Below are 72,089 nucleotides of genomic sequence, written 5' to 3'. Positions count from 1 at the left end.
TAATTCATGTTATCTTTTATTTAAATACAATAGTATATAAATACAAATACAAATTAATTTTCTATTAACTGCTTTTTTGTTTTATTTGATTACAAATTAAGTGAGAAGATATTTTAGACTAAGAGAGGTTATGTGTTTGGAATAGGAATGATTGAAACAATGCAGACATGATTATGGTTACATGCACATGTCATTGATGCTTGGACTAATATTTTGAACTATGAAGAAAAGCTTAACTCAAATTCTACAGTGAATCGGTATTTCTTTGATACATCAATGGTGGTAAGTTAATTAAAAAATATATATCATGATAATATTGATAATATAATAAATAAAATTTTTAATAGTTTTGAATAAGTAATAAAATTCACACAGTGAATCCTATTATAATTCACAGTGTGAATAATTTTAAATTTAAAATTTACCTTATTGTGAATTTAAAAATTTACTCTTTAAAGTTTGATGTATATTTAAATTTTTTTGCAGAGACAGTTCATATTTGAAAAAATATCCCTTTTAATGAAAGATTTGATAAATTTGAGTCAAATATCAAAGATGCAATGAAAAAGGACAAAGAACTTCTGACATTTGAAAAAGTTCACTTGATAATAAATTGTTCTTTTTGTTGAATATATTACATATTTTAAACAAAGTTTAACAATTTAAATTATTAAACAGGTGTTTTTAACAGTTCATCAAAAAAATCACTTTTACATCATCTGCATAAACTTAGAGGAACCAGCGGTTGATGTCATTGACAATAGGAATTCAGTTGCAAAGTTTTCTAGAGCTTATCGTGATGCACCTAATGAATTGGTAAAAATAGTAAATTTACATTATAAATATAAGTATTAATAGACTGATAATCTAAATAAAATAATAATTATAGAAAATGACAATTTCTTTTTTGCAGAAAATACTTTTTAGTAGGTACTTGATGAGGGTCAATCACAAACCAGCTTTAATTTTGGAGGGTGTTGAACCAGAAAGGGTGAACATGAATTGGCGCACGAGGGATAATCATGTTGACTGTGGAGTTTTTTGCATGCGTCATATGGAGACATATATGGGAGATAAAACAGTAAATTGGACATGTGGGTTGCCAAAAGAATCAAAACAACAACAAAGTGTGTTAAACAATTTACGCATTAAGTATTTGACAAAGATACTATTGAGTGACGCAAACACATACAGGTCAAAAATCATTGCACAAACAGCTAAGTTTGCAAAAAAGACTAATGAAGAAATAAAAGATTTGTTCAACAAGGGATGAGAAAAAAGGGGAGAAACGATATAGTACTTCAAGGATTGGAAAAAGAAGTGTAAAACTTAAAACTTAGTTTTCTATTCATAATTAGTATAAGTTTAGATGCACTTTAATTTATTTAAGAACATATACATGCTTGTTATGTTACAATTTGATGTGAGTTTCTATATCAAATATAATGAACTTTACTAATACTTAAAAGATGTCTATATTTTCATGTGAATGTCTACATGTATGTTATACAATTACATGTTTTTATTAAAAATATGCTATTGGTGTGTGGGTGGGTGGGTGGGGGGAGTGATTATATTTCTACTTTGAATAACGAATTGAAAGTACATTGTCATTTCATACATTTACTTCATTTCTTTTGGTCTAAATGATTAAATTTTAATGTAATAACAATATAATATATGTAGAAAATTTACATTGTTTATATTTTAACCTTGTGATTCACAAGTACATATTATAACATGTATATTTTATATGTGAGGTTCACAATGTGAATTATGGTACATATAGATCATTAGAACAATTAATAGTTGAGATTCACAATGTGAATTAAATTACATTAAGATAATCTTTAACATGGAAATTTTATATATGAGATTAACAATGATAACTAATATACATAAATTAAATCATTAGCAAGAAATTTTTATTAGAAAAGATTCAAAAAACTAACAATAAAAAAATATCTTTAACCAAAAACAATAAATTTGAAAAAAAATATATTCTATTATTAGAAATAAAGTCTAAAACAATGAATATCAAAATTAACATCAATATTTCAACATTTCTATCCATTGAATGATCATTACAAAAATCAAATCTTATTTTAGTAGTCTTAAAAAGAAAAATTTAGAAACAATCAGCCTTCTATAACCTCAGATTCTAAATCAGACTTCTTTAACCTCAAAATGCAATTCCTAGCATTGTGATTTGGTTTATGACATAAACTGCACAACCTAGAACCCTTTTTAGATGTCTCAATCACTTTCTCTAGATCTAGTGCTATTGATTCTTTTACCACTGGCCCATCCTTTGTTTCTGATCCCCTGTGGATTATGAATGTTCACAACATCAGGTACTGCAGCTACAATATTTTTTTCAATGTGAACTGATCTACTCGAAGATGCCCTTTATGAGGTACATAAAGGAATACCACTATCAACCTCCTGAAGTTGCTTTATATATTTAGCCAACCCATCCTCATTATTTGCTATATTGTTAATGGAAAACGAAGAATAGCATATGCATGTTGAATCAAACATTCATTTTTATTACCTTTATGAGGACATGAGTACTTTTTTCTCAACAATCTATCAGCTATGATATCTTTTCCTCATCTCCTCAAAATGAAATTTGATGGAATTTCATCATACTCTTTCATATTTAATATGAAAAACATATGACGACATAACAGTCCTTCCTGGACAAAAATAATGCAGCTACAACTGATGCTAATGCTATCACCCCTTCTACTAAATACAACCTACAAAATTATCATTAACAAACAAATTAATATGTGAATAAGAAATTCTATCTCATACCATTCGATAAAAATTATACAAATTAACATCGATTCACATTATTAATAACCAGGACATTAGAAATCATAATACTATAATATAAATATGTACTTCAAATCAAATTCACAAAAAAAAATACATATTCCATACTAATCTAATGAAAAGTACAAACCAATTTATAACTCTATAAGAATTCACACTATGAATTAGCAAAACATCCTACATTCACAGTGTGAATTTTTAAACTACATTTTATATTTAATAAACTGTATTAGGACAAAGATACATACCTTGTAACGAGTATTAGGACAATGAGAAGGAAGACTATTTCGATAAAAATCATCAGAATCTTCATCCTCATTCACATTTTTATCAATCAACGTTTTTTTCTTCTTATCTCTCAAAACATAAACTTCACTTTCATCTTCAATAACTACAGATTCTTGAACACAATAAAACACGGATTTGTATAACTCTTTCTGAATGTCCAAGAAAATATTATGTGTATGAAAATCCGATGCATGCTTTTCAATAGCCAAAGGAGTCCTTAGCTTGGGGGTAGTAGTTGTGGACTGATAATATAATAAAGATTGATGATGTCTTTGCTTCTCCATTGCACTATCAAACGACATCATGAACTTCACCAAATTTGATTTATGATGCAAAAAATGTGAGAAAGCATAATTCAGACTCTCTGATCTTGAAGTAGTTCGCATCAAACCAGAAAGTTCAAGATCTCTCATAACAGCCGGAATCCATAAATCCCTTATTTTAAAAACAGACCTTAACCAATCATTTTCTTTTAGATGAAACTTATCTAACATTGTTGACCACGAACTTTCAAAATCTTGTGGAGAACATTAGAGATTCCATATAATATCAAAAAAATGTCTTCTAGAAGTCCGGATGGTTATAAACATTAATAGGAATCTAAAAAAAAGAAACACATAAGAATCATTACATATGTTGAATATTTGATGTAATTCATAGTAACATAACATTTGTTTCACATTATGAATTCACAGTGTGATTTATGATTTAGATTTGTTGCTTTCATCATATGCAAATTTACATTGTGAATTCACAATGTGCTTTATGATCTATATGGTTATAAACATATATAGAAATCAAGAAAAAAAAGAATATACCTTTTCCTCAAGTTTTTGAGTGATGTGCCACATGTATAGTCTATGCTTCGATTAAGGAAAAACAAAATTAACAACTTTCTTCATTGGTGAATCCTGATATGTTACAATCATCATGGGTGGCTTGACAAATGCTTTGCGAAACACTTCAAGCAACCACACATATGCATCTGTTGTCTCACGAGCTAGTAAACCAGCAGCAAAAGTAACACAACGCTTGTGGTAGTCAACTCCAGTAAAAAGAACAAATACCATAGAATACCTGATTTTTTTTTTGATAAGTATTATTAAAAAGAACAAATACCATAAAAAGAACAAATAAGGATTAGGAATTACTTGTTTGTTTGATAAGTAGCATCAAAAGATAGTACATCTCCAAATTCCTTATAGTTGGCTTTCGAAGTATCATCAACCCAAAAAAGTCCAATAAGATGATCATCAACATCTTTTTGGGCCTCAAATGAAAAATTAGAGAAACACAATTTTCTGTTTGTCAATATATCCACAACCATTTGGGATTATTTGACACCAATTTTAGAATTCAAATCTCTATGAAAATTTCTAAAGTCAATTGCAGTCCCTCCCCTAGAATCAAAACCACCCTTCATACTACTCACCAAGTTATAAGCTTTTGAAGCACAAATGTTACAAGTACCAACCTTACGTATAAAGGATTCATCAAGAAAATACATTGTCTTATTAATCCTTAATAAGTGCAACTAATCTTGAGCAACAAGTTCATGGTTGTGATCTTCAACAAACACATAAATGTATAACATTAAAGAACATCAGAGATTCTTGAACTTTGAAACAGCAGGGCATCCGTTATTCTTAGAAGAAGTTCTCATTCTCTTAACATCTGAAAATTTCACATTAATATTTTCATTCTTGAACGACTCTGTGAAACCAGATCTACTACATGTCGAATATCTAATACGAATTGTGCCATCATTGTATCTTTTTTGACATGACATATTCACATCAAAACCAGATTCTTGACCATAAGTCTTGTAAAAGTCAAGACCAATGTCCAACGAATCAAACAACAATCCTTTGAAAGGATTATTATGTATGAACTTATCATAAGGAACAAGCTTAAAAGATTCAGTATTGTAGAGCTCAAAATCAAAACTATAACGAGAATTACTGCTATTTGAATGATCAATATTCATACTTGAAGATGATTGATCATGAACCGCAAAACCAAAAAAAACATCTATTTTATTACATTATATAGAAAATGTGAAATTTATATTAAGAAAAAAAAATTTACGTGATTGTTCATTAATAGTTGAATGCAAATCTGAATAAGAATTACTGCTATTTGAATGATCAATATTCATACTTGAAGATGATTGATCATGAACTGCAAAACCAAAAAAAACATCTATTTTATTACAATATATATACAATGTGAAATTTATATTAAGAAAAAAAAAACTTACGTGATTGTTCATTAATAGTTGAATGCAAATCTGAACAAGAATTCAGAGAACTCATAATGAATCGGTAACCTGGAGTTTATATACAGATTAGAAATTTAGAATTTATAATTATACAAAAAAGGAAACAAAAAAACAAGATAATCACAAAACTTTAAAATATATATACAAGATAAGATAAGATTCTCAAAATCACTAAAAGTTTGAAAAAAACTTAAATGTTAGAAGATGCAAAAGATATAATTGATTATCTAAATGTCAAATATGCATTACAGACGAATGATTACAAAAACAACAGAATGAAAAACAGTAACATCAAATGGATATTCAACATACGACATAAAATTAGCAAATTAACAAAAAAACATAACAATTTGAAGATTAAACGGTCAAATCAAGAGAATTTGACAATCAGACGATTACATTAACAATAAAAATAAGTTGATAAACAATGCATCGGAAGAAAAACGGTAAAATCAAAGTCTATAATTGACCTAATAATCATAAACGAAAGATGAATAGATGTTAAAAATACTTGATTATTAGCTGAAATCTGAGGAAACTATTAGTAAATTGGATGAAAAAGGTTGAGATTTCGAAGAACATGCGAGATTTTGGATCGATCAGTGTTGAAGGTGTTGAAGATGAAGGACAGTAACAGAAGACGCTAATTGAGACAAACATGAATACTAAATGAGACGCTAAAATTACCAAAATGCCCTTCCGTGTTTTTTTTGGTTAATTAAGGGTTAATGTCCAAGATTTAAAAAAAATAGATGGTTAAGATGAGTTCCTTGGTTCTTTAATCCATATTGGTTCTTTATTGAACTTATATATATATATATATATATATATATATATATATATATATATATATATATATATATAGGGTTGAGATCGGTTGAGAACTCATAATTTTCCGAGAACCCGAGAACTAAAAGTGGAGCGTTGGATCAAAACTAATTAATTAAGGACATGATCGTCATCTTATCAATCTCATTTAATGTTTAATTTTTTTGTGCTATTTAACATATTAATATAAATGTCTAAAAATTTACATCATAAATCAAATTTTCATATATTTTTTTTAAAATAGTATTTTTCATTTTTTTTTTAAATGCAGATTTTTTAATTTTTTATAGAAAACATGAATTTAAAAAAAAATTAAAAAAATATTTTTTTAAAATAACTGCAATTTTTTAAAAAAACTGCATTTTTAAATAAAAAAAGTGTAATTTTTTCAAAAAAAACTGTAAGTTTTTTTAAAAAAAGTTACATTTTTTTCAGAAAAAACTGTATTTAACAAAAAAACTGCAATTTTTTTTAAAAAAACTGCATCTTTTTTTAAAAAAGTAAATTTTTAGGTGCATATGTGCATATTTTTTCAAATGCACATATGTACATTTCTTATACTATAATATTCGTAAGTAAATCACAACAAATCTCATATTTATTAATTAATCTATAAACATAATAGTACAAGTATTTTATTCGATACAAAATAAAATATAAAAAATTAAAAAATGCGACAAATTTCAAAGCGTTTTCATGTCTTCGTGTTAATATTTCCATATTTTCTTCAATTTATCATTTTCCACCTCTTCAATATTCACCACAATTTCTTCCAAATCTACAAGAAAATTAAAAAGAAATTAATTGATGCAAAAACATTCACAAAAATACATATGTGATTTACATGTGAATCACATGTAATTCATATCTGATTTACATGTGTATCACATGTAATTCATATGTGAATTACATGTGAATCACATGTAATTCATATGTGATTTACATGTGAATCACATGTAATTCATATGTGAATTACAATTCATATGTAATTCATATGTGAATTACATGTGATTTACATGTGAATCACGTGCAATTCATATGTGATTTACATGTGAATTACATGTAATTCATATGTGAATTACATGTGATTTACATGTGAATCACATGTAATTCATATGTGAATTACATGTGATTTACGTGTGAATCATATGTAATTCATATGTGATTTACATGAGAGTCACATGTAATTCACATATGAATTACATGTGATTTACATGTGAATCAAATGTGATTCACATGTGATTTACATGTGATTTACATGTGAATCACATGTAATTCATATGTGATTTACATGTGAATCACATGTAATTACAACGTTAAACTTTTTATAAACTTAGCTAAGTAAAAAAGAAGCAACCCTAGTTGTCCAGATTATAAGTGTTGAACTCATTATACAATGTTCTCTTCCAATCTCTCTCATATGGCTTAACATGAAGACAATCTTGTTATTGTGTGGACAAGATGAGGACAAATTTATAAAAAGTTAGGGACTTAATGGGAATCGGGAAAGACTCATTCGCCTCAAGTTTCATATTAAGTTATTCTTTATGCATTAAATCAAACCAACCTGTAAGAACTCGACGATTACGGATTCCAGTTCAAACAGATATCCATTCATCATTTGTGCCAACAATGTTAGAAAGATCATCATTAGAAACTTCAAGAATAGGTACAATAGTACCACATCCAACTAACTTGCAACCCTTTCCAACTACCCTGAAAAGAAAAGGAGAACATGGCGATTAGAGGCGAATTTCAGTTGCACAATCTAATATTGAATATGCATAAGCTTTTGATTGGCCATCAATAAACAAATAAACAAAACATGCATTGCTTTCTTCTAAAATGCACTTCAGTCTTAGGCATCAATAAAAACATAGTAAGAAAAAAAAAGTGACCAAATTTACCAATCACCTCATCTGTGATAGAGCACCCACAAGCTGTGCAACTAGGTCTAGAAGGAGCCCCCTCAAATTAGCCAACAAAGGATATTCAACCTGACTTACAACCCTGTAATGAGAAAATTTATCAAATAAACACAACACCACATGACATAATTCCAATTATGCTACTTGAAATCAATGAGCACATCAACTAGATATCTTCAAGTTTCTGAGGATAACTTGCCCTTACCTGTCAGCATTGATCAACCAATCAAATACAAAATGTTCAAGCCCACTCCATAGTTTTTCTGCAATTACAATAAGCATATCCTGTTTTAGAACAAAATGACCTCACTTACAAGGATTAAGGATAGACTAATGGTGGAACAGCCAAACCCTTTTCTGAAATTCAACACTGATTCTTTTATCATCTGCATTAGCTAATTGAGCAGCAAAGATGAAATCTACAAGTTCGTTCACATGAGCATCTTCACCTATTAAGAATCATGAGAAGAAAAACAAATTGGTAACATATATTTTGTATGATTTAAAATAAATACAAATTACAATACCAAGTTTGTTTATTGCAAACTCGACTTCCTCAATAGTGAAGTTCATCATTAGTAAGGAAGCCTTTTTGTCATCAATGCCATTGCAACCTTTATCAAGATCCTGCATAGTAAGTATTTTTAGCAGATTGATAACAAACTCTGATGAAGATAAAAGTCTAAAACTAACATATATAATGGACTTGTAGGTCATGTAAACAATAGTAATAATAATTCTAAAAACTATAAATACTATCTACAAGTGAAGGCCCCAATCTATACATCTGAATCCATGAAATTAAGGATGCTGATCTTACTGTGATCCCAATTATTTGCATTAACAAAGTCAATTTCACTAAAGATATAACAAATTCTCCATAAATCTCTAAAGAAATGTTCCTACATACACCCCAAGCTGAACTATTTTAGATGAAACTGAAAAAAAAATACAAATGAAGGATTATAAGAGAGAATGCTAACCAAATTTCTTGACTGGCAAAGATGAAGCATAAAATGTCTAGCAAAATTGCAAAAAATAATAGAGCTGTATAAGTTCTCCCGAGACACTCTCTTCCAACTAATCAACATCTATTTCATCAGTTAACATTGTATCAATGTCATAAGCGTTGACCTTCATTTGCAGATGAAAAATTCAAAATGAAATATCATAAAATCATTATTCATATCATGTTTTGCAACCCTTAAACATAGCAAAAACAAACACATAAGCATCCTTGATTTATAGTTTTTACAAGGTTTGTAAACAGTTTGATAATCAGATTACTAATGGATCAGATACTTGAAAATGAAGAGAAAATTACGATCTTATTGAAAAATTGGAAACATTACCTTAGAATTTAGAATAGCACTGAGAACAGAACAAAGTTGCAACAGATACTTTGTATCGGAGTCGAGCTTCATTGAGAGCTCCATTGATTTTATTGAAGATAATATCTGAAATCTCGATTCTATCGTATCTTCCAAATGTTTTTTCCCTTCCATCGCCAATTCGTGTGTCGATTTCTAACTCGTGATGGTCGTGTTGCTAGTCTTGTCTATTGATTTCGAATCTTAACACGAAATTGAAATTGTTGATCAGAAAACAATTGCAAACCCTAATTTTTGCAATTGACTGAAACAGGAAGAGGTGAGGCGACGATAGGAGGAGAGAGATTTCTCATCGTCGTGTTCTCTTTCAATCTCTCATCGATGTTATCCTGATCGAAGGAATCATCGTCGCAAAGGCATAAAGACGTGTGTATGTGTGTGTGTTTGTGTGTGAGAGGGAGAAAGAGAAGTGGGGGAAAGACGATGAAGAAGGCAATTAATCGATATGGTGACGATTACCGGAGGCGGCCATCGCTTTCAGATGGTGGCATTGGATTTCATCAAACGATCATCGATGAAGTTGACGTGATGAAGGTGTAGGGAGAGGGACGGATGAAGAGAGAGAGAGAGAGAGATAGAGAGAAAGAGAGCGAGAGATGTAGGGAGAGAGTCGACGTGATTAATCTGATAATGGGGTATCAATTACAGTTCCCCTAAATGCCCTTGATTTATTTTAATATGATGCCCCCGTTCCTTTTTATTTTCAGGTATTTACAAAAATGTCACAAAGCATCCTAACCCTTTATTATTTTAATCTAACGGTCATTGTTTAGTTCTCGGGTTCTCGAGAAACTTTGAGTTCTCAAATGATTATTGCTATATATATATATATATATATATATATATATATATATATATATATATATATATATATATATATATATATATATATATATATATAGGAGGGTTCAATTGAGAAAAAAAAAAGTTGAGAATGGGAGAATCATTCTCAGCCACACATTTATTTTGCCGCAAAATATTTAGGCGTACCGTCGGAAATGGATAACGGATAAACATGTGTTTTCCAACCAAACATGTTTCCTTAAACTATGCTAATCATTACCTTAATATACATAAAAACATATTTTTTTTTTTGTTTTTTTTTATTTTTAGAAAGCCATTTTTATCGAAAAAATATTTTAAATATATCAAAATTCATAATTTTTTATTCTCTATAAATAGACATCCATATTGATATAGTTTTAAGAAAAAATAATTTTTTTTAGAGTTTCAGCTCTCGTTATTCATAAGTGAATAAAAATCTATCAGATTTTTATTACAGTACATTCGTTATTTACTTATGAATAAAACGTATGCTTAAATTTTTTTTTATAGTTTAAGTATCGTTCATATATGAATATGACACGTAATAAAGTTTTTCTTACTTAAAATATATTTTTTTACATCATCTTTCGTCATATATTATATTTATATATGAATAAAATGTGTATTAGTTGTCGTCATATTTTATATTCATATATGAATAAAACATTTATCAGATTTTTGTTACAGTTAATTTGTTATTCATATATGAATAAGTAGTATAAATGATACTTAAACTGTAAAAAAATTAATTATATATTTTTATTCATAAGTGAATAACGAATGTACTGTAGCAAAAATCTGATGCATTTTTATTCACTTATGAATAACGATAGCTGAAAATAAAAAAAAAATTTATTTTATCTTAAAAGTATATCAATATGGATGTCTATTTGTAGAGAATAAAAAATCATGAATTTTGGTATATTTAAAATCATTTTTCGATAAAAATAGCTTCTTAAAAATTAAAAAAACGAAAAAGACTATGTTTTTGTATATATATAGGTAATGATTAGCATAGTTTAAGGAAATATGTTTTGTTGGAAACACATGTGTATTTTTTATCCATTTCCGCTGGTACAACGAAAGCTTTTGCGGCAAAAATAAATTAGTGGTTGAGAATGATTCCCCCATTCTCAACTTTTTTATTTTTCTCAATTGAACTTACCTCTCTCTCTCTCTCTCTCTCTCTATATATATATATATATATATATATATATATATATATATATATATATATATATATATATATATATATATATATATATAAAAGTTGAAAAATAAATGTCGACAACGCTATTAATTGCGCCACGAAATGACTTGGTCGACATATGTAATAAAATATCATGAATAATAAATTTCATTTTTATGATATACTTTAAAAATAATACAATTATTTATTTTTTGACGGAAAAAGTTATTCCGATATCTACGTAATTTTACATGGCACAGATTATTAAAATAAGTTGTGATTCCTAATTATTTTTTTCAGTTTTGTTTATGTTAGGACTACCGTACTATGTTGGATAATTTCATTAACCAAATGTTTCTATTAAATTGATGCTGTATTTTTTAGATAAAAAATTGTATAACACTAATTTGATATATAATTCAATCAAAATACTTGGACTAATCATTAAATAACTAAAGAAAAAACCCTTAAAAAGTTAAACTAAAGTAAAATATGAATTAAAATGATTTTGAGCATCTTATAACAATTACAATTTGGTTATTAACAACCATATAAATGTACATCTCACGAAGAAGAACCGTTCAAATTTCCAAACATATTAAAATTAAAAAGTCATATTTTAGATTAAGCAAATACACATTTATGCATGTGTGTTTTGCATGCATAAAAACTTGTAACTAATGGTGACTATTTGACCTGGTTTGAATTATACTAGCCGTCTACCCGCGCCAAGCGCCGGGTGTGATTTTTCTTTATTTTAGACATTAGTTCGTATATAGGATTAGTGTTTTTGCACAAATAGTTTACTACACATAAACAATTATCAATAAGAGTCATGCTACCAGAAACGAAATCAGAAATAATTAAAAATGAAAAGTTGTGATTCTTTAAAAATGAATATGAACACATGATTGGCTAGTCATTATTTATCATGCAACACTTCTGGAATATCATTATGGACATGCCGCATGATCTCATCATACGCAAACTTTTGTTCAGGATTGAGAGAATCTCGGGCTTGTAAATGTTCAGGTTCTAAAACAATAGAGCATTCTTCTTGTACCTCACGAAAAACTCCAAATTCTAAATCGACATTTTGATTTATTTTTGGAAGATCAAAATCATCAATACGGTCACCCATAGATTGTAGGAATACCATGATTTCAGTGAGGACAATATTCTGGACTCTCTCAACACTTCCGTATTGTCGCCTATAATCTTCTGAAAGACCATTGTAGTGCTCATGCCATAACTTACGAACATCTCCTGGCTCACAAAAACTCAATATCGTTGCAAACAACCTTCTTAGAGCATTGGGAAATTGAAACAAAGATGCCTCTGTAAGACATTGAGACAAACCATCATCGGACTCTATTAAGCCTCTTTCAAGAGCTGCTTTCCGAAATGTTGGGTATTTTATATTGTTGACCGTATAGAGATCTTCAAAACACGTAGGGCCACTAATATGCAATAAAAGTAGGCGAAGGTAGTATCGCTCCCCTTCAGCAGGACTCTATTAATGCCGCATGTCACGGGGGGCCTCCGATGAAACTTGCAGGCAACACAACACGTTGCCCTATCATAGTCGGTCGAACCTCACCGGCATTAACACAATCCACAACACCTTGGTATAAATCTGCTCTTATTTTGGACTGGTTTTTTCTACAAAAATCAAAACGTGAAGTCTCAAGCTTGATGTAGATATCTACTACAAACTGTTGTAGCAATCTCCCTCCCAACAAAATTACATTATAATTTGGCCGAATTTGAAACTTATAGCAGTAGTACTCTCGCATAGATACAGTATTCCGCCCTTTTTTTGTATTAGAGTCTACACAATGTTGATGTCGTGAAAAAAAATTAAGAATTAATGTTGTGTACAAAATGTAATGTTTGTTAAGTTAACTAAAATTTTAAAAGTTATGATATGTGTACCTTCTAAATCATCCCCGATGTCTTCGTCGTCATTAATAATATCATTGATGGAAAATCCATGTCTTGGGATTTTTAAATGCCATCCAACTCACCGTTAGGAAAAAATAAAGGATAACACAATGGATCATAACATCCCCAATAAGATTGAACTGTTTGCGGTTTCTCGGATTTTCCATAAACGATAATACTTCGTTTATATGCGGCTATGTTGTCGTTACCTTCAACCCAAATACCAGCGACCTGAGGTTTTTATGATACAAACGACATGATTAAATATGGTGTGTAATATGCACTGTTGTATTTCATACGTGGTATATTTATTTTATAATTAGTAGAAAATAATTATTATGGTAGCTCAGATGTGGTTGGTCGGTTGTATACCCTTTGATCAAGTTCTACCGATGCATTTAAAGTGACTCTGTAATTGTCAAGCGGCCCTAGATCAGCAAGTCTTCGAAATGTCTTCACGTATGGGTTTGTAGCAAGAACACGAATCAACTTTCCAACAATTTCTTTATCAATATTCTTCCTTTGGAGTCTATGTGACATCTCATAATTAGCGTCGTAAAAATACAACTGTAAGTACCGAGGTATTCCATCTCTTGGAATTAACTGATCGATTCTACGATATATTCCTCCATTCACACAAAAGGTGTATACTCCAGATGTCATATTTGTCAATGTTTTGTCATCATCAACGCCCATTGATGCGAAAGAAAAGTTGCTGTTGTAGCAACGTATCATTTGTCTAAATATCCTACCTAATTCGTTTCTGGATGTGAAGAGGTTGAGTAATTCTTCAGGAATAGAGGAATGTGATAACTTTGTCTTACCATCCATGCAACAAAAGGTATGGAATTTAAACTGAAATCGTTTTGCTCCACAATGAACACATGGTTGTTGTACCTTCAAAACACGATGTTCTTTAGGGATACCATTATAAACAAAGCTATATGGATCCTGATGACTAATTTCAATAGGTGTTGTCGGTGAGTTTCGTTACTTGCGTCGTTGGTATGCATTTCTGTTCTTAATCGATTTCCTTTGAGCAAAATCCAATACACTTGTAGGAGTTACATTAGTAATATCAGCCAGGGTCCTCTGTGCTGTAGACACATTTGTCATAGGTGTCATGTTTTGACTACTTACTTCTCCATTAGCTGTTTGTCTCATTTTCTTCTTCTCCTTTAGTCGTTCATAATATGTCTTATTATATAATTTTCTTTTTTCTGCAATAATTTTTTTGGATGAATTATGCATAAAGATAACGTATTAATCATGTTGCACATATGAAACATACCCTTTTGTGCATTTACATCAAGTTGGATAGCCTCATTAGGCCTATTTTCCTTATCTACAATCACCATGCCAACATAAAAAACATGAAATTAATAATATAGAATTTTATTTTTTTATAACACATTGTAATAAAAAATAATTTTTATATACAATACTTATAACCGTATTAATTGAACACTGATTGAGTTGAACTAATTATTTATATGTGAGATTGATACTTACATTAAATTATACTGCTTTTTTTTTAATACTTGAAGTAATGTTTTAACAATTTGTGTTTTTTGTTAATATATATTTATTTCAAGTTTCATTAGTTTTTTTCGGTAAATATTTCTTTCATGTTTTAATAGTTTTTTTCAATAATTGAAAGAATGCATATTGATTGATTTATATTTAAATGATATTTGTAATTTTTATTTGGTAGATTATTTGTTTTACTTATTATACAACTGTATAAATATCTCATAAACAGAAAGAAGAAAACTAAATAACATAAACAAAATAGTCAGACAAAAAAACTAAAATTTATAAACTTAAAAGTTTTAAATCATTATAAAATACTAAAAATCCATGTCACAAATTCAGCAAAAAATAAATATAAAAAGTACGCAAGCAAACAACCTTCTAAAAATCCGCAAACACATAACTACCACATAATCCGCAAACAAATAACTACTACATAATCCGCTAACAAATAACTATAGAAAAATTAATTATTCTCTCTATCTCTAATCCTAATTCGCTCAGCTTCCGGTGTCCTTGGATCCAACGTGACATCAGTTAATATAGTAGAAACCAAAATATTGTCTGTATGGACATGTAATATATAGTTAGTAAGGTATATTAAAATAAATAATATGTAAAGAATGAAACTATATATAATGTTGCCCACGGTTAACTTACACAAATTTAAGTGGACCAACTTGACCCTAGAGACATAAATTATGGATTGATTGAATATTGCAAGATACAATGGTATCATAAGGCTCATCGGTACGTGATTGAACATCAACTTGATAATATGTCCCCTATTCATTTAAACAAAATGTTGTTAAAACACATAATAACAATGAAAATTGGTTAATATATTTAAATATACTTACATCTCATTTTGGAGAAATAGTTCAAATGCATAGAATGGCGTGATTCGTCTTCCCCAAACGATTTTTCCAATAACATCTAAAGCATATTAAAATTACTATAAATTTAATTTGTTGTATGCAATTGATAAAAACAAAATATATATAATTAAATATATAAATGTACCGATCATCATTCTTCGACGGCTATAATCTCTTGCTAGGCTTGTGATAGAAGAACATAATGGATAATGTGGAAATGAATTGGCGACATCATTTCCCAATCGAGTAAATATTGTATTAATTTTTATTAGTATTGCCCAATCACCAAAAAAAAATCTGTAACTTTGATACATGGGGTGATCTTCGTAAAACGGCTCAACTTGGAAATGATTTAAGGACAATACACGTCCAACCAAATTCATGTTCAAAACTGTTTGCCTCAAACATTGTGGGACGATGGCGATCATTTTGTCTCTCTGGATATGTAATATATTAACAATTATGTAAATAATAAAATGAACATTAGCCAAAAAAAATGTCATATTTATTTTATTGTATTCATACTTACATTACGATCAATCAACCAAATCAGGACTCGGTTATTTTCAACGTCGTCCCACACATATAAAACCCGAACAGCTAATATGTTCCACCATATGTAAACGATTCGCAATGTCGAAAAATTTTGAACAGTAATATGACCATCCATCACTGAAATATTTTTCAATTAAAGTTATATTTCACATAACAATTTCTTATATTTTGTTTAACAAAATAAATCATCAACTTATTGAAAATAATAAAAATTTAAATGTTTACATTTTTTATCATATATATATTTTTTATCATATGGAAGACAATAAAATAAATAGTAAAAAAAAGGCTTCTTGAAAATACAAATGAATTATGGAAAAGTTGGATCGTTATTTAAAAACCAAATAAAATCAATTCAGTATATATTTTAAACATTCTTCAGAATAAATACATTCATACATTTAATCTGGTAAATATATTTTTATTTTTAGGAAAATAAAGTTATGACTTCCTTTTTCTAACGACACTATCCTTCCTTTTTCTAACCCTAAAGATGCCGACACTCTCCTTCCATTGTCTAACCTAAAGAAGCCGACACTCATCTACCACTCTTTCTCTCACAAACGCATATACTCTTTCTCATAATTGATAACCTCCTACAAACTGAAGAAGAGATATGTCGTCCTTAGATGATCCGTTTAACATCCAAACGCAGCATCCACGCGTACAACCTTCATCAATAGAAACCATCAGCGACCACCACGACCACCGAATCCTTCTGATCTACAACCCCCTATCCCTCATCTGGATCTACACGACGATTGGAGAAACCCAACATGGTTATGTTGAGGATGTGTCGGTTCTTATTGGTTGCTGCTTCTCTTGTTGCTGAAACGCGTCTGCTTCTGAATTTACAGGTTTTGAATCTTTCTTCTAGTTAAATTTTCATCCTCTATATCTATCTCTCTACCATATACCTAACAGAAAACCCCTAACCCAAAGATTTATTGTATAATTTTCAGAAATTTGAAGGAGAGATCAGCAGGAAGTTCTTGTTTATTCATAATTGCATCCGTATTCAAAAGTGGTTAGGGTTCAGTTGGTTTAATTTCATAGATCGACGAACCCTAGAAATACTAACATTCACGCCTCCGATGCAATAAATTCTTCATAGAACGTATGTATCAAATCCCTAATTTTGAACTTTTTAGTTCTATACCTTAACATCACTTAAATTTATCTATTTGGATTTCAATGTGGGTTTTGAATATCCATTCACAGATTGTACAGTTTAAGGATTTAATGTACGAAGCATTAACATTTGAAGAAAGTTGGGACAGAGATGAAGATATGAAATAAATTATCCACTGATTACTCAATCGTCGGTGCTTTCACTCTCGTTGTTTCTCCATCTTCAGTTCCATTACCGGTGATTAACATAAAAAGGTAAAACAAATTGGTTAATCCGTTGACTATTAATTGATTGTAGGTGTGTTTCCTTTTAATTAATATTGTTGTCTAATTTTAGGTTACCCCAAAATGAGATGGTTTATTATTTTGATTGGCTTGTTGATAAACTTCATAGATGCCTTCTCCTCCTTTCAGTCATTTCTTTCTTTTTGTTAATCTGTTGACTATTGACTCAATCCTTATGGACTTTTCTTGCCTTTTTTTTTTTGCCTTTTCATATCTATTCTACTTTGGATCATAAAGGTTTTATGCTCTTTGGTTCTGTTGTCCTTTGTAATTTAGAATTTGTTAAAAAGGTAGGACTTATTTTACAAGGTTTTATTGAATATTGTTATACGTTATAGGATTAAAAATTAATCGGGGGAATGGAGTTCCTGACTCCAAAATTTATTGCAGGTTTTATGTTTTGATATTTAGTTTTTGTTTAATAACATATATTGTTTAAATTTGTTTGTTTCAAGAAGTCCATGTTTTAAGTGAAGTTTCTAAATTTGAGTTTGTGGGAATTATAAATTTTTAAATAAAAAAGTTTGTTATATTGTTCCTTTATAAAATCAGGTATACCCTGTAATTTGTATGATAAAAGGGCATTATTATGTCATTTTGTCCAGATCATTGAAAACCTTAGGACCGCCAGGGAGTAGACTTCCTGACTCCAAAGGCACAATGAAAACCTCAGGCCCTTTACATGTTTTTGTTCGGGAATTTTTTTGGTGCTACACCTAATATATATTTATAGTTCCGCCCCTGGGCTATATTTGTGTCATCTCAGTTAACATCAAATAATGTGTATTACATTATCCTTGTTTTGATGATATAGAATGAAAAATAAAGGCCTAAATCACATTCATAAACTAATCAATTTTTGTATTTTTTTTTCAGGAAAATCTTAAGAGAAACCATCAGAAAGTGTTTTTTTAACTCAAAATCGGTTCTTCCTCACACATAGGTCTTATTTACTGCTGATGGCTCCTTAAACGGTTCTGAGATAAGTTATATATGTGTAATTATTTTTATTGAACATGATTTTGGTATATATGTTGACATATTGACATTTTTTAACAATTTTCTGTGTTCATATGATGTATCAAGATTGCATGGGTTGCCGACAGATCTTGATTATCCGATATTTCATTTCTTAGATGAAAAAAGCTACATGGAGAGGTAACTAAATTTATGAAGTTGTTTAAATGAAAAAATATTGTTCTTTTGCTTTATGGATTTTATGGTTATTTTGTAATTATGAATCAATATTGGAATTGGACTATGGATTCTCCTAATATATAAAATATGTTGAGGATCATGTTACCAATCATACATAGACATATATTACATACAATTTGTTTGATATTTATATTATATATGATTTTTCAGGGAGAATTATTAGCTTTGTAAGGGTTCTATTGGTTAATGAGCTCAAGAAACTATCTGCAACAAACCTATGTTTCCAAGTAAGTGTCAATTTCTTGGTTTCAAAAACTCAATCTTAAATTTCTTAGTCAATCAGATGTAATTAATTAATTAATAGTATAAGAGTAATAATACTTTTTAATCTCTGATTAAATACTATTTAAACTTAACATCATTTACAACCAACTATGCAGTTCTTCATTGATATAATCAATAAAGTAATAAAACATAGTATTCCAATACATATTACTTAAATAAGAGATAATCTTAAGGAAAATAAACATACATGTTTTATTTTGATGATGTCGATAGAATAGATGGTTGTTATGAAGAACAAACGTCGTCTATGCATGTATAAAGAAAAACATAGTTATTGAATATGATGTATACGTGAGGAAGTAAAACAATATAGTTAAAAAATATGGAAAACATACGTATGAGCAGATTGTGGAACTGGTGAAAGTTTTCTCTGTTAATATGAATTACAAATTCTGTTTGCAAATGACGTATCTATATAAATATATAAATAGTATATATATATATATATATATATATATTCTAATAAATCTGTTTAAAGTTTGTTATGAATGGATAAGATACAGTTCATATATATGTGCTTGTATATTTAAAATATTGTTTTGAAAATGCGTAATCTATTTGGATATACATTATCTTTTTATCTGCTAAATAATCAAAATTTATGTATTAATTTAATAAAAAAAATATTTTTCGGTTTTGGTTTGTTTAACATTGAAATGCATGGTGCTTTTTGAAACATATAAAATCATTTGAGTCATTTTTCTAAAATAATTTCCAGGGACAGGATGGTCAAAGGGACGCCAAAATAGCAATATAGATTGGTAACAAATACCAATTGACATTAACCAGAAAATTAGTTACTTACATTTTCTAATGACCTACTTACTGTTACACCATCTTCATTTATCTATACCTCAATATGAACTAAACATCTTATCAATATAACAATTTTAGAAATAACAGATTAATTTGACCATTAAAACTATTTTTTAGAAGCAAATATAAACATAATCCTCTATTTTAGTTATAACATCACAATATAATTTTTCCTGCAAAGGCTCTAATGTATTTTACTTTAAACAATCTTCAATTTATTTTTTTCAGTTATATTGGCTCTATACTGAAACTACAACAATGTTATTTAGGGTGAAAAATCAAGAAATAGCAATGATAATCATAAAAAAACAACTTAAAATAACAACATTAGAAAATGTCAAACTTTATTTAAACAATCTAGGGAAGGAAAAAACATAAAATTTGCGCCTTAGAAAACAATTATAATAAAAAAAACTTAGGTGTCCACTGTCACACCCCGATCCTTGTCGGAATCGATCAAGGCGTGATATATTGTTCAAAGTCTCATGACAACTATGTTATAATATGATTAGATTCAATTAAGTAATAAGTATGCAAACAAGATCCACAACATACAAATACAAATCCAAATACGAACAACATCTTTTACATCAAATTTAAATAGTCTTGTGGATTTCTAAGGCACAACCTATTTTTCATCAACTTCATTCTTCAAATCTGCATCATGGGTAAAAACAGGTCAACTACGAGGGTTGGTGAGTAATCTAATTTTAGTAGAGAAAATTGTGAAGTTGAAACATTTATAATTTGAAATTGGTTTTCTTTTGAAGTCGGCAAACAATTGTATTTGAGATAACTGTTTATAAATCAAAAATTGATTAACAAATGATAACAACAACAATAAGTCCTCACCCTATATATATACATATGTATATATATATATATATATATATATATATATATATATATATATATATATATATATATAGGATGGAGCATCTAATCATCAAACACACTCAACCACGTGCGATCAATCACCTTAGCGTCCCAAGGCGGGGTGGTCAACCCAATAGCGCTATTATTGTCCATAATGTACCTCAAGAATACGGGCATAGTCATGGAGATTAGACTAAAAATGGTAATGCACTACAAGTACATGTAGCGTAAACAAACAATAGTTATACAATTAATGACTCACGTATAAATATCCCAACAATGTCTCAATTGTGATAAAACAATAAAATGAAGTTGGAACATATTAGAACCACATGATACACCCCAAAAGTATTGAAAATTATAAAATATGGGGTAGATTACTCACTTTAGTCCCAAAACGAAATGCGTGTGTCGTACGATAGACGGTTCGGGTCAAAATGGCGTAGAACCTAATATAATTAATAGTTTTGGTTTAGGAACTGCTAAACGAGAATAGAGTATTAATACAAATAATTAGACACATATTCTTATATTAGATGAATTAACAATAATTCATTTTGATTAGAATATTAAGGTATTCATTTGTTAAATGAATTTTAAATTGAATTAATTACTTTGCATAATTAATTTATATTTTCAATTTAGGCCAGATTTTAATAATTTCTTATTAAAATAATAACTTGCCCAATTATAATTATTTACAGATTTTAACAATTATTTATATGAAATAATCATTAAAATGCATTTTTACATGCTTAAATACTTAGGAAAATGGTTTTAAATAGTAAACAGTATTGAAAAATTATGAAATTATTAGGAAATCATTATTTCATACAATAATAATTACTGTAAAATTTTTATATTTTTCTGAACTGTTTTAGTATTTATTTAATACTTTAATGATTAAACAACAACAAAATCCGGGAAAAATAATAAATGATTCCCAAAAATTCTGTAAAATTAACCATAGTTTTATAACATAATATATAGCCCATTGTATAAGTTTCGGATATTTGTGACTATGGGAAGTATTTTTTATATATTTCATTATTAATTAATCAATAAAATCATAAATAATAGTAAACAGTAATATAAATGCATGAAACTTCATAAATTATGTTTAATCAATATATAGGTCATCCCAGAATTTTCTCAGAATTTATTGAATGCAATAAAAATAAGTTATTTTCTGAAAATTTCCAGAACTTCTTATTTTATTGATGGGATTATGAGAAAAATCAGGTTTATGCATAAAATGAGTTTTAGATAGTTTGGTGGATTTAATTTGTTTCTTGTATGAATTTGAAACTTTTAACAACATACCTTGTTGAATGCTTCAAGAGGGATGAAGATTGGAGTATAATAGATTGTTCTTGGCTGGAATATGAGTATTTCTTGGATGAATTTCGAGATTGAGAGTGAGAGAAAGAATAGAGAAGGTTTAAGTGGTGAAGAGAATAATGTGTTGGGAGAAAAAGGAAAGGAAAGTGGATGGGAGGTGTGAGTGGGAGACCATGGGAATAATCTTTTTGCTTTTGGTGGTCTTCATAATTTCCCACTAACACAAGCATCTTTTACATAATTAATATAAGAGTTTTATAAAATTTAATGTAAAGTTTATAAAAATAGAGTTTTATAAAAGATAGGTTATTATTTGATTATAACAATCTACTTTGATTTGAAGTTTATTATAGTATTCAAGTTTGATTCTTTTAATTTAATTAGAGCATTATACTTTGATTTGATTTTAATATGCTATCATAATTTAATTGGATTATAGTTATAACGTTGTACTATACTATGTTGCTATTAACGTCAATTTATATCGTAGTGTATGGGATTTGATCCTATTAGCGTCAAGTAATCTTGAGTAGGGTTTATTAAATTTCCAATGTTGCTTAGCACTATAAAGGCTAAGGAAAATCAAACACACGAATTTTCCAAATGATGTTTTCTCATTAAAGTAGCGAATTGTACAGTTATTACATAACGTAAACCCTAACATACAAGGGTTAAGGGAGTTGACCGGTTTGACTTGTTGACTTAGTTTGACTTTGCCTTGACCGAAATTTGACGGTTGTCACATCATCCCCCCGTTAGAAGGAATTTCGTCCCGAAATTTTCATTTTGACTGGGATTTCGAGAGTTTGGGAAGAGATGTGGATACTTTTGTTTCATCTGATCCTCGCGTTCCCAGGTGAATTCGGGTCCTCGTTTAGCGTTCCAGCGGACCTTCACAATGGGAATACGACTTTGCTTTGTTCTTTTGATCTCTCGATCCATCATTTCTACCGGTTCTTCCACGACGTGGAGACTCTCGTTGATTTCAATTTCGTCACGAGGTATCACGAGGGTCTCGTCGGATAGATTTTGTCAATCATATCTTAGGGGTTAAAATATAGTTTTATTAGTTACCTATAGCGACGACTCGTTGTCACCACAGGTTTAATCTATTACGATGACTTGTTGTCGCTATAGGTTTTTAACAAGGGCCAACGACATACCTATAGCGACACACAAGTCATAAATTGCATGTGTGAAGACTTGGAGTACTTTCTAATTGGTTCATGTGTGAAGACTTGGAGTACTTTCTAACTGGTTCATGTGTAAAGACTTGGAGTATTTTCTAATGAAAAGTGTGCTACTGGGGAAATTGGAAACTGATACGTAGCTTCAAAGTCAAGAATATGCAGTAGGCATGTGATGCATTAAATGCATGAGGCACACAAGTCATAATTTGCAGCAACAGATACGTATATGTGTGTGAATTGAAAAAGAAGGTTACGGCTCAAAGAATATATATATTCATTTTCTCTTCATTTGTTAGATACACAATAACCATAACATCATAGACTATATATATTCAATTTCGTTTGTAATTTTCACTAGTTTATATTCCGCGAGTGTTACCGAAATCATTTATCAATTTTTCAGAAGTGCTTAACTTGTTTTGTTGCATTCCCAACAATTTGCTATTAATTACTTCTCCCACTTCACTTATATAAATCATCACATTCTTACCGCGACTTTTAACTTCTCCCTCACAAATGGATCCACCTGCAGATCATCAAAACCCCATAGATGACCTCGATTGGTTTCAATACTTGGATCATCAAGATCTTTTCAGGTATATATAAACGTCACTCATTACACCATCTTTCGCACAGAAAAGTGATTTTGTCGACATTGATCAAAACATGGTTTGGATTTGTAGTGATCAAAAAGAGTCTTTCATCGTGTTGGATTTGATTATCTTGAGTTTTTTTTTTTTTTTTGGATTTTTGCAGTGGTGACATGCTCGACCATCGTGATTACGAGTTGTCGGAAAAATTGCATGAAGTGCTCGATCAGAACGTTTCCACAGTACTTAACAAAGATCAAAACATCATTTCTAGAAATGAGTTTCACGATTTTGATCCCCTTAAAGACATAAGCTTATGGGATTGTTGGGAGGATGGTAATTTACCATTGGTTAGTTTCAGTGAAGACTGTAAATCCGGTGGTGAGGCTACATGTAGTTCTAGTGCTGCCACCACTGATCACGGTGGCCGGAAGGTGGCAAAGAGATTGAGACCATTGGAGTTTGAAGAGATAGAGAAGTACTTTGAGATGCCGATAATCATGGCAGCAAAGGAACTAGGGATAGGGTTAACAGTGTTGAAGAAAAGATGCAGAGAGCTAAACATAAACAGATGGCCTCATAGAAAACTTAAGAGCCTACAATCCCTCATTCAAAATGCCAAGGTAAATTACGATAATAACCTTCTATACATTACTCATGCATGCATGCCTGCACTTGGTAACCAAAGTAGTTTTGGTATTTTCTAAAATTTTAATTATTAGTTTCTTTATAACATAAACAATGGCCCTAGGAATATTCCACATCAAATCAATTGATTTACTACGATTTCCTGATTTATATTTATATAAACTTAACTCATTGTAAATTTTGTGAACTCACACGAAAAATATATTGCATCTACCTTTTTTAAAAAAAAAAAAACTAGGAGTTGGGATTAAAGGAGGAGATAGAGACATTAGAAGGGCACAAGAAGATGATGGAGAAATTGCCAGATATGGAATTGACAGAAGGAACAAAGAAGCTTAGGCAAACTTGCTTCAAAGCTATTTATAAGAAGAGAGGACTTAACAATCCTTAGTCCTTACCTTTTCTTTTAGCCATTTTGTTATAATTAGTGGATTTTAATCTACATTGTATGTGTTTTTCTCTTGATAGTTTGATACCCTTTTCAGTTTCATTGTGTTTGTCTATTGATTTTTAATGCAGAAAATTTTGTATAATTTGGGTATTATAGTTTGTATTATGTATTTAACTATATTCTAGATTGCCGACACGACTACGCCGACGACTCTATACCAGAGGTCTTTATAAATAGACTTATGAATTTAGTAGGAATAATTTGATTATAATCTTGTGATTTGTTCCATGTCTGATCCACTCCTAAGATTCACTCGACATGCCCCCAGTTATGTGTAATTAAAATTTTATTAGACTGTTGATCCTAATGAGTCTACCCTGAATATCTTCGATCTTCTTTTCTTTGACCTTTGTTTCCACCACATGGGCTAAGAAAGCCATATATTCATTTCGTAGATATGATCAAGCTTGAGTACATGACATAAGACTAAGCTTTTTCGAATGAGTCTCGCCATAAATACGAAGACTTTGACCGTCGGCGAGAGGAATACGAATGAACTTATCGTAACATACTATTTCAGCATGGTTTTGGGATAGCCAATACATTCCTACGATGATGTCGAAGCTACCAAGTTCCATAGGAACTAAATTGACAGAAAATTTATGACCGCAAAAATCGAAAGTGCAATCTTGGATGACTGCATTGAGTGAAACGTATTTTCCATCGGCGACTTCTACGGTAAAGTACTCATCAAGAATCGTGCGAGATGTGTGAAGTGTGGGTTCAAATTCCAAAGACACAAAACTTTTATCGGCACCTGAATCAAAAAGTATTGACGCGTAGTAGTCATTTATGAGAAACGTACCATTTACGACCTTGTTATCGGTCTTTGCTTGGGTTGCGGTAATGACAAAGGCTCGACCTTTGGGAGCTGGAACCTGCATTGTTGGATTTGCCTGGGCTTGGGTGTTGATGATATTGACTAGCCTAGGACACGCGTTTCTGAAATGGGTGGGGTCACCACAGTTGAAGCATGTTCCAGTTGGATACCGGGTTTGTGTTTGCTGATTTGAGGGTAGATAGAGTGGTCGCTGAGTTTTTTGTGCACGACATGTGTCCGCCAAGTGGCCATAGCGACCACAATTCGTACAGAGGCGACACGGGCTGGTGGTCATATGGTGATAGTTACAGTGGTTACAGAGGGGGTGAGGTCAGGTATACGGCTTTTTATTCGGTTGGGCTTGTGGGGTGACTTGGGTGATAGGAGTAGCAGGGGTAATAACAGCATGGTTGTGGTGATGACTTTTCCGCTTCTTTTTGTCATGTCGGTGGGAGGACTCGGACTTGACAATTAGGGGGGTCTCAGGGGTCGGCTTTTCAGTTGACATCTTTGAACCCTTGCGTGGGAGGACACCATCGTTCATATTGTCCTCGTTGAGTTGACCTGCTATTTCAATGGCGGATTCTAGGGTAGATGGCCTGCTGCTGGTCACCGAATCACGGATCTGGCGTGGTAACCCTTTGATGTAGTGGCGTATTGCAGTTTTCATAGGTTGAACCATGTGAGGTAGGAGTCTCGAGAGATCATGGAATCTATTGGTGTAGGTCGCGTTGTCGCCTCCCACCTGTTTCAGATTCCAGAATTCATCCTCGAGAGTTTGCAATTCGCTGTCAGGGCAGAACTTCTCCATCATGCGTTCCTTTAGTTTTGACCAGGTCATTCCCAAGGCAACAACCTCTCCCTTTGCCCGTTTTTCTAGGTTCCACCATGTGAGAGCATGACCTTGGAGGCACCCTGTAGCATGACGGACCATCAGGTCCTCCGGACACTCGCTATGGATGAAAGTACTCTCCATTTCTTCAATCCATGTGAGGAGTGCGGTGGCACCATCGATGCCTTTGAAGTAAGGCGGATTGCAGTTACGAAAGTGCTTGAACGAGCAACGAGGAGTGGTTGCTGGAGCTTGTGGCTGAAGAGAATGAAGTTGGGTTGCAATTGTTGGGATGACGTTTGCTACCTCCTTGGCGATAAGGGCAGCTAGCCTTCGGTTGTTGCGAGCAGCGTATGGAGGTCGTAATGCCATCTACGAGAAACACGCATATGGACTTGTGAGTTATTTGTAAATTGATTATGGAAATAAAGTTTTTAGACATTGTTGGGTAAAATAATTGTAAAACACTTGTTGGGCCATGGTTAGGAGTGTTGGGCACCTTTTGGGCTTTCCATGGTTACTAAATGTGAAACATGTAGCACTTGCGTGGGCCCCCACAAAACTAAGTTTTCACATGTCTTTCCCACTTCTAGGCCCATTAGGGAACTTAATAGTCCAATGAGTTGGCCATTTTGGAGTGTATCCTTTCGGATACGTTTGATAAGGTCGGGTATTTTGATGGCTCAAAAGTAATATGAATGACGCACTTTGGCCTATAGGTTTGGGAACTCTCGCCTTTGGTCCCCAGGTAAGCAAACTGGTCCCTCGGTTGATTGGGATGTATACGAATGCTTGCCTAGTCAGGACTTTCGGGCTACCGGCACCTCCCCCTTCCAGTTACTACGCGTCCATTACTATGATCCTACCCAACTAGAGTGGATGACTTTGAATTTCCTATGAGCTCTAAGGAATATATATGTATATACATCTTTTTTTTTCCACTTGAATATGTGTGTGATTTTTTCAGAGAAAGAGGAGAATATTCACCAGTGTATGCACACATATAAGTGTCAGGAGTAATACGTATGCACTTAAGGGAGCAATTAACACACAAAGGTATTCCTAGGCTTTTCTAAGTGTGAATTGCATGCAGTTGTGTGTGCATTTTATAAACTAGCATACGAGAGGACCCTAGAGGCTATAGACTAGGTCAAGGCAATTAACCTAATTCCCTATAGTCAAGGGCTCTGATACCAATCTGTCACACCCCGATCCTTGTCGGAATCGATCAAGGCGTGATATATTGTTCAAAGTCTCATGACAACTATGTTATAATATGATTAGATTCAATTAAGTAATAAGTATGCAAACAAGATCCACAACATACGAATACAAATCCAAATACGAACAACATTTATTACATCAAATTTAAATAGTCTTGTGGATTTCTAAGGCACAACCTATTTTTCATCAACTTCATTCTTCAAATCTGCATCATGGGTAAAAACAGGTCAACTACGAGAGTTGGTGAGTAATCTAATTTTAGTAGAGAAAATTGTGAAGTTGAAACATTTATAATTTGAAATTGGTTTTCTTTTGAAGTCGGCAAACAATTGTATTTGAGATAACGGTTTATAAATCAAAAATTGATTAACAAATGATAACAACAACAATAAGTCCTCACCCTATATATATACATATGTATATATATATATATATATATATATATAAATATATATAGGATGGAGCATCTAATCATCAAACACACTCAACCACGTGCGATCAATCACCTTAGCGTCCCAAGGCGGGGTGGTCAACCCAATAGCGCTATTATTGTCCATAACGTACCTCAAGAATACGGGCATAGTCATGGAGATTAGACTAAAAATGGTAATGCACTACAAGTACATGTAGCGTAAACAAACAATAGTTATACAATTAATGACTCACGTATAAATATCCCAACAGTGTCTCAATTGTGATAAAACAATAAAATGAAGTTGGAACATATTAGAACCACATGATACACCCCAAAAGTATTGAAAATTATAAAATATGGGGTAGATTACTCACTTTAGTCCCAAAACGAAATGCGTGTGTCGTACGATAGACGGTTCGGGTCAAAATGGCGTAGAACCTAATATAATTAATAGTTTTGGTTTAGGAACTGCTAAACGAGAATAGAGTATTAATACAAATAATTAGACACATATTCTTATATTAGATGAATTAACAATAATTCATTTTGATTAGAATATTAAGGTATTCATTTGTTAAATGAATTTTAAATTGAATTAATTACTTTGCATAATTAATTTATATTTTCAATTTAGGCCAGATTTTAATAATTTCTTATTAAAATAATAACTTGCCCAATTATAATTATTTACAGATTTTAACAATTATTTATATGAAATAATCATTAAAATGCATTTTTACATGCTTAAATACTTAGGAAAATGGTTTTAAATAGTAAACAGTATTGAAAAATTATGAAATTATTAGGAAATCATTATTTCATACAATAATAATTACTGTAAAATTTTTATATTTTTCTGAACTGTTTTAGTATTTATTTAATACTTTAATGATTAAACAACAACAAAATCCGGGAAAAATAATAAATGATTCCCAAAAATTCTGTAAAATTAACCATAGTTTTATAACATAATATATAGCCCATTGTATAAGTTTCGGATATTTGTGACTATGGGAAGTATTTTTTATATATTTCATTATTAATTAATCAATAAAATCATAAATAATAGTAAACAGTAATATAAATGCATGAAACTTCATAAATTATGTTTAATCAATATATAGGTCATCGCAGAATTTTCTTAGAATTTATTGAATGCAAAAAGTATTTTATGTGAATTATTGCCCTACTTTATTGCAATAATTATAGTAATTCAATAAAAATAAGTTATTTTCTGAAAATTTCCAGAACTTCTTATTTTATTGATGGGATTCTGAGAAAAATCAGGTTTATGCATAAAATGAGTTTTAGATAGTTTGGTGGATTTAATTTGTTTCTTGTATGAATTTGAAACTTTTAACAACATACCTTGTTGAATGCTTCAAGAGGGATGAAGATTGGAGTATAATAGATTGTTCTTGGCTGGAATATGAGTATTTCTTGGATGAATTTCGAGATTGAGAGTGAGAGAAAGAATAGAGAAGGTTTAAGTGGTGAAGAGAATAATGTGTTGGGAGAAAAAGGAAAGGAAAGTGGATGGGAGGTGTGAGTGGGAGACCATGGGAATAATCTTTTTGCTTTTGGTGGTCTTCATAATTTCCAACTAACACAAGCATCTTTTACATAATTAATATAAGAGTTTTATAAAATTTAATGTAAAGTTTATAAAAATAGAGTTTTATAAAAGATAGGTTATTATTTGATTATAACAATCTACTTTGATTTGAAGTTTAATTATAGTATTCAAGTTTGATTCTTTTAATTTAATTAGAGCATTATACTTTGATTTGATTTTAATATGCTATCATAATTTAATTGGATTATAGTTATAACGTTGTACTATACTATGTTGCTATTAACGTCAATTTATATCGTAGTGTATGGGTTTTGATCCTATTAGCGTCAAGTAATCTTGAGTAGGGTTTATTAAATTTCCAATGTTGCTTAGCACTGTAAAGGCTAAGGAAAATCAAACACACGAATTTTCCAAATGATGTTTTCTCATTAAAGTAGTGAATTGTACAGTTATTACATAACGTAAACCCTAACATACAAGGGTTAAGGGAGTTGACCGGTTTGACTTGTTGACTTAGTTTGACTTTGCCTTGACCGAAATTTGACGGTTGTCACATCCACAATTGTATCGTCTTCCTCGTCACGAAGCTGATAACCCTTGCTTCGCGTACGAATTGTGACTCGGGGTTTCTTGATTGGTCGTGTAACCATTGTTGAATCGGCTATATCGGTTGTTTCCTGTGCTTCATCATTCAACTGTTCATCTTTAGAACTTGAAATATCAATAACTTCGTCCCATTTCCAGTTTGCCAATGCCAACTCTCTTTTCTTTTGTTTTGCAACATTCCATTCATGCAACATGATTTTAACACATTCAACTTGTTCGTTAACCTCATCATCGGTAAAAATCCTCATTTTATCTCTTAGGTGTATTAATATTGGTGTTAAAAATTGAGTATTACTAAAGCTTAATTGAGACTATTTATAACTCATTTTCCCGCTAAAGCACGATACTATCCCTAAAATTTAGGAATGAAATTATTTAAACTTTTTAGTACCTTATCGTGAATTAGTCAATATATTATTTTAACAAATTTTAATGGGAATGACGGGATTTGTTCTTATCTTATTTTATAGCTCATGTTTACCAAATATGACCCTAAGGTTATTGAAATGCATTTTCTGTTCACTTTTTAAAATAAAATTCGCAGATAATAAAAGAATATAAAGATATATTTTCATGAGTGCTTATGAAATTATTTATGATTATGAAATATTGTCTTGTTGAATCTGTTTATGAGGTTACCGAATGAATATATTTTTTTACCATAACATCCCATGATCTAAACTATAATACAGTACAACCCATGAATATATAATTATATACCAAAACAACCCTCGATTTAAAAATTAATACCACACAACCCATTAATACATATTTTTGTTTATTATGTAAGAATTTTACTTTGAAAAGGCTAAATTATAACGTTGTACTTTCATTGTATTATTTAAATCACATTTCATTTGGAAAAGAAATGTTCATGTAAGAGCATTTTCTGTCGAAAATAGTCTTCGACTCGAATATACTTTTGTTTTTCGTATCTGGTTTTAGAAAGTGGATATCGGATGAGGTATCCGAAAACCACAACATCTTACTTTCATTTCTTTATAATATAGATTCTACTTTCAATGTTATTCTCAATCAGGCATTGTACTTAAATTATTTGTATAATGTTGTAATAAGAAATGAAAGTAGGATGCTATAATAAACAATAAGAAATAAACAAATACACTATGGAAAAGTATGATTCAAAAACCATAAATTCAATAATAATCATAAGAGAAAACATAAAATCCCAATATCCTAGTAGCTAAAAGCATATAGTATTAAATATAAAATACCAAATTTACGACTTGAATGTACTACAAAAAGTCATTCAAATTATTGATAAAATAAAATTGACGATCTTTCTTGTTAGGCTCATTCTTCATCCGGCCAAGCCACAACAACTCCTGTTGGATTATGTACATCATTTCCAACCGGATTTTGCTGGATCACACCTACATCATCTTCAGCCTGACGTGGCGCATCAGCTTCTTGTATTGGTTGGTTCATATCTACAGGTGACTCCAACCAATTTCTGCAAAAGGTAATTTAAAAATAATATTAATAAACACCTACAATTTAAAAACAATAGAAATAATCAATTTAGCATTAAAGTGATTAAAATTCAAGAATATAATATATAAACTAAGTTACTTTTATGAAATTATGAAATAATTGTTTAAATAAAAATGATAATATCATGACATACCCGTAATCTTCGTCATCCGGTAGATGACGAAGCTTAAAGAACCTGTTTCGGGTCTGGATCGTGAGTTGGGGGATTTTGAACGGTTTTACTGACTCAGCTGTATCTGTTGTATCATCTTCATCAGTCTACTGATGTTGATTATCAGAACTTACAAGATCAATAACTTCATTCCATTTCCAAGATTCAAGTGCTAAATCACGTTTTTTCTTTCTTTGGAGATAATGTTGTTTTTCACCAGATTCATGTGTTGTTGTATCCACATCATTGTTAAAGGCCTGCATGATGGCTGTCAAGAAAGTTAACATTATTAATTAATATAAGTAAACATAACTTCAAAATGAAACCCAAAACAATAAAGAATAGATGAACATACTTGTTGATAGTTGGAATATTCAATTTGACTGAGAAATGGGTTGGCATTTGGCGGCATTAGTATATATAATGGTATTCTTGATAAACTTTGTTTGTTATTAAGGGAGAAAATAGGTATCGTTTAAATTTTGAATTTTAAATCCCAATCCTAATCTTGTTTGTCACATGTCATTAAATCCACCAGCCTCCAATCCACTTTTCCCGCCTAAACTATATTAATGCATTTCAAGAAATTCCATTCGCAACTGATATATCTGATTTTTCATGTATTTAATCTGAAAAATAAAAAATATGTTGGTTATAGTAATATTTTAGGGAATAAAGTTTGATTTTCAAGTTTTGTAATTAGTTTGGATAGATAAATATGATCAGATTTTAAATTTTAAATATTATACTTAGTTTGGATAAATAAAAAGGATAAGAGTAATATTTGAATATATGTTGTTTTGGAGGGTAAGAAAAAGTCAACATAAATTATAACTATCGTAATAATAGTTATATCCATTATCTAAAGTTTGAATTTCAAGTTTTATAGATAGTTTGGATAGATAAATATTATTAAATTTTAAATTTTAAATATTATAATTAGTTTGGATAAATTAAAAGGATCAGAGTAATATTTTAATATATATGTTGTTTTGGAGGGTAACAAAAAGTCAACATAAATTATAACTATCGTATTAATAGCTATATCCATTATCTAAAGTTTGAATTTCAAGTTTTGCAATTAGTTTGGAAAATGTTATTTTCTTCACGTTTCGTATTTCTAGTCTTCCATCATCTTTCAAAATATGTTTTTTTTATTAGATCATATTCTTTTCTCAAGTTACTAATATTTTGAAACAGAAAATACCTTTTTAAAAGTCATGTGGAAATTTGAGTAACAATCCAAGGATTCTTAGGTAAATTAGGTCTAATATTTTCAAGTTTTGTAATTAATAGCAATCCATATTTAAAATACCACCAACAGAAAAAACTTATGATGTTATAATAAGTTATATATATATTATCTTTATAATATCCATTATCTAAAGTTTGAAATTCAAGTATTTTAAAGTAATATTATGGTAATGTACTTTCAATACAATGATTTATTATCATAAAAAAAATTGAACTTGAATATAATAAATGCCAAGCAACTACATAAATAAAAATGAAATAAACGATTAAAACAAAAAATAGGTGTTATAATAATCAACCAATACAAAGTAAATTGCTATTATTTAAATTTAAACCTTCATATTGATGGCACAATAAACAACCTTATCTATGATTCTAATTTATATTAGATTATTGGGGTGTAAAGGTCTTCATCTAATTTTTTGTATTCACCCAAGAGTAAGCCATTGGTGTCGACTATCATCCATTGGCCATAAGTAATCCACCATTTCTGTTGTTCATTCATAACTTTATCATTTGAATGAATAATATCTTCTTGTTCCAATGGTAAGGGTAATTTTGGAATTTTTGTATGCATGACCACACTAAATTTGCATTCTTCACATAACCAATCATGTTTGGGTACTTGATCTATAATGTTCTGCATACAATATGTGTGTTCAGCACCATCCTTGCATCTACTACATATAGCAAGTAAATGCTCATAGCCTACATCTCCACAAATATCACACACAATCACATCACACAATTGGTCATCAACAACCTCAACATCCATTACAGTGTGGATCTAACCTGCAAAAAAACAAAAATTTTGTACCTAGAAAATACATGGTGTTTCAAAAATGCGAATGAAAGTATTATATACCGTTTTTTGACTTACATTATATTACATAAACAAAAATTATGTTATATTAACATAAACAAAAATTACACACACACACACCATTATATTAAATATATTTTTTTTGTCTTATATTATATTAGATAAAGTTTTGTACAATATTATGTTATATTAAGATATTTTTTTTTTTGATTTACCTGATTGGACTTGAAATTTATTATTTTATGCAGGAATATAAGCTGGATTGCTAGTTTCTTCAGGATCTGTAAACACAAAACACACACACACACAACATTATATTAGATACAGTTAAAGTTTTGTACAATATTATGTTATATTTGATTTACCTGATTGGACCTGAAATTTATTATTTTATGCAGGAATATAAGCTGGATTGCTAGTTTCTTCAGGATCTGTAAACACAAAACACACACACAACATTATATTAGATACGGTTAAAGTTTTGTACAATATTATGTTATATTAAGATAATTTTTTTTGATTTACCTGATTGGACCTGAAATTTATTATTTTATGCAGGAATATAAGTTGGATTGCTAGTTTCTTCAAGATCTGTAAACACAAAACACATACACACAACATTATATTAGATATAGTTTCTTTATTTACATTATATTAGATAAAGTTTTTTAAAATATAAGTTGGATTGCTAGCTGATAAAGTATTTTGTGTTTTTTTTATGTAGGAACAGAAGATGATATGATGATCGTCGCTGGTTGATTGGGTGGTGTAGTACTGGCTGACTCACCATGTATTGTTTGCTGTTGTATTGCTGGCTGTTTCGTGTCCTGTAGACAAAAAAAAACAAAAAAAAACAATTAAAGAGACTGAATTTATGTGTTTAATTTGCAATTTTTTTCTGTTGTATTAAAGAGGGAGATACAGAGTGAGTTTGTGTATGTATGTAAACACACACACACATACACATAAACCTTTAATCACGTTTCATATTTTTTTTTGCAGGAATACAGATATATTTGATAAATTAGGGTTTTAGATGCTTGATATAAATAGGTAGGTAGAGATATCGGAAAAATTATCAAAATTTTGATTTCAAATTTTTTTTTGTCACGTTTATAATATTTTCCTATGAATTAGGTTTTGACTGTTTCATTCATTACCAAGTCAAAAACAAATGAATTGAGTAAATGTTGACCAGATAAGCCCACGATACTCTTTTTAATGCATAAATTTATTGTACAAATTGCATAATGTCTTGTACCTCTTAAATTTCAGCCTTTGACCAAATATGTATATTAAGGTATAATAGATATATCATTTATATCAAATTATTTGGGTTTCAAGTTTCAACGTATCATATACCAAATACAAACAAGATTTAAAATTATCCTATTTGAAGTAACCAAACTATTATTCAAGTTGATTGTGCAATTTAAAATTACTTTTTTTTTTACAGATAATTGGACTTTTACAAGTGGGAACACTCGCAATGGCCGTTATTCCCTTATTAGAGGTCGACAAATAAAGAATTTCCAAATTAATAAAATCCAAAATTCGAAATTTCAAATCCTTTTTCTTATTATATGATTGATTTAGACTGTTGAAGGTCGGTCGTACTTTTCAACACTCATTCACCACTATTTAGATCGATGATCTCCACAATTTCATCATCCTGTCAGCTCCTTTTCAACAAACTCCCAAAATCTCAAGAAACAGATAGCTAAAATTCAGGTACCATCGAAATCCTCTCAATCACAATTTTAAGCTTTTTATCACCATTGTCTTGATCAATGTGGCTACCCTGCTTAATTTAAACTTTCAACTGTTTTCCTTATGCAATCACCACAGTTTGAAACACCAGTTCTTTATTAAATTCAAATGGGTATTTGATCATGAATGAGTTTGTTACTTTCTTCAACTTGTAATTAGGTCTCGATTGTTTCTCTGTGGATTTTTCTGTATTTTGTATTCAATTTCAGATGGGTACTTGATATTACATGAACTTGTGATTTACTTCTGCTTGTGATCAGCGTTTAAATATTTCTTTTTGGAAATTTATTGTGTATTATATTCAGATTAAGACGGGTATGTGATGTTGCCTGATTTTGTGAATTGCTTTAACTTAGAACTTAAAAAGTAAGTTTGAAGAACTTGAATTTGTATCGGTGTATCCCTATCAACTTTGCTTAGATATCAGATAGGTTGTATCTTGTAAACAAAGTGTTCTGTTTTCTACTTTACTTAATTGGCAAGGTTTACTGGAGGTGTTAAAAAGTTTATGAATCCGAGAATGCAATATGAAATTATCTATTCTCTTCATATGAACATAACTTAATCTTGCAAAATTCACAATGGAGAATAAGAATCTTAACAATGACCATAGTTATAAGAAACTTCTTGGATTGACTAAATACAATCTCTTTGTTTTTTGATATTACATAGAGTTATTATGTATGTCTGGTTTTTGATGGTAATAATCTTTGGTCATGGTCTCATGGACTTTTGTGACTACGCAACGAGATAACTTGTGTAAATTGAAAATTTTATGGTATAAAAGCCATGTTTCAGTCAAACCTGTTAGTGTTAGTGTATGTATAGAAGATAATAGCTAGGCCCTTTTTGGGCCCACTTTATGTATTCCACAAATCCCTTGTAATCTTTCATTTATTTATGTTTTATGGAAGAAATCCATTCATGGCGAAATTACAATCTTACATGGTATCGGATTTTCTTTAGTAAACCTAATTCCCATTTCTCTTAGAAACCAGTGCCCCAACCCTCAACTGTGGCCTTCGAACGCCTCATGGCCGGCGATGCCTCCTCATCTTTTTATTTTTCTCTTTCTCTCGAAACATATTATAGAATCATCAATATCAAGCAGAGATGGGAAAAACTCATACAAAACGAAATAAACGGGTTTGGGTAAGATATTTGCATCTAAATAATTAATGGGTTGACACGAAATCGGAGTCGATCCAACATATATTTTTGTGGCCATGGGCGTAAACATGAAAAAGCCCCCTTAAATTTGAGTTTAATTTAGTGCAAACCACATAAAATACATTATAGTTTAACCAACTTATGTTTTAAACAACGTATTTTACTTTGTTATAAAAATCCATCCATTTATGCAAAAGAAAAACAAAAATTACCATATTTTACTGATTTAACCATCTTCACATTTCTTTTTTTGTAAAAGTTAGGTATTTTATTGTATTTTTTATTTTATATGTATTTTGTTTTGTATTAATATTTAATTTTTTGTTCAAATGAGAAAAATAAAATAAATTACGGTTGCTTAGACACGATTTTATATAAACTATAGTAGTTTTAAGATATTTTCTCTCTTACTTAATATTTTTTATTAAGACGTCAACTAGTTAACAAGAAGACAACAAATTAATTTTAATTATATTTTTTTTGAACGGTTATTACACACATTAAATACTATAACTAATTTTAATTATATAAAAAGATTTAAAGAGAAAAAACAAATCCCAACTAATTTAACTTCAAGTTTGATAAAACAAAAAAGAGGAAGAACCTTTAAATAGAAAAATAATAATAATACAGTCGTCGGCACAAACCAGAGTTCTTTTCATTTCTATTACCTCATCTACTTCTGCCTCTACCTCGAATGACCGCTGCCTCCTCCGAGCCTTATATCTCCTCCTCGGATGGCCTAGTCTCCGTGCCTGCTGCATCCCTCTGTCGGCACCTTCTCCTTCGGGCTCCTCTCTCTCTCTCTCTCTCTCTCTCTCTCTATATATATATATATATATATATATATATATATATATATATATATATATATATATATATATATATCAAAAATGCAGTCGCCGATATTACCGATACCGGCTCCATCCGTCGCAACTAAAGCTCTCTTTCCTTCTCGTTGCCTTTATTTGGACTCCTCAGTCGTCAACTTCATGATAATCGTCAATGTCGTTGCCTTTTTTCTTCTTCTACAATGGAACCGTCTCTGGCCGTCGCTTCTTATCTCTTCTTCTTCGATGAGTAGTTGTTAACCACCATCGTGAGAGCTTTGACACCGTAGTTGACAATCTCTACATCTTTGTTTTTCTTTTTCAGTTTAACTGTCACATCCTAATCAAATTGCAAGGGATGTTAGTATGTCAACATCTAGGGTTTAGGCCCAAGACCCTTATGGTTTAGGTTAGGTCATTGGCCACTTATGTATCCCTATTTATATGAGGTTTAACCCTTACTATTAATCAAATAATCTATAATCTTACAAAGAATTTCAACTCGAAAATGACTTGTTTATTTATATGTATGTTTTGAGTTCTTTAAATAAACTAGAAAGACCTAAAACCAAAACCATATGTAAAAAAAAACCTTTTTGTTTAGTCGTTTTGTAATGTGGAAACAACTCATCTGTATAGGTCAAAACTTTACTTTCATTTTCAAATTTTCTATTATCTCCAAAACTACATAATCCCCTTGACCACTCCTTTTTCCTCATGACCTCGTCCTCCGCCTTCCAACTCATGCTCTTTCCATTTTGCTCTCTAAACTTAGTATGAATTTAGCCATTCTGCTTCCCAACTATGATTTATTCCTTTCCACATACCCAACTCATACTCTTTCAACATGTTTAATGTTTCAACCTCATATGCCACGACACATTTAATGGTATACTCCTAACCCGAAACCCGAAACGAAACTAAATGGGTTGACAACGACACAACAAGTTAATTAAACCGGTCGAGATAGGGTCTAGCTCTCTCAACCGTTTACTGTTTTGACACGAAACGACACGACATGTTTTCCGAGTCTAATATCAAGGCATTCATTTCTTTCACCCTTGATCTTACGTGATTTAATATGATGTCCGGAGAGACCACTTTGAAATGCATTACATTAAGTTTGGTGGTCTTAATCATAATGGTAGCTCCAACCAGGCCCAAACTGCCACACATGACAAACCAAAATGGCTCAATATCGACTCCATAGTCAAACATGGATCTGCGACACAATATCTCAACCCCTTATTTAGACCATCCTTAAAAATACTCCACGACTTGTTATATGGATCAATTTGAAGATTCTTTTCATGACAACAAAGATGCAAAATCCATACAAGTTGACAACAAAATGAGAAACATCGTGATCAGGAACTTTTCAATCACAACTTAATGTCCCCGAATCAAAACTATCTCTGGCCTTTTTGATAATTTGATTCGACTATTCCAGAGAAGAATCATGTTTACATATGTGATAAACGGATTGTCCCCTAAATCAGACAACATAGTGAGTCTCATTTGTCATCAATCGCCTCTCTTCCTCTCTTCGCATTCTTAGAAGCTAGATCAATGAAACTCCTTGAAGATTAAAGAACGGCCTAAGTTCGCCCCAACAATCTTCCCATTTTGATCACTGATCACCTGCGGTTCTTAATACATAATCAAGCTACCAAATTCCAGATTAAAGTCGAGACAATGTTAGAAGCCACTGTCAGCGGTCGCACAACGACCAACAACCACTACATTAGGTTGATCAATCGGGCCGACTAACAACCTTGATGGACTTCGCTGGCGTTCAAAACACAGAGAAACCAATATTTGTAACCCGTATCGATCGATTACTTCATTTGCATAGCATCCTTATCACCCACCCCCCTACACACACCCACACACACACCAATATCATCAAAAACCTATTTCATGTTCATCAATTTACTTGTACTAATAAATGTTCTATCAGTTTTAGTGAAACCGTGTATATTTATTATTAATAAAAGATTATTCGATCCCTAATATATATATATTGAAAGATACTATTAACTAAATACAATTAGGTACCCTCTAATATAAAACAATGTATTAAACTACACTAACTAACATTCCCCCGCAAGCTAAGGGCGGGGAACGACCTGTAGCTTGGATCGTAAGAACAAAAATCTTTGAGAGGGCAACGGCTTTGTAAAAACATCAGCGATCTGATCGACAGTGGAAATGAACTGAACACGGAGTTGACCGGTTTCAACCACATGACGATGAAGTCTCTCAACAAAACCATTTTGCTCGTTAGTATGAGGGCATGGCCGATGATGAATGATTCCAAGGGATGAGAAATACGAAGAGGGATTGAGAAATTCCCCTCCCCAATCAGTTTGAACACTTTTGACTTTAGAATTAAATTGTCGTTCAACCATTTTAACAAAATTGATGAAGGTTTGAAAAACATCAGATTTATGTGGTAACGGGTAAAACCACATATAACGAGAGTGATGATCAACACAAAGCATAAAGAAACAACAACCATCAAAAGATAAAGTTGATGCAGGACCCCAAACATCACAATAAATTAAGTCTAAAATGTTATAACTTCGAAAAGATGAACTAGGTAATGAAAGTTTGGAAGATTTCCCTAGTTGACAAGAAGAACATAAATCTAAACATTGTTTTGTGGAAACAGAGCGAAAAACTAGAAACAATAGTATTAAAAACTCGTTCATGTGGGTGACCAAGGCGGTGATGCCAGACACTTGAAGAAGCTTTAATTGCTGTGAGAGCGATCTTTGGTATTGGCTTCAGACCGGGAAGACACAGAGAGTAGAGACCATTATTACTTGGTCCCGTGAGAAGAGTGGTGCGAGTAAGTTCGTCCTTCACAACAAATAAAGAAGAGTGAAATTCAAAGAAGACATTGTTGTCATTACAAAATTGTTGGACAGATAAAAGATTTTTCTTAACTTCAGGAACATGAAGGATATTAGAAAGATCAAAGGTTTGATTGGAAGAGTAAATTTTTGAAGATCCAATATGAAGAATAGGGAGAGAATTACCATCACCAACATGAAGAGAGTCTGAACCACGATAAAACTCAGAAGTGTCAAGATTGGACAAGTCTGGTGTGGTATGAGAGTTTGCACCTGTGTCAAGGAACCATGTAGTGTTTGAAGTGGAGACGTTATCAGCATAAGTGGCGAAATTGGCTTGTAGGTTCGATCTTGTAGGGTTGCTAGCACCTTGATTATTTGGACACTGAGATGGTAGATGACCAATGCCACATCGATTGCAATGACCAAACACAGTGTTTTGCGTGGAGGCCCAAGCAAATTGCCTAGAAGAGCTTGAGTTGTTATCACGGCACGTGAGTTATTTCCACGCGAGTTGCCTCGATGATTGCCTCGATAGTTGTTTGCGGGTCGTGAAGCATAAAACACTTGAGGAGTTGCACTCTGTGGGCAATCAGGTTAAGTTGGAAGCCAAGTTGGGACGCCATATTATGTACAGATTGAAGTTGGCTTTGAAGGTTACTGATGTTGGGTGATGGTGTTCCTGTTGAGGCAGTAAACACATGTGGCTGTGAAGCAGGGACAACAGCAAGATTTTTATTGATCATGTAGTCATGATTACTAAGCAAAGCATGCAACTCGATGAAGGTAATAGGTGGGTGACGGGCTAGAAGGGTGGACTTGAGTCCATTGTATTCTTCACGTAGCCCGGATATAACAAGAAGGACCAGATCCTTGTCTTTAACATGCTCACCAATGTTGGAAAGTGCAGTAGCATATTCTTGTGCACGTGCAAGATAGGTAAGAGGAGTTTCATCACCTTTCATGGCAAGTTTTAGCAACTGAGTTTTCAGTGTGTACTCTCTGGAGGTGTTGTTTGGAGCATAAACACGTTCTAAATGTAACCAGAGATCTCGTGAGGTAGTACCTTGGACGTGTTGGAAGGAAGATTCTGATATGGTGGAGATAATGATCATACGAACATGAGCATCATTAGAGATCCAACGAGGGTAACTAGGGTTGTCTGTAATTGCATCTGCTGTGCCGACTTTGGGCTCTGGGCATAGTATTGTACCGTCAACATAACCAAACAGATTGTTGGAGATAAGAAAAGGTTCGATCATAGCCTTCCAATACCCATAATTCGTGGGTGAGAGGGTAAAAGCAAACTTGTGAGAATTATGAGAGTTTTTCTCTTATGTAGTGAAGGCAGCTATGGTTGCCATGAAGCTTCGTGATCGACAAACGATTAGGGTTTATGTCGTGTCAAAGACTGCAGATTGAGCGATGGCTGGTAATAGCGTTTTAGGTTTACTTGGCTCTGATACCAAATGAAACCGTGTATATTTGTTATTAATAAAAGATTACACGATCCCTAATATATATATTGAAAGATACTATTAACTAAATACAATTAGGTACCCTCTAATATAAAACAATGTATTAAACTAAACTATCTTAGTCTAACAGTTTTGAAGAATTTTGTGTTTCTTTAAAGGACTACAAGAACAAGACCCATCAAAATCTCCATCGATGTGAAAGTTTCGGTGACATTATCCATAGACATCTCATTCTCCCCAAGCTTTTGTGCCGTCTTGTTCTCTCTTTGGCATCAACGACTTGGTTATCCCTATGATCAACTGGTTCTCCGAGGGATTACTATTATCTTTATATCAAGAGTTTATGTCCGTTTGGACAACTACGTGATAGAACTTCAGGGATGTTAGTGTATGTATAGATGGTTATAGTTATGCCCTCTTTGGCCCACCATATATCGCCTAGAAATCTAACCACTTAACCGTTTCCTATAATTATAATAGTTCAATGGCTAAATAGATAAAATGGTGAAAGTATCTTATGTATTATTGTATATGTTGGAGCCCCTTCTCTCCACAAGGGTTCTTTTGGAGAGACAATCTTGGGTTCTACATGTATTTACATGGTTAAGTGGCTAAGTTGATTGAAAATTTTGTTATATATTTGTTTGCAGTTTCTTTTATTGATGTACAATGCAAAGATCACGTAAAGCTCTTCTTACTAGAAGAGCATTGTGGAAGACTAATAGGACGAACTTCTTTTATAAGGCGTCCTTGCCACCTGTCGTCTTTATGTGGGGACTTCTCTTCCTTCTATATATACGGATTGGCCATGATGATGGTTACAGAGGTGAGATACATGCTGTTTCTTTTACTTGATATATTTAACAGGTATATGAATTAATCTGTGTTTCTTTTTTACTTAATTTAGAACAAAACTACTAACAAAGATATTCAAAAAATCGGCTTTCCTCGTTAAGTCCTAACATTTTACAACTTTACCCTTATTTATTTATTTTCCTTTCATTTTCCAAATATGCAGTCATTTTCTCAAATATATTTTTGCACAGACTCACTGTTGCTTCACCTTTTTGATAGGATAAAATATTGCAATTTTAATTTTGTTCCATAGTCACAGTCATCTATTTTGTCGTGTCTTCCTGCATGGGGAAGTCTCTATTTGTAGTTTATTTGTACATATCTTTTCTTACATGATCAATTTTGTTGATTTATGTAGATGGTCTGATAGATCTTCCAAAAGATTCCTACACTTATCAGACAGAAACCAAATCCGGGATTATCCAAAACCATGCTTTCATTAACAAAACACAACAAATTCATTTCTCATTCTCTAATGAGGAACTAAAAGAGACAAAAACCGAAAGATTTTTAGTACAAGATCTTGATGAATTCAAGAACAAGGCTTTTGGTGGTGCAAAAATGCATCCATCAAACCCTAATCCAGATAACATAATTCACCGGCTTGAACCTAGCGGTGCGAAATACAACTATGCCTCATCATCAAAGGGTGCAAAGGTCTTGGCTCATAACAAGGATGCCAAGGGTGCACCCAACATCTTAAACACAGACCAAAATCAGTACCTTCGAAACCCGTGTTCGTCTGAGGACAAGTTTGTCATTTTAGAACTATCAGAAGAAACCCTAATTGATACTATCGAAATCGCTAATTTTGAACACCATTCATCGAATCTAAAGGGGTTCGAGGTGTTTGGGAGTTCAGTATATCCTACCGAATCTTGGGTAAAACTCGGAATTTATACCGCTGTAAATGTGAAAAACTCACAAAGATTTGTTCTCCGTGATTCGAAGTGGGTGCGGTATGTAAAGTTGAATCTACAGAGTCATTATGGAACGGGGTTTTATTGTACGTTGAGTACTCTTCGGGTTTATGGTGTGGATGCGGTTGAAATGATGCTTGAGGATTTGGTTTTTGCACGAAATAATGAGGTTTTGTCTAACGAACATGAAAGTGATGGAAAACCAGAGGCGGAAGATGAACTGTGGTTAGAGGAAAGGGCTAATGTGCCTGACCCGCATGTGGGAAGGTTGCCTGGGGACAGTGTTCTTAGGTTATTGATGCAAAAAGTTCAATTGTTGGATATAAATTTAACGGTTTTGGAGAGGTTTTTAGATGAATTGAACTCGAGATATGGTTATATTTTTAGAGAAATAGATGCGGAAATTGGAGAAAGAGATGTTGTGGTGGAAAAAGTACGCATGGATTTGAGAGATTTTCATGACAGCAAGGATGTAGTGGTATGTTTTTGTGTTTGTTTATGATGATTATGTTTGTTATTCAATACAAGACAATGACATAAATTATACTGTGTTTGGTGTGCATTACAATCGTGACAAAAATGCAATTTTTTGTCCTACCCAAAAAGATGGAACAAAGGTGATTGCTTGTCTGTGCAAAAGACGTGAATGCCCTTTTTTGGTCGGCCTTTGTTGTTGATTTGAACCTCAGTGAGTTGTGTTTTTTGTTATTTTGCAGAAAGAACATGTCGATGAGCTGGAATCATGGAAATCTCTTGTGTCCATTGAACTGGATATCATGACGATGGACAATGCCTTCCTCAGGTTAGATTTTTACATTCAGAATGAGTCCAAGTTCGACTTTTGCATTTCTAATGATTTATCTCTTAATTTCATAATCGATAATAATTATAATCTATGTATAGAAAAACTTTATAGCTACGAAAAACAGTATAAATATGTTATACAATAGATATATTCCAGATGTAAAACGAAAAAGAAAGCTACGTCAAATTTGAAGCTGAAAAGTACTTGAGTTGACTCTTAAAAGTAAAAAACGAGACTCTATGTAAACCGGTTGGCGTCAAATCCGTAGTGACCCGTTACTAATATTGTAAATAATCAGTGTCTATATTATTCTAAGATTTTGTTTCCTTTTACGTAATGGACTTAGCAGATATGACTTAATCATGTAAGCTATATAAGAGTGTTTACTTTTAACTAAATGCACACAAGACTTAATAGAGAAAGTCACGAAAAAACTTTGCCCATTAACTCCTAACCTTTTACAAATTCCCATCATTCATTTTTTCCTTCCATTTCTCCATTATGCCATTATTTTCTCAAATATTTATTAAAACATTTATCCAAACAACGCCTAATGTATGAATGTGAACGCAGATCGGAGGTTGCAAAGTTGAGAGTGAATCAAGAACGTATGGAGGATACAGGAGTTGTTATATTTTTGGTGTCTTTGACATTTGGATTGTTTGCTATAGCTAATCTATTTCTCAATAAACTTTTGTTTATTTATTATAGAGATGACAGAACTCAAAAAAGTATAGTTGAATTTGGCTGAGGGACCACTCTTCGGGTTTTGTCCTATTGAGTTTTACTACTATATATCTTCATAATCACCTCGTTTTGAGGATCACATGTATATATATATGCTATAGCCAATTTTGGTAATTTTTTGGTCACATGTTCATTGGTCAATCTTGTATAATATCTGTTGAAAATCTAGTTATACAATGAATTTAAATAACAAGTTAGAGATGTGAGCAAAACATACAATTATAACACACACTATGAGAGATCTAAATTATTTTTTTGTTCTCTTCAAAACATACAATTGATTATCACCACCTAATATTTCTTGACTTGGAAACTTTTCCTCAATATATGGAGGATATAATTGGTTGATCACATGTGAACATGTTCATTTTTCTTAAAGGCATGTTGAATAAATACACTAATGAGAGGTCAATTTTTTAAGACACAAGCGTTGTATTTTTTGCACCATTAATACCATCATTTACGTCCCACTTAGCCACCTATTTACAACTCAATAACCCGTCAAATTCTTGAGTTTTTAGCAAGTTGATTTATCAAGTTTGATCAGCGTATTAACTATTAAGCCTACACTATAGTTTATGATCATATTGATAAATAATAATACGACTTTTTTTTGAACAAGTGGATGATTATATTATAAAGTTAGCAAAAAGGTAACGAAACGAGATTACAAACGATCAATAGCCAAGATAGGTTAAGTAACCACGAAATCCAACTTAACACTTATCTTTCTATTCCTATAAACAAATCAATTATATGAATAGTCAACTAAACCTTCGGTTAACAAATTCTCGCCTGGCACCTTGATCATGAAAAATAACACCATTTCAAAAATTCCTAAGGATCCACAGTTAGCCTATATATTATTAGCCTATATGTTTATGAGCCCTTTAGTCTTTAGCCCATTAGGGTTTTGTCTAGTTAGTATTTATATCCGTTTTATTCTTTGTAGCCTTTATGCTTTTCATTGAGAACCTTGTAATTTCTCTCTATCATAATCATATGGAAATGTTATCATGGTATCAGAGCGGAGGTTTGATACGTTGTTAGAAGACTTTGTAGCAGTCATCTGTGGCGCGGATCGAAGTGTTTGATGTTTCTTCGTTGGTGATATTCGTTTGTTTGTTGGTATTCGTTTGCTGTTGCTGTTAGTTCTTTGTTGCTGTTCGATTTCTTATTGTTCGATTGATTGCTTCCGCTGGTTTGTTACTCCTCTCATTCTCAGATTGCTATACTATTATTGTGGTTATTTATTCATTTCCAACATGACTGGAAAGGATGATTCCCTTCAGTCAAACAGTACTCGTCTAGATGGAAAGAATTATACGTATTGGAGTTATGTTATGAAGAACTTCCTTCGTGGGAAGAATATGTGGGGCTATGTCACTGGGACTAAAGCCAAACCCTCAGTGCCTCAAGCTGAGAATTTCGATTTGTTGGTTGATGCTTGGGAGACTGATAACTCCAAGGTCAATACTTGGATTAATAATTCTGTTACTCAGTCTATTGGTATGCAGTTGGCTAAATATGACACAAAAAAGGAAGTTTGGAACTACTTGGAGAGACTATATACTCAGTCCAACTTTGCTAAACAGTATCAGTTAGAATATGATATTCTTGCCCTTCAACAAAATGACCGGAGCATTCAATATTTCTTTGCTGCTATGTCTGATTTGTGGGATCAATTAGCTTTTATTGTATCTAAAGAGTTAAAAAATTTTGAGCCTTGCATTGCTAGGAGGGAAGAACAACGTTTGGTCCAATTCTTGATGGCCTTGCGTTCTGATTTTGAAGGCCTACGTGGAACGATTCTTCATCGCTCTCCCCTTCCATCAGTGGATTTTGTTGTTCATGAGTTGATTGCTGAGGAGACTCGTATCAAGTCTCATGCGGATAAAGGTTTTAAAGCAACCTCCATTCCTACTTCCACTCCTGTTGTGCTTGCTGTTTCCTCTAATCAGTCTCGACAAACTTCAAGGGTTGCTTATGATGAGTGTGCATTATGCAAACAGAAAAATCACTGGAAAGCTCAGTGTCCATTGTTAGTCAATAAGGGTAAATCTGGTTAGCCTCAGTCTAGACAACAAAATAGGTCTGGTCAACAGAAGTTTCCGCCATGTTCCTCTGGTACTCCCCCATGGACACCTCGTCCTCCATAGTTTGCTGCTGCTACTACACCACCAGTTGACATAGAATCTGTTGGAAACATGCCACCATCTACATTGGATCCCAAGGTTTTTGATAGTTTCAAACAATATTTGGCCTCTAATCCCACTGCCATGTCTGCATCTATGTCTTATTCTGGTCCTACTTCATCCGGTACATCAGGTATTCCCCCATCTCTGTGGATTTTAGATTCTGGTGCAACCCATCACATGACTCCTCATTTGTCATCATTTACTTCTTTGTCACATGTGTCATCTATTTCTATTATGTTTGCTAGTGATACATCTATGCTAGTTGAGGGTGTTGGGTCTGTCTCTATTTTTCATATCATTCTCCCTGATGATTATTACATTCCCAAACTTACTTTGAATCTTGCCTCAGTCAGTCAGTTATGTAAGTCTGGTAACTGGGTGTTCTTTTTTGATTCTGTCTGTGTTATACAGGATCAACACACCTAGAAGGTGATTGGGATCGGCCGTAGGGTGGGGGAACTGTATGTCTTGGAGGTTCTCAAAGTATCTACTGTTGCTGCCTCCAACATTATTTGTATTCTTTTCGTTTGAGTCCTTTGTCGTCTGAGTTTTATCTTTGGCATTCTCGTTTAGGACATGTGTTTGTATCATGTTTGAGTTTTCTAGCATCTAGTGGTGTTTTGGGTCATTTAAACTCTTGTGATATTTCTGATTGTAGTGGTTGTAAACTAGCAAAATTATCTGCTTTACCTTTCAATAAAAATATGTCTTGTTCTACTGCTCCTTTTGATATTATTCATTCTGATGTGTGGGGTCCTACACCGGTATCCACAAAAGGTGGGTCAACCTATTATGGATCTTTTATAGATGATTATACTCGATATACATGGGTTTATCTTATGAAACACAAATGTGATTTCATTGGCATTTACAAAAATTTTAGAGCTCTTGTTAAAACTCAACATTCGGCTGTGATTAAGTGCTTTAGGTGTGACTTACGGAGTGAATATACCTCTAATGATTTTACTCAGTTACTTGATTTTGATGGTACCATACACCAGTTATCGTGTACTGACACTCCTCAGCAAAACGGTGTGGCAGAAAGAAAACACCGTTATATTGTTGAGACAGCCCGCTCATTGCTCCTGTCTACGCGGGTCCCTAGTGCCTTTTGGGGAGAAGCAGTCCTAGCTGCTATATATGTGATTAATCCTATCCTTACTTCATTGAATTTATGAATGTCTCCTTTTGAGAAGCTATATGGTCACCAACCAGACTACTCTTCCTTACGAGTTTTTGGATGTACTTGTTTTCTTCTTCGTCCTCATGTTGAGAGGAACAAGTTGGGGCCGAAATCTGCTATTTATGTATTTTTGGGGTATGGTTTTGGACATAAAGGATACCGTTGCTATGATCATGTGAGTAAGAAGTTATATGTTTCTCGACATGTCACTTTTTGGAACATATTCCTTTCTACTCGATTCCTGCTACAACCCATAATGTAACGAAGTCAGATCTTCTGCATATTGATCATTTTAATTAAGAGATAGAGGCTCAAGACCCATCAATGCCATCTGATCCTTCAGCTCATGACACACCCACTTCTTCAGAGACTTCCTCGACTCCCCCTGTTCCTGAGTCTGCTCCTTCGACTGTTGAAATTGAAGATCCACCTCCACCACCACCCTTTAGGAGATCTACTCGTCCTGTCAAGTCCACTAAGCTTCCAGATTTTGCTTACTCTACATACTCAGTACCATTTGCTTCATTTATAGCGAGCATCCATCATCTGTCTGAACCTAAATCATATAGAGAAGTTGTTTTAGATCCTCTTTGACAGAATGTTATGGCTAGGGAACTCAGTGCTCTTCATCAAAATCATCCATGGGATTTGGTTTCCCTTCCTCCTGGGAAACATACGATAGGTTGTCGTTGGGTGTACAAGATAAAAACAAAAGCTGATGGGTCTGTTGAGCGGTACAAGGCCAGACTTGTAGCAACAATACGGTTTTGACTATGAATAGACATTTTCCCCAGTTGCAAAGATGATGATAGTTCGTACTATGATTGCAGTTGCATCCGTTCGACTGTGGAAGATCTTTTAAATGGATGTCAAGAATATATTTTTGAATGGTGACCTCCATGAAGAGGTTTATATGACTCCTCCCCCAGGAATTCAGCACTAGCCGGGTGAGGTTTGCCGGCTTCACAAAGCTTTGTATGGTCTCAAGCAAGCCCCTCGTGCTTGGTTTAAGAAATTCTCCACATTGATTACATCTATTGGATTTGGCCAGAGTAATCATGATTCGACTTTGTTTGTTAGATGCTCGAGTGCAGGATGGATTCTTTTGTCCTTATATGTGGATGACATGATTATTACTGCTGATGACCATGGTGGTATTGAGTCTTTGAAGAATGATCTAGCTCATCGATTTGCTATGAAGGATTTGGGCTTGCTGCGTTATTTCTTGGGTATTGAGGTAGCTCAATCTAAGAAAGGGTATATTCTTTCTCATACTATATATATATATATATATATATATATATATATATATATATATATATATATATATATATATATATGACTTGTTTACACGGGCAGGCCTCTCTGACAATCTTACTGTTGATACTCATCTTGAAACCAATGCACGGTACTCTCCTACTGATGGTGTTCCTTTGTCCGATCCGAATTTTTATTGCACTGTTGTGGGAAGTTTGGTTCATCTCACAGTTACTCGTCCAGATATTGCTCATGATGTTCATGTTGTCAGTCAGTTTGTTACTGCTCCTACCTCTGTTCATTGGGGAGCTGTACTCCGTATTCTGATATATCTTCGTGGCACTCAGTTTCAGACCCTCTTGTTTCTCTCGATGTTTTCTCTTGAGTTACGTGCCTATAATGATGTTGATTGGGATGGCGATCGTCATGATCATAAATCCACCACCGGATTTTGCGTATTTCGTGGAGAGTCTCTCATTTCATGGAAGAGCAAGAAACAAGACGTTTTCACTAGATCTTCCACGGAGGTTGAATATCATGATATGGCTGTGACTACATGTGAGATTATCTGGTTACGGTGGCTTCTTACGGATATGGGCGTTCACATTTGTTCATCTACTCCCCTGCATTGTGATAACAAAAGTGCGATACAAATTGTGAAGAATTATATTTTCCATGAGCGGATGAATCATATTGAGATTGATTGTCACTTTACCCGTCACCACCTATAACTCGGGACCATATCGCTTTCATTTGTTTCATCAACCTTGCAGCTTGCGGATATTTTTACGAAGGCTCTATCGGCTTCTCGGTTTCGGTTCTTGTGTGATAAACTCTCAATGCTTATTGTTGTGGCATTGTGAGTTTGAGGGGGGATGTTAGCCTATATGTTATTCGCCCACATGTTTATGGGCCCTTTAGTCTTTAGCCCATTAGAGTTTTGTCTAGCTAGTATTTATATCCGCTTTATTCTTTGTAGCCTTTATTCTTTTCATTGAGAACCTTGTAATTTCTCTCTATCATAATCATATGGTAATGTTATCATCCACCACATGGTCATGACTCCAAAGCTACACATTTAGTGGAAGAAATGTGGACCAACTCTATCCAATTAACAACATCCCCGACCAAAGAGAAATACTCGAATAACAAGATAAGCTTCCACCACCCCTCCACAAGTAATTAATGTGTGAACAAAATCTTCAACATCTGATTTACAAGTAGCACAAACCATAGAAGGAATGTTGATTCCTTCTGCATCTGGAAAAAAAAATGTTTACCTTGCGCAAGATAAACGTGTTCCATCTCGTTTCCATAGCTCCGTCAAAAAGCGAACTATCTCAATAATTACATGTGCGTTATTCATATATAATATATAAGTATATTTATATATGAATAAGTATGTGTCTATTCACATGTGATTTTTCATATATGAATATGGCGGTTGGTGGCGGAGGTGGTTGTGGTAATGACGGTGGCGGTGTTGGTGGTGGTGTCGGTGGATGGCAAAGGTGTTGGTGACGATGACGGATATTCATATATGAATAAATACATATACTTATTCATATATGAACAAGTATATTCATATATGAATATATAAGTATATTCATATATGAATAAATATGTGTCAATTCTCAAGTGATTATTCACATATGAATGTGACGGTAGGTGTTAGAGGTGGTGGTGGCGGCTGTGGCAGTGGGGGTTGCGGTAGCGAGGGTGGTAAACACGAGAATATACATATTCATATTATATTCATCCGTCGCACTGATACGTGGGAGGGTTTTGCGTTAAAAAGAAATATGTGGCCCAGATTTGTTTTCGCGTTTGCACCCTACTACATGCTGACATCAACCATCTGTTTCACTATCGTAGCCACCATATATTCAAAATCATATATGTATATAAAGTCATGTATTTATAGCTTAAATACTACATGCACAGTTTAATAAACATATTAATTCACTTACTTTGAATTTAATGCAAAACAATTATCTAAAAACCAATACATTCTTACATACTTAAACAACACAAAAATAAATATATTCACAAGAAAATTAATACAAAAGTTCGTACATAAATCATTGATATTTTAACACAATTATAATAAAAAATCACAACTTAATACAGTCAACTCACAACTTAATACAGTAAATTACAGTTTATTACAAAAAATTCACAACTAAACATAAAAATTCATAATTTAGTACACATAAATGTTATATATTCTTAACTTAAAACTTATATTAATAACTTTAAAACATTTACAATTTAATATAGTCAATTCAATACACAAAAGTGACAGTTTAATACAATAAGTTCATAACTTAATAAACAAAAAATATATATTTACAACTATATTCTTAAGTTAAAACTTATATTTATACGTTCATATGCATTTTTGTGTATTAAAGTGACTTTATTATATTGAGCTTAAATATTACATTAACAGTTTAATAAACATATTAATTCAATCACTTTGAATTTAATGTAAAACAATTATCTAAAAACTAATACAAGAAAATAATACAAAAATTTATACATAAATCATTAATATTTCAACACAAAATTATATAAAAAATTCACAACTTAATACAGTCACTTCACAACTTAGTACAGTAAATTAGAGTTTAATACACAAAATTCACAACTTAATATAACAAACTCATAATTTAATACATAGAAATGTTATATATTCTTAACTCAAAACTTATATTTGTAATTTCAGATAAAACTTTTACAGTTTAATACAGTTAATTCACAGTTTAATACACAAAAGTGACAGTTTAATATAATAAATTCACAGTTTAAATATGCAAAAATTATATATTCACAATCATATTCTCAACTTAAAACTTATATTTATACGTTCACATTTTGAGACATTTTTGTGTTTTAAAATGTAAATTTATTATATTAAGTTGTTAATAAAATTCACAGCTTAATATACAAAATTCAGAGTTTAAGACACTACATTCACATCTCATTTACGTGTATAAAATTTAGATTTGGATAAAAAAAATCAAAATTCACAGTTGAATGAAACATTTCAGATACTAATTCAAAGCTTAACTAAATATTTCAAACACTAAAATTCACAACTTAATGCCTCAAAAATCAGAATTCATAGTATAATACACCCTTCAAACGCTAATTCACGGCTTAATACAAAATTTTAAGCACTTATTCATAACTTAAAAACTTACAAAAGTTGTTGAAACATTTCATCAAACACCTTGTGTGCATATTATTTTCAGATCAGATGTGATTTATAGATCTGAGATTGTCATGCTCCTTAGAGTCTTTGGATATTTAAGATCTGATCAGATCTAACCAGATATGAGAAATCGTTAAGCCTTGACTTCAGATCTAAAAAGTTGATGGCATTTGATGAGTTTTTCGGCAGTCTAAGGCGAGGAGGCCATGATGGTGGAAGAGATCTAATATGGTGGTGGAACCACCATAAAACGTTTCATACATACAAGATCTATGCCTAAAATTACACCAAACACATATTTGAACAGATCTAACCAAATACAAGAAATCGATATGTTTTTGCTTTAGATCTAAATGGTTGATGGCGGTTGGTGACTTTTCTGGCATATTTGGCTTCAGATCTGAAAGGTTAAGGGAGGCGACATGATGTTTTTTGGTGCTTTGGTGAGGTCGGAGGTCGGAAGGTGGTTAGAAATGAAGCACAACTTACAGATATGAGGTTATAGAAGGCTGACATCGATGATGATGGCAGATCTGAAAGTGAATGTTGTAGATCTGAAGTTAGCGCCTCCAGATTTGAAGGTCGGCGGATGGTGGTTGTGAGATCGACGTCGATGGAAGAGGTTGTGGTGAGGGCGATGTAGAAGAATATTTTCCCTTGAATAGGTATCTTGTATATTGAACAATACATATAGTACAAGATATAATAGATAAGGAAACAAACTAGCCTAACATATAGAGATACTGTCTCACCCCCAAACCAGAACGGCGGAAACGTCTGAGGGTGGATGACTTCATGTACAATATCATAACATAATGAATAATAGTGATCAAATCCATACAATCATCATAATTATAAATAAGAAGATTACATTGTATTCAAAACATTGTTTGATTTAATACCGAATGCCTAAGATAAAAATAATTAACGTGACACTGTGACGCCCCATCCACAAAAACCCTTTGATTACATGTGTACTGATTCCCTGAGAATACAAGTAGTATTGAAAAAGCGTCGACAATTAAGTTGGTGAGTTCATAAGAGTTTTGTATGAGAAAAATCTGTAACTTTTCCTTGTAAAATAATACAGTGCGCTTTCAGAAAATCCAATATTTTCTTTAAAAATGAGTTGTAAGACTTAAACCCTAGGACCAAAAATGTAAGTAGTGTTGTACTGGAAAATAGTATCATGTAGTTTCATCATTATATAAAACCATTTGAATGTATGTTAGCCCCGTAAACCAAATGTATTGTTAATACCCCATGTGAGTTATTATAACCGTGTTAAAAGACATATATGGCCTGTTACGACGTTCTTCGGGCATCAGAATGTTAGACATTTGTCACCCCAGACCTGCCGGTCTAACTGTAGCTAGCAGCTTATGTGTGGGATTTTCAGTCTCGTATAGATCTAAACACAAGTATCACGCTCTCTTACGGGAGATTCTGGTTATAATACAAGACTTTTGTGGGTACTCTGGTAGGTACGTGAAGACTATGACTCACAAAGTTCTATTAGTGGTTTACGTATAGTGCAATGAAAACCCTTTTGTAAGTGAAAATATTACCTTTCCATAGTAGTTACATAATGTAAAATAATTATACCTTTAAATAATTATATGTTTCGTCCAAAATGATAAAGTAGTATTTATGACTCATAAACTATACCAATTATAGTTTATTAAATTTTGTTAAGTCCATTTATATAATCATATATATATATATATATATATATATATATATATATATATAAGTTAACATGTCTAGATGTTTTAAAAGATTATATCATATAAATTTATTGTAACATCCCAAAAATACATACCAAAAATTTCTTTTTAAAATCATTTATAATAAAAGCATAAGTCATCCATCATCATAAAGAAAACCATAAGTCGTGTATCTCAAAACATTGTATCAAAATACTGTATCAAAATCATATAGGAAAATATCATAGTCTAAACATCCCAGGCTGAAAATGTGGTGTGTGCCATGCGATCATCCCGAGCCCTTCCCCTTGCTAGTGGAAATACCTGAAACCAAAACTGAAAAATGTAAGCACGAAGCTTAGTGAGTTCCCCCGAGCTAGCACATACCATACACACAATCACATACTGGGCCTAGCCCACTGCATCGGGCCCCGCCCGACATCAGGCCCCGCCCGGCATCGAGCCTTGCCCGACATCAGACCGAGGTCCGACATAACTTGGGCCTAGCCCATGCATCGGGCCCCGCCCGGTATCGGACCGAAGTCCGGTATACATATCATATCAACAAGCATAACATAAACATAAACTTAAACATAACGTGAAAGCTAACATTCCTCGGGCTTGCCCCGACATCGGACCAAAGTCCGGAACACATAATCAGACACATGCAAGAATCACAAAGACATCAAGCATACTAACTTCCTCGGGCTTGCCCCGACATCAGACCGAAGTCCGGAACATAAAATCTACATCGGGCTAAGCCCGTCACATACAATCACACATAAACGGGCCAACCTTGGTGCCTTAGACCCATTCCTATAGGAGAAGACTCACCTCGCAAAGCTGTCTGCAAAAACTCACGGTGACGAATATCTGATAGCTGCTCCGATGACTCCTCGGCTATCAATATCACAATAATGCTTAGTCAAAACCTGATAATCCTTCTCAGGGTTAAATGACCATTTTACCCCTGGTCAAAGTCAACATCTTGGTCAAAGTCAAAGTCAAGGTCAACTCCCAGTCAACCCCAACTTGTCGAGTCATCTCCCAACTCGGCGAGTTCGTGAATAATTCAGACGCATGGTCAACTAAGTCAACTCGTCGAGTCCCTTCCCAGACTCGTCGAGTTCTTCCTGTTATAACATCGGGACATATCGACTTCAACTCGTTGAGTCCCTTTTTGGACTCGTCGAGTTCTTCAGCTTCCGACTCCTAATCTTGTCCAACTCACTGAGTCATATCCCAAAACTCAATGGTTTCACTCGCAACCAGAAAAGGAGTTATGGTTCACGACCCGACTCGCCGAGTCCAAGAACAACTCGTCGATTCCTCCATGTGACAAACCCATTTAGTCGATTCTAATCCATTCCAGTGCTTCTAACTTATAGATCTGGACTCCTTAGGCTAGCATTACACGTAAAGTTGCTAACTTTACGTGCATACATGGTGTTATGAAGCTAAAACACCCAATCCATACAAAAATGAAGGTCTAAGTCATAGAATGGAGCCATGGTTGATTAAAGGTGGCAACTTTGAGCTTCCAAAGCTCAAGAGTGCCCAGATATGAAGTCCTTACATCCCCAAAGGTCCAAAACTCGGAATGACCTTGGAAATGACCCAAAAATGACAACATACAAGCTTGGAAGGGGATCTAAGTGAATAAAAGCCAAGGTATAAGCTTTATACCTCTATGAAGACAGAAATGATTCCTTAGCTCTGGATCTTTGATCTTCCTTCTGCAACTCCAAGCCTTTTGCTTCCTTCTTCTAGCTTTAATCACAAAAATGGCAAGAGATAGCTCAAGATCACTCAAGGTTGATTAGGGTTTCGAGATTAAGGTTTGGAGGTGATGGAGGTTGGGATGGAGGCCAGATATGATGCTTAAATAGGGTGCAAACCCCGAAGATTAGGGTTTCATCCAGCCTGGCCTACTCGTCGAGTCAGGACTTCGACTCGTCGAGTAGCTCACTTAAAACCCGCTCCTTTTCTCCCTTTTAGTCGATGAGTTTGGGCCACCAACTCGTCGAGTAGCCCTTCCAAAATAAATAAATAATATGGTTAAAATGTGTACCAGGAACCAGACGTTACAATTCTCCCCCACTTGTCTTAGACTTCATCCTCGAAGTCTGCTGCCTCTGAAAACAACTCTGGGTAGTGCTCCCTCGTCTCCTCCTCGGGCTCCCAAGTCCACTCCGAACCCTCGCGGTGCTGCCATTGCACCTTTACCAACTCCACCCTCTTATTCCTCAATTCCTTCGAATTCCTGTCAAGGATAGCTATAGGTCGCTCGATGCAGTTCATGCTGTCATCGACCTGAATATCCTCAAAGGGTACTACTGCTGAATCATCAACTAAGCATTTCCGCAACTGAGAAACATGGAAGGTGCTGTGGATCTGGCTGAGCTCTGCTGGAAGGTCTAACCGGTAAGTAACCCGACCCACCCGGGCCAAAACCCTAAACAGACCGATGTACCTGGGGCCCAACTTTCCCCTTTTCGGGAAACGAATGACACCCTTAAAGGGTGACACCTTCAGGAGGACCATGTCGCCCACCTGGAACTCTATGTCTAAACGCCTCTTGTCGGCGTAGCTCTTCTGCCGACTCTGAGCAGTCTAGAGCCTGCTCCGGACCTGCTAGATCCTCTCAGTAGTCTTGAGTACTACTTCAGTACTCCCCATAACTCTCTGACCGACCTCACCCCAACATATTGGGGTCCTACACTTCCTCCCATAGAGCATCTCGAAGGGAGGTCGGTCTATACTGGCGTGGTAACTGTTGTTATACGAAAATTCAGCTAACCGAAGATACGTATTCCAACTGCCACCAAAATCTAACACACATGCGCGTAGCATGTCCTCGAGAGTCTATATCGTCCTCTCGCTCTGTCCGTCTGTCTGAGGGTGGAAAATGGTGCTGAAGTGGAGACGAGTACCCATCTCCTCGTGAAACCGCTTCCAAAATCTGGAAGTGAAATGGACATCTCGGTCTGACACTACCGAGACAGGCACCCCATGTCGTGCCATTATCTCACGCACATATATTTCAGCCAACTTCTCGGCCGATATGCTCTCCTAGATCGGGATAAAATGAGCGCTCTTGGTCAAGCGATCCACGATGACCTATATCGAATCTACTCCACGTGCGGTCCTGGGAAGCTTGGTAATGAAATCCATGGTGATATCCTCCCATTTCCACACGGGAATGTCTAGCGGCTGCATCTTGCCGTGTGGTCTCTGGTGCTCAGCCTTGACCTTTCTACATGTCAGGCACCTCTCCACATACCATGATACGTCCCGCTTCATGCAGGGCCACCAATAATCAGGGCGAAGATCTCGATACATCTTCGTCGCCCCAGGATGGATGGAGAACCTCGACTTATGGGCCTCATCTATCAGAACCTACTGTACTCCGCCCCAGTACGGAACCCAAACCCTCCCATGCAGGGCCAACAATCCTCGACTATCATAATCGAAAGAGACCACCCGACCTACAATTCTCTCACACTTCTGGCGCTCTTCCTTCATACCCTCAACCTGCGTCTCTCTAATCTGCTCCAACAGTGGAGTGATCACCGTCATCCTCAAACATATGTATCTAATCGGAGCCACTACTAATTTGCAGCTCAAAGCATCGGCTACCACATTGGCCTTGCCCAGGTGGTAAAAGATCTCACAGTCATAATCGTTTACCACATCCAACCACCGACGCTGCCTCATGTTCAGATTCGGCTGATCCATGAGGTACCTTAAACTCTTGTGGTCCGTGTAAATGGTACATTGGACCCCATAGAGGTAATGACGCCAAATCTTGAGGGCGAAAACTACAGCCCCCAGCTCTAAATCGTGCGTCGGATAGTTAACCTCGTGAGGCTTCAGCTGCCTCGACGCATAAGCTATCACGTGACCTCGATGCATCAAAACCGCACCCATGCCTGTGATCGAAGCGTCACAGTAAACTACAAAATCGTCTACACCCTTCGGCAGAGTGAGAATCGGTGCCTCGCACAACCGCTGCCTGAGCGTCTCGAAGGTTGCCTGCTACTCAGGCCCCCAGCGAAAAACCACAGACTTCTTGGTCAGTCGGGTCAATGGAACTGCAATCTTGGAGAAGTCTTGGATAAATCTCCTGTAGTAACCCACTAGACCCAGAAAATTCGAATCTCAGATGGAGACCTCAGAATCTCCCATTGGATCACGGCCTCTATCTTGGCCGGATCGACCAGAATACCCTTCTGGTTGACGAGATGCCCAAGGAACTGCACCTCGCGCAACCAGAACTCACACTTGGAGAACTTCGCAAAAAGTCTCTCCCTCCTCGGTGTCTCCAGCACCTCCCTCAGGTGCTCCTCATGCTGCTCCTGAGTCTTGGAGTAAACCAAGATGTCATCAATGAAGACTATTACAGACCGATCCAACATCGGTCTGCACACGCGGTTCATGAGGTCCATGGACGCGGCTGGAGCATTAGTGAACCCAAACGGCATCACCACAAACTCATAATGACCATACAGAGTCCTAAAAGCTGTCTTCTGTACATCATCGTCCCTAACTCGCATCTGGTGATACCCTGACCGTAGATCAATCTTGGAGAACCAAGATGCTCCCTGAAGCTGATCAAACAAATCATCTATCCTCGGAAATGGGTAACGGTTCTTCACTGTTACCTTGTTCAGCTCCCGGTAGTCTATACACATGTGATGTGTCCCGTCCTTCTTCTTTAGAAACAGGATCGGGGCTCCCCATGGTGAACTGCTTGGCCTGATAAAACCCTTGTCTAGCAGCTCCTGCAGCTGCGTAGACAACTCCTACATCTCAGGAGGAGCCAACCGATATGGTGCCTTGGCTATCGGAGCCGCACCAGGGACTAGGTCAATCCTAAACTCGACCTGTCTCTCCGGAGGTATCCCAGGTAGATCCTCCGGGAATATATTCGGGTACTCTCTCACTACCGGTACATCATCAACTGTCGCCTTACCCTTATCCTGGGCATCTATCACATATGCGACATAACCTGTGCAACCCTGCTGAAGGTAACGCCTCGCCCTCGCTACTGAGCATACGACCGCTTCGCGCTATGGCCTCTCGCCCTGAATCACTAACCCTCCCCCACTAGGAGTCTGAATCCTCACTAGCTACTGCTCGCAGTTGATCACTGCCCCATTGGGGCTCAACCAGTCCATACCAACTATAACCTTATTCCCTCGCAGGGGAATATGGACTAGATCCACATAAAACTGCTCATCAAACAACTGCAGTATACATCCTTAGTGAACCCTCGCAACCCAGATGGCCCTATCGTCTGCTATCTCGACATCAAGTGGGCAATCCAGCTCCCCCGGAGCTCCTACAAATAGCTTGTTGAGTGCGAGCGACACAAAAGATAGGGTGGCACCCGAATCGAATAGTACCAAAGCTGATATAACATTCACTAAGAACGATCCTATTGTTGGATAAGGTGTCTAAGTCCATAACTATTTATGGTATGTACTTGACCCGACCCGGCATGGTCCATTTGGGTTGCATGGCACCATGCAATTGGATAAACTAAAATGAGAGAAATAACACTTATGGTTTATTAATATATTATAAGTTCTAATATATTAATAATATTATTTAATTAGTTTGATCAAGAATTAATTTAGAATTAATTAAGTGATCAAAAGATAACTAATTAAATATATGGGTAGATTATGTAAATCTTCCATATCTTATGTAGTGGGCTAAGAGGCTCCATGGATTATCAAGTTGGGTTCCACCCATAGGATGCTCCATGGATGCTCCATGGGAGTTACAAACCCATGGGTCATGGAAATGAAGAGTCATGACACATTAGGGTTTACATGGTGTAACCCTAGATGTGTCAACACTATATAAGAAACCCATTCTCCACCAAAATCGGCGACACATAAGAAACAAGAGGGCTAGGCCGATTTTAGAAGTGTGTATTCTCTCTAAAGTCATTCCAAAAGCATTTGGTGTTGTGTGAAGCATTTGAGGCATCACACTTGGGGTGCTAGGCTCACAAGGTTTCAAGGATCATAAGCAACAACAAGGTAAGTTATTCTATCTTTCATGCAAGTTAAAATTTGTTCCCCATGTATGCTAGATAGGAATATAACCTTGGAATTCAACTTTGCATGATAATTAGACAAACATAGATCCAAGGTTATTAGGGTTGCATGTACACTTAGGAAGTGTTAGAATGCTCAAAACCCATCAGTGGTATCAGAGCCAGGTTTGTTTGTTGTTTTTTTTTTGTGTGCAAACAGCTTGAAAAAAAAAATCGTTAAATTACAAGTTTTTTTTTTAAGTGTAATTTTTGATTCTTGAAAGTGTTCATATTCATGTTCTTGAACTTATGAAGATTAGATGATCATAGGAATTGTTTGTAACCTTCATGGTAGTTTAATTCATGATCATAATGTGTTTTAATGGAGTCCATAACTTGTCCTCAAGTTATGGAAAACCAAAAGTCTCACTTTTATTAAAGCCATTAAAAGAACACAAGAGTTATAAAAATGAAGAGTCTTCATTTTTATTACTCAATTAATTCATAAGTTATAAGAAATGAAAAGTTTTGGAAGTTTACAAAACTTGCCCTCAAGTTTTGGAACATGTAAAGTCTTGATTAAAACTTTAGTTCCAACCCTTAGAATTTTAAAAGTTAAAATTCAACCCTTATACTTTATAATATTATAAGTTACTAATATATATATGTATAACAACAAGTCGTCTTACCGCTAGTACGCCTCATTCACGAAGCCGGTCTATAAGGGGGTATAAGGTTGTTGCCTATAAAATGGCAACTTAATGGGTGTCCACTCTCACCCACCGCTTCCTTGATCGGTGGAGGGTCGTTAGCCGAACGGTTAAGACAAGGACTTATAAATTCTCATTAAAAGTATGATGAATATTATAAAGTAACTAAATGCTTTTATTAAATTCCCAATCTTAGTTACTTTAGGAAAATGTGAATAAGGTGCTAATCCATGAAATTACACTTTACACTTTGTTTAAGTCGTTGGTGGAGCGTGTGTGGTTAACCGGCACACTAACTTGGACTTAACAAGATAGGTAAAGGGTGACTTAAGGTTTACCATAGCATCGGTGGAGCGTGTGTGGTTTACCGGCACATCGAGTGATAAACCTTGAGGGTACCAAGTGATTTGCATGGTTACTTCACACCTCGTTTTGTGATCCTCGGTATCCCAATCACAAAACTTGGAGGGCACACTCGAGATTGAAACATGCCTTTGAAAAGTTCATTGAATCTCAAAAGAATCTAGGAATTTCTAAGAACCAATTAAAAACCTAATATTTATATTTCGTTTTTCATGGTGGAAATTGGTGAATCGTCATTCACCTACCTTTCAAATATGTTATAGCTTGGATTACGGCATACCTCTTCTAAGTTATAATATATTGTGATTGGATCCTAGCCTTAATATTACATTTGGGTGTTTTATTAAGGACTCTCTTAATATCTAAACTAATCTTGTTCTCTTCTTTCAGATGTCTTCAAACAATGCTGCTTCTGGCTCTAATCCTAATGGCTCCTTTACCCTTATGAACTTGTGTGGGAAAGTCACTTTTGATGGATCCAACTTCAATGAATGGATCAGAAACATCAGGATGATTACCCGCTACGAGGACAAAGAATATGTCCTTGACAAGGAGCTTAAGGAGATTGATGAGACCACTGCAACTCCCCAGGAGATCGCTGACTTCCGGGCACATGAAAGGGATGCTACAAAAGTGGCATGCATCATGTTGGCCACCATGACAGCGGAACTCCAAAAGTCCTATGAGGACTTCTACCCTTTTGAAATGCACCAAGATCTGATGGAAAGATACCATCAAAGTGCACGACAAGAGAGGTATGAAATCATATGCTCTATCATAACAACCATGATGAAGGACGGGGAATCCGTCACGAGCCACATGCAGAAAATGCAAAGGTATGTGGATCGGTTGCTGAAGCTTAATGTGAACTTCCCTGAGGAGCTTGCAATAGATATCATTTTGCACTCCTTACCATCGTGCTATGATCAATTCCGCATGACATATCACATGAATAAGGAAGAGGTCACACTCAGCAAACTTCAGGGACTCCTCAAGACCGCAGAAACAGGTCTTAAGGGTAAGTCGGTTGTTAACACTCCTACTCCAAACTCCGCCCCGGTTTTGGCAATCGGGAAAGGTAGAGGGAAGAAGAGAAAGAGCTCTTCGAAGGGTACCAAGGCTAGGACCCTTGATGGCTCTTCTTCAAGTGGAACCAAGAAAGGTTTTGCCACTCCTTCTTCTGACCCTAAAGAGGCTGAATGCTTCTATTGCCATGAAAAGTCACATTGGAAGCGGAACTTCCCAAAGTACCAGCAAGATGTGAAGGATGAGAAAGTTAAACCCAACCATGCAGGTATTTACACTATCTTATCTAATAACTCACCCCATTCTAACTCTTGGGTCCTTGATACCGGTTGTGGTATTCATATCTGTTCTGATTTGTAGGGACTAAGAAGAAGTGAGAATGTGGAGCATGGAAGAATAAACTTAATCATGGGGAATAGGAAAGCTTTACCTGTCACCAAGATTGGAGTTTATACTTTATCACTAAGTAGTGGGTTTAGTTTAGATTTGAATAAATGTTGTTATTCGCCAGAAATGGAAAGAAATATTATTTCCTTTCATGCATTGTATAAACAAGGTTTCACCTTTTCATTTGATAATGAAGTTGGTTCGATTAATGCTTTCTTTAATAATGTTCTTTATTTTAAAGCATTACCTTGTGATGGTGTGTATGAAACTGTATCTGTGGTTGATAACTCAGGAAATAATGTATTGTGTATTGATTCTGTTAATGATAATAACTTGGATAAAGCATCATTATGGCATTGTCGTCTTGGACATATAAGCAAGAAATGCATAGGCCAACTCCAAAAGGATGGAGTATTGGAGTCATTTGACCTAAAGTCAGATGATAGTTGCGAATCATGCTTACTTGGAAAAATGACAAAGTCACCCTTCACAGGTTCTTGTGAGAGGGGTGAAGGTTTGTTGGATCTTATACACAAGGATGTGTGTGGGCCCTTCAAACATGCCACAAGGGATGCTAATCGTTATTATTTGACTTTTACTGATGATTACAGTAGATATGGATATGTCTACTTAATCAAGCATAAGTCAGAGACTTTTGAGAGGTTTAAAGAGTTTAAATAGGAAGTCGAGAATCAATTGGGCAGGAACATTAAGATGCTTCGATCCGATCGAGGTGGTGAGTATCTTAGTTCAGAGTTCCTCGACTATCTTAGGGAATGTGGGATTGTCTCACAATTGACACCTCCCATGACACTGCAGTTGAATGGTGTAGCTGAGAGGCATAATCGAACCTTGTTGGATATGGTTCGTTCCATGATGAGTCGAGCTTCGCTACCAATCTCATTTTGGGGGTATGCCTTAGAGACTGCGGCCCATATCCTTAATCTAGTTCCCACAAAGAAAGTTGCCAAAACTCCTCATGAGATGTGGACTGGTAAAGTACCCAAACTAGACCACATTAAGATTTGGGGTTGCGAGGCTTTCATGAGACGCGAGACTCATGATAAGCTCGAACCTCGAAGTGAGAGGTGTATTTTCATCGGCTACCCACAGAAATCCTTTGGTTACCTCTTCTACAGACCTAGTGAGAATGTGGTCTTTGTAGCTAGGAGGGCTTTCTTTCGAGAGAGAGAGAGAGTTCATAAGCCAAGGAGACAGTGGGAGGCAAGTTGACCTTGAAGAAATTCAAGAGTCAAGTGGTGAAGGAACTTCAAACCCTAGCACTCAACTTGAGGAGGAAACTTCTGTTGAGCCAATTGACAAGTCTGTACCTCTGAGGCGTTCCACAAGGGTTAGGAATGCACCTGAGCATTACTATGGATTCCATATTACTGCGGAAGGTGATACACTTATCAGTGATGAGACACTGATAGGTCTGGATGAACCTAACAGTTACGCGGAAGCCATGGCAGGCCCTGAGTCAGCCAAGTGGAAAGAGGCAATGGACAGCGAGATACAGTCCATGTATGACAATCAAGTTTGGAACTTGGTTGAGAATGTACTAGGTCGTAAGACTATAGGGTGAAAATGGATCTTCAAGAAGAAGACCGACATGGATGGTAATGTACACACTTATAAGGCACGACTGGTTGCAAAGGGTTTCTCACAAACTCCGGGAGTTGATTATGATGAGACATTTTCTCCAGTGGCCAAGATTAAGTCTATTAGGGTTCTGTTAGCCATAGCTGCATTTCATGACTATGAAATATGGCAAATGGATGTCAAAACCGCTTTCCTTAATGGAAAGTTGGCTGAGGATGTTTACATGAGTCAGCCAGAGGGTTTTGTCAATACAGAGTACGCTAATAAATTTTGTAAGCTTGAGAAATCCATTTATGGGTTAAAGCAAGCACCTCGCAGATGGAATCTTTGCTTTAATGAGAAAGTCAAAGAATTTGGCTTTTCTAGGAGTGAAGATGAATCTTGTGTATATGTCAAGGCTAGTGGGAGTATAGTTAGCTTTTTGGTATTGTATGTGGATGACATACTACTCATAGGAAATGACATCCCAACTCTGCAGGAAGTTAAGTCCTGGCTTGGGAAGTGTTTCTCTATGAAGGACCTAGGAGAAGCTGCCTATATTCTAGGGATAAGGATCTTGAGAGACCGGAGTAAAAGACTAATTGGACTTAGTCAGAGTACCTACTTGGATAAGGTGCTGAAGAGATTCGGCATGCAGGACTCCAAGAAAGGAGAGCTACCCATCCAGAGTAACGCCAGATTGAGTAAGACACAAAGCCCTAGTACTGAGGCTGAGATAGCATAAATGAGTCGAATACCTTATGCTTCGGCTGTAGGATCGATCATGTATGCTATGACGTGTACTCGACCTGATGTAGCCTTTGCTTTGAGCATGGTTAGCAGGTATCAGGGGAACCCTGGCAAGGCACACTGGACTGCGGTAAAGAATATCCTCAAGTACCTACGGAGGACTAAGGATTGGGTCCTTACCCTCGGTGGGAGTGAAGACTTGAGAGTTGTAGGGTATAGTGATGCTAGCTTTCAGACTGATAGGGATAATTTCCGCTCTCAGTCAGGCTGGGTCTTTACCTTAAATGGAGGAGCAATTTCTTGGAAGAGTTCCAAGCAAGAGACAGTGGCTGATTCAACTTGCGAATCAGAGTATATAGCAGCTAGCGAGGCAGCAAAGGAGGCGATATGGCTGAAGAACTTCATTGGAGACCTTGGAGTTGTACCAGCTATTAAAGAGCCAATGGAAATTTTCTGTGATAGTGAAAGTGCAGTTGCCTTAGCCAAGGAACCAAGGGATCACGGGAGATCCAGACACATCGACAGAAAATACCATTTCATCAGACATCGAATAGAAGAAGGACTCCTCGTGGCAAATAGGGTATCATCGGATGAGAATCCAGCAGAGCCCCTCACGAAGGGACTGACTCGGGTTAAGCATCTCCAGCATGCTCGGAGCATAGGGCTGAAGGATGATATCAGATTTAGTAGTTAGATAACCTTGAAATTTGTAAAGTGTAATTGACATTAGATGATGAATAAAAGGTGTTTTATTTATGAGTAAAGTGTTGCTATCTCTTGTCGATCGTTTACTATATTTCTTTTGCATGTTTTGACTTCCAGAATAATTATGTTTGGTATATCATATTATTCGAACCTCCACAGTCATTCATATGTCGGAAGTAGGTATGAATCAAGACTGTCATGATTGGTTGCAGAGGTCTAAGTTGTTGGACATGGCTACAACACTCATGAGTGCTCATAAGTTCTGAGCATTGGACTCAACCCACGCTCACTGGAATCACTTCATGGAATTTATCTCGAGTGATCGTGAGACGGTAATATCATATAAGTCTTCAAACCTAGAGATATGATTTGTTACTTATGAGTTGGTTATGCATTGATTGTACGTTAACGCATTGGTAACTCGATGTTATAAAACGTGCTTTTGTGTATAATTCAATGAGTGGTAGAACAAACATATGAGTCGAATTTTATCTGTTCCTTCTTGGATTAGAAGCTGATATCTGGGCCCCTTGATGATTTTGTTTTGACCTATGTACCGGGCCCGGTTAGAACTAAGTTGATGTGTTCAATTAAGTTCTTTGTCAAACAAATCGGAAATCGGGAAACAAACTGCTGGACAATAAGTAAGACATTGTTCCATGTATTTGTCTGGCTGATATCTAGAACAGAGGATTATATGATCACTTATCTTAAATGGCGTATCATCATCTTCTCAGTTCCGAGAGACCTTGAAAGAGCTACGATTGCCGATCGGTTCCTGAAGTATTGCAGTTATAGTTATTAGACTTATCCAAGTGGGAGACTGTTGGATAAGGTGTCTAAGTCCATAACTATTTCTGGTATGTACTTGACCCGACCCGGCATGGTCCATTTGGGTTGCATGGCACCATGCAATTGGATAAACTAAAATGAGAGAAATAACACTTATGGTTTATTAATATATTATAAGTTCTAATATATTAATAATATTATTTAATTAGTTTGATCAAGAATTAATTTAGAATTAATTAAGTGATCAAAAGATAACTAATTAAATATATGGGTAGATTATGTAAATCTTCCATATCTTATGTAGTGGGCTAAGAGGCTCCATGGATTATCAAGTTGGGTTCCACCCATAGGATGCTCCATGGATGCTCCATGGGAGTTACAAACCCATGGGTCATGGAAATGAAGAGTCATGACACATTAGGGTTTACATGGTGTAACCCTAAATGTGTCAACACTATATAAGAAACCCATTCTCCACCAAAATCGGCGACACATAAGAAACAAGAGGGCTAGGCTGATTTTAGAAGTGTGTATTCTCTCTAAAGTCATTCCAAAAGCATTTGGTGTTGTGTGAAGCATTTGAAGCATCACACTTGGGGTGCTAGGCTCACAAGGTTTCAAGGATCATAAGCAACAACAAGGTAAGTTATTCTATCTTTCATGCAAGTTAAAATTTGTTCCCCATGTATGCTAGATAGGAATATAACCTTGGAATTCAACTTTGCATGATAATTAGACAAACATAGATCCAAGGTTATTAGGGTTGCATGTACACTTAGGAAGTGTTAGAATGCTCAAAACCCATCACCTATAACAAAACATACAAACATAAGTAACAAACAATATCAAAAAATAGATAAGAGAAAGAAACATACCCGTCACCACATCAGGCGCTGCTCGTGCCTCCTCAGCTGTCAACTGAAAGGCTCTGCTCTTGGCCACCGGCGCCTCTGCCCGACCCTGGCGGCCGTCTGTGATCCTCAATGTTGCAGGAGCGGGTCCTGCCACCTGCCCTGCTGCTGCTAAACTCGGACATTGGGACCGCTAGTGTCCCCTCTGATTGAACTGAAAGCAAATTATATCTGATGATGTCGTGGTGATGGTAGTAGTTGTACAATCGTTGCTCATATGCCCAGTTCGGCCGCACTTGAAGCACTCCCTGCCTTGCACACCCCATCGTGCAACTTGCCGCATTTGCCACAATGGTTGCGGCTCTGTTGGCTCCTAGACCTATGTTCAGACACCTTGGGCCTCTTGCCCGAACTCTCCATGCCAGACGCCACCTCTGGCTTCCTCTTCCTCTCCATCTCTAAATCAATCTCTCTCTCACGAGCCCTCACTATCATATCCTCCAGCGTCCTGCAGCTGGAGCGGCTCACAAACTGTCTGATATCGCTCCTCAACATCTCATGATATCGGGCCTTTTTCATCTCCTCGTCCTCCACATACTGCGGAACGAGAAGGGCCCTCTCCCTGAACTTGGCGGTAATCTTCGCCACTGTCTCAGTCGTCTGTCGTAAATCCTGGGACTCCCTAGCTAGCTGCTGCACCTCTATCACGGGTGCAAACTCGACTATGAACCTAGCTGAGAAGTCGGCCCAGGTCATGGTATCAAGAGATGCATCATCACAAATGGCATGTCCGAACTCCTCCCACCAGTATCGTGCCCTGTCCTTCAGAAGACAGGATGCAATTCGAACCTTGTCCTCCTCGAGACATCTGCTAGTATGGAATGCGTTGGCGACATCTGCCAACCATCTGGTGCTTGCAATGGGGTCCCGAGCCCCATGGTAGTCGGGAGCTCCAGAAGCTTTGAACTCCCTGAAAGTCAATGTGCGCGACCCCATCATGGCCTCTATCTCAGTGCGGAAAGCGCTCAACTTCTCATCCAGAAGCTCTAAAATACCCTCATTGACCGATCCAAAAATCACAGGAGTCTGATCGAGAATGTTGCATGTGATCTAAGATGAAATAAACTCCCTCGTCTGCTCATCCATCTGCTCGGATCCAGAGCCCGAGCCTGATCCCTCACCAGTGCCAGTCGACCTAGGGTGTAACGTCACCATACTGAAAATACACCATAACAAACATCAGTATACTCATCATATCTCGACGGATCTAACATACTACAAGTTTCCTGGATTCATCTCAGCCTCCCTTGATTCAAGTACGGATCCTCAACTTTCAGTAGTACGGGCCCATACTACCTTCTACATCTATCCGTACTTTCCTCAAGAACTGCCTCGACTCCACCAAGTCCCTTCTACTACTATTGCTGATCTCATGATAAACTCATCCTAGGCTTGCCCGAGGGTAATCACCAACCACTCTCCACCATCAGCTGCATAAGAAGTCCCTGCTGCCTCCCCCTAACTAGCTCGTGAGTACTATTACATATCACTAAGACTAGATAATTCTTCGAATGAAAGATCCTACCCTAAAACGGTTGGACTCAAACAAGAGTTGCGCAATAGAGGTAGACCTAACCTTCTGAAATTATTTAGTCCTCGCAATATGTAACGTAACATATTCATTTACTAGTTAGTAAGAGATAACTAGAACTCCGAAAAGCACAAAGCAAGCAGCATTCGAGCATAGAGTTCACATAATCAAGCATATCACATTCAGGCCATCACTGTCTAATCTGTACTAGCATGCGGTTCATAAAGCTGAGATACATAACAGGCACATAAGGCATCCTTCCTAGATCCTTAGTCCTAAACTAGCATGGAATTCTCATAGAGTTGATACATATAATAGGCACATAAGGCATCCTTCCTAGATCCTTAGTCCCAAACTAGCATGCAGTTCTCATAAACATATCATAACATAAACTTATATGGGTAATTTGGGAGTACTTACTTGAGCTCGGCTGATTGCATGCACCATGCCCTTTTTCTCTTTTCAAAGTTCTTTTCTCTTTTTAAAATTCTTTTATAAAAATGATTTTCTTTTGAAAATTTCCATACCATGTCCTTAGTTTGAGTTCAGACACACCCGGGAGTACGCCTGAATCCCTCAAACCAAGGCTCTGATACCAACTTGTAACATCTCAAAAATACAGACCAATTTTTTTTTTAAAATCATTTATAATAAAAGCATAAGTCATCCATCATCATAAAGAAAACCATAAGTCGTGTATCTCAAAACATCGTATCAAAATCCTGTATCAAAATCATATAGGAAAATATCAGAGTCTAAACATCCCAGGCTAAAACTGTGGTGTGTGCCATGCGATCATCCCGAGCCCTTCCCCTTGCTAGTGGAAGTACCTGAAACCAAAATTTAAAACCGTAAGCACGAAGCTCAGTGAGTTCCCCCAAGCTACCACATACCATACACATAATCACATACTGGGCCTAGCCCACTGCATCGGGCCCCGCCCGGCATCGGACGAATCCGGCATCGGGCCCGCCCGGCATCGGACCGAGCTCCGGCATAACTTGGGCCTAGCCCCTGCATCGGGCCCCGCCCGACATCAGACCGAAGTCCGGTATACATATCATATCAACAACCATAACGTAAACATAAGCATAAACATAACATGAAAGCTAACATTCCTCGGGCTTGCCCCGACATCAGACCAAAGTCCGGAACACATAATCAAACACATGCAAGAATCACAAAGATATCAAACATACTAACTTCCTCGGGCTTGCCCCGGCATCAGACCGAAGTCCGGAACATAAAATCTACATCGGGCTAAGCCCGGCACATACAATCACACATAAACGGGTCAGTCTTGGTGCCTTAGACCCGTTCCTATAAGAGAAGACTCACCTCGCAAAGATGTCTGCAAAAAATCGCGGTGAGGAATATCTGATAGCTGCTCCAACGACTCCCCGACTATCAATATCACAATAATGCTGAGTCAAAACCTGATAATCCTTCTCAGGATAAAATGACCATTTTACCCCTGGTCAAAGTCAACATCTTTGTGAAAGTCAAAGTCAAGGTCAACTCCCAGTCAACCCCAAATCGTCGAGTCATCTCCCAACTCGGCGAGTTCGTGAACAATTCAGACCCGTGGTCAACTAAGTCAACTCATCGAGTCCCTTCTCAGACTCATCGAGTTCTTCCTGTTATAACATCGGGACATATCGACTTTAACTCGTCGAGTCCCTCTTTGGACTCATCGAGTTCTTCAGCTTCCGAGTCCTAATCTTGTCCAACTCACTGAGTCATATCCCAAAACTCAATGGTT

At 34.7% G+C, this 72,089-nt stretch overlaps 3 protein-coding genes across 3 annotated transcripts; 2 read left to right on the top strand and 1 right to left on the bottom strand.

Annotated features, from left to right (window-relative positions):
- Window positions 1-3,998: 3,998 nt before the first annotated feature.
- On the bottom strand, window positions 3,999-4,456 carry LOC145112387 (protein FAR1-RELATED SEQUENCE 6-like). Its single transcript, XM_079048553.1, has 2 exons — window positions 4,281-4,456; window positions 3,999-4,206 (listed from the first exon to the last, which is right to left on the bottom strand). The coding sequence occupies exons 1-2, from the start codon at window positions 4,454-4,456 to the stop codon at window positions 3,999-4,001; spliced, it is 384 nt and encodes a 127-aa protein (XP_078904679.1).
- Window positions 4,457-36,156: 31,700 nt separating this feature from the next.
- On the top strand, window positions 36,157-46,007 carry LOC145116123 (SUN domain-containing protein 4-like). The gene is made up of 5 exons (XM_079052476.1): window positions 36,157-36,259; window positions 43,285-43,460; window positions 43,848-44,887; window positions 45,126-45,211; window positions 45,788-46,007. The coding sequence occupies exons 2-5, from the start codon at window positions 43,304-43,306 to the stop codon at window positions 45,963-45,965; spliced, it is 1,461 nt and encodes a 486-aa protein (XP_078908602.1). The 5' UTR covers window positions 36,157-36,259; window positions 43,285-43,303; the 3' UTR covers window positions 45,966-46,007.
- A 1,219-nt stretch (window positions 46,008-47,226) lies between these two features.
- LOC145112386 (uncharacterized) lies at window positions 47,227-48,030 on the top strand. The gene has a single exon (XM_079048552.1). It carries the CDS (start codon window positions 47,227-47,229, stop codon window positions 48,028-48,030), a length of 804 nt encoding a protein of 267 aa, XP_078904678.1.
- The last annotated feature ends 24,059 nt before the right edge of the window (window positions 48,031-72,089 follow it).

Source organism: Lactuca virosa, chromosome 5 (genome assembly GCF_052849685.1).
Source record: "Lactuca virosa cultivar CGN04683 chromosome 5, Lactuca_virosa_CGN04683_v6, whole genome shotgun sequence".
In the NCBI taxonomy this organism is placed as follows: domain Eukaryota; kingdom Viridiplantae; phylum Streptophyta; class Magnoliopsida; order Asterales; family Asteraceae; genus Lactuca; species Lactuca virosa.
Note: the sequence above shows the minus strand (reverse complement) of the source record. Positions and strands in the feature narration are given on the sequence as shown.

What these genes read in the sequence shown, in the direction of transcription:
- LOC145112386 (XM_079048552.1), top strand. Translation starts at nt 47,227, where the DNA reads ATGACTGGAAAGGATGATTCCCTTCAGTCAAACAGTACTCGTCTAGAT.
- LOC145116123 (XM_079052476.1), top strand. Translation starts at nt 43,304, where the DNA reads ATGCAAAGATCACGTAAAGCTCTTCTTACTAGAAGAGCATTGTGGAAG. An exon ending in ATGACAGCAAGGATGTAGTG is followed by an intron (nt 44,888 to 45,125) that starts GTATGTTTTTGT and finishes GTTATTTTGCAG; the next exon opens with AAAGAACATGTCGATGAGCT. An exon ending in ATGGACAATGCCTTCCTCAG is followed by an intron (nt 45,212 to 45,787) that starts GTTAGATTTTTA and finishes ATGTGAACGCAG; the next exon opens with ATCGGAGGTTGCAAAGTTGA.
- LOC145112387 (XM_079048553.1), bottom strand. Translation starts at nt 4,456, where the DNA reads ATGGTTGTGGATATATTGACAAACAGAAAATTGTGTTTCTCTAATTTT. An exon ending in GCTACTTATCAAACAAACAA is followed by an intron (nt 4,207 to 4,280) that starts GTAATTCCTAAT and finishes AAAAAAAATCAG; the next exon opens with GTATTCTATGGTATTTGTTC.